Source organism: Brassica napus, chromosome C4, assembly GCF_020379485.1.
Source record: "Brassica napus cultivar Da-Ae chromosome C4, Da-Ae, whole genome shotgun sequence".
NCBI lineage: Eukaryota > Viridiplantae > Streptophyta > Magnoliopsida > Brassicales > Brassicaceae > Brassica > Brassica napus.
The window spans coordinates 405,485-477,573 of record NC_063447.1 but is presented as its reverse complement, the minus strand read 5'-3'; the positions used below and the strand labels follow the sequence as shown (position 1 = coordinate 477,573).

Here is a 72,089-nt window from a genome sequence, read left to right as displayed (position 1 = left end):
ACACAACAAGATTTCCAAACCTCTTTGAACTTCATAAGATGTTGGTGAAGGATGCAACTATGCATTAAAACATTATTTTCATATTTTTGAATTTTTCTCAAAATCTATGGGGTTAACACCCCTACGAAAATATTGAATTTTCGGTAAATGTTCTATATACTGAAGACTATGATCTTTAGTGTTGTTTTAAAATTTCTAAACACATTCTAAATTTGTATTAATGTATATTAAACTCTCATTCATTATACATGGGCATCGTTTTAATTTTTGTCAATTAATTTAGTAAAACTTAATAACAGTCCCTAAATTGGTGGACTAACCACTATAAAATCATTCTTTGCTAGAGAAAGGGAGACAACAAAATTTTCAAACCTCTTTGAACTTCATCATATGTTGTTGAAGGATGCAACTATGCATTAAAACAGTATTTTCATACTTTTGACTTTTTCTCAAAATCTATGGGTTAACCTTACGAAAATATTAAATTTTCGGTAAATGCTCTGTATACAGAAGCCTATGATCTTTAGTGTTGTTTTAAAATTTCTAAACACATTCTAAATTTGTACTAATGTATATTTATCTCACTTCCATGGTACATGGGCATTGTTTTAATTTTTTATCAATTAATTTAGTAAATCTTCATAATACTCCCTAAATTGGTGGACTAACCACTATAAAATCGTTATTTGCTAGAGAAACGGAGACAACAAAAGTTCCAAACCTCTTTGAACTTCATCATATGTTGGTGAAGGATGCAAATATGCATTAAAACAGTATTTTCATAATTTTGAATTTTTCTCAAAATCTATGGGTTAATAACCCCTACGAAAATATTGAATTTTCGGTAAATGCTCTATATACTGAAGCCTATGATCTTTAGTGTTGTTTTAAAATTTCTAAACACATTCTAAATTTGTATTAATGTATATTAAACTCTATTCATGGTACATGGGCATCTTTTAATTTTTTGTCAATTAATTTAGTAAACTTCATAATACTCCTAAATTGGTGGACTAACCACTATAAAATCGTTATTTGCTAGAGAAACAGAGACAAAAAAAGTTCCAAACATCTTTGAACTTCATCATATGTTGGTGAAGGATGCAAATATGAATTAAAACAGTATTTTCATATTTTAAAATTTTCTCAAAATCTATGGGTTAACCCCTACAAAAATATTGAATTTTCCGTAAATGCTCTATATACTGAAGCCTATGATCTTTAGTGTTGTTTTAAAATTTCAAAACACATTCTACATTTGTATTAATGTATATTAAACTCTCATTCATTGTACATGGGCATCGTTTTAATTTTTTGTCAATTAATTTAGTAAAACTTCATAACATTCCTTAAATTGGTGGACTAACCACTATAAAATTGTTCTTTGCTAGAGAAAGGGAGACAACAAAAGTTCCAAACCTCTTTGAACTTCATCATATGTTGGTGAAGGATGCAACTATGCATTAAAACAGTATTTTCATATTTTTGAATTTTTCTCAAAATCTATGGGTTAACCCCTACGAAAATATTGAATTTTCGGTAAATGCTCTATATACTGAAGCCTATGATCTTTAGTGTTGTTTTAAAATTTCTAAACACATTCTAAATTTGTATTAATGTATATTAAACTCTCTTCCATGGTACATGGGCATCGTTTTTACTTTTTTGTCAATTAATTTAGTAAATCTTCATAACACTCCCTAAATTGGTTGACTAACCACTATAAAATCGTTATTTGCTAGAGAAACGGAGACAACAAAAGTTCCAAACCTCTTTGAACTTCATCATATGTTGGTGAAGGATGAAATATGCATTAAAACAGTATTTTCATATTTTGAAATTTTCTCAAAATCTATGGGTTAACCCCTACGAAAATATTGAATTTTCGGTAAATGCTCTATATACTGAAGCCTATGATCTTTAGTGTTGTTTTAAAATTTCTAAACACATTCTACATTTGTATTAATGTATATTAAACTCTCATTCATGGTACATGGGCATCGTTTTAATTTTTTGTCAATTAATTTAGTAAACTTCATAACAGTCCCTAAATTGGTGGACTAACCACTATAAAATCGTTATTTGCTAGAGAAAGGGAGACAACAAAAGTTCCAAACCTCTTTGAACTTCATCATATGTTGGTGAAGGATGCAACTATGCATTAAAACAGTATTTTCATATTTTAAATTTTCTCAAAATCTATGGGTTAACCCTACGAAAATATTGAATTTTCGGTAAATGCTATATATACTGAAGCCTATGATCTTTAGTGTTGTTTTAAAATTTCTAAACACATTCTACATTTGTATTAATGTATATTAAACTCTCTTCATGGTACATGGGCATCGTTTTATTTTTTTGTCAATTAATTTAGTAAACTTCATAACAGTCCCTAAATTGGTGGACTAACCACTATAAAATCGTTATTTGCTAGAAAACGGACACAACAAAAGTTCCAAACCTCTTTGAACTTCATCATATGTTGGTGAAGGATGCAACTATGCATTAAAACATTATTTTCATATTTTTGAATTTTTCTCAAAATCTATGGGTTAACAACCCCTACGAAAATATTGAATTTTCGGTAAATGTTCTATATACTGAAGCCTATGATCTTTTGAGTTGTTTTAAAATTTCTAAACACATTCAAAATTTGTATTAATGTATATTAAACTCTCTTTCATGGTACATGGTCATCATTTTAATTTTTTGTCAGTTAATTTAGTAAAACTTCATAATACTCCCTAAATTGGTTGACTAACCACTATAAAATCGTTTTTTGCTAGAGAAGGGGAGACAACAAAAGTTCCAAACCTCTTTGAACTTCATCATATGTTGGTGAAGGATTCAACTATGCATTAAAACAGTATTTTCATATTTTTGAATTTTTCTCAAAATCTATGGGTTAACCCCCTACGAAAATATTGAATTTTCGGTAAATGCTCTATATACTGAAGCCTATGATCTTTAGTGTTGTTTTAAAATTTCTAAACCATTCTACATTTGTATTAATGTATATTAAACTCTCATTCATTGTACATGGGCATCATTTTTATTTTTTGTCAATTAATTTAGTAAATCTTCATAACACTCCCTAAATTGGTGGACTAACCACTATAAAATCGTTATTTGCTAGAGAAAGGGAGACAACAAAAATTTCAAACCTCTTTGAACTTCATCATATGTTGGTGAAGGATGCAACTATGCATTAAAACAGTATTTTCATACTTTTGAATTTTTCTCAAAATCTATGGGTTAACTCTACGAAAATATTGAATTTTCGGTAAATGCTCTATATACTGAAGCCTATGATCTTTAGTGTTGTTTTAAAATTTCAAAACACATTCTACCTTTGTATTAATTTATATTAAACTCACATTCGTGGTACATAGGCATCGTTTTATTTTTTTGTCAATTAAACTAGTAAACTTCATAACAGTCCCTAAATTAGTGGACTAACCACTATAAAATCCTTATTTGTTAGAGATAGGGAGACAACAAAAATTCCAAACATCTTTGAACTTCATCATATGTTGGTGAACGAGTAAAATATGCATTAAAACAATATTTTCATGCTTTTTTTTCTCAAAATCTATGGGTTAATAACCCTACGAAAATATTGAATTTTCGGTAAATGCTCTATATACTGAAGCCTATGATCTTTTTTGTTGTTTTAAAATTTCTAAACACATTGTAATTTTGTATTAATGTATATTAAACTCTATTCCATGGTACATGGGCATCTTTTTAATTTTTTGTCAATTAATTTAGTAAAACTTCATAATACTCCCTAAATTGGTGGACTAACCACTATAAAATCGTTATTTGCTAGAGAAACGGAGACAAAAAAAGTTCCAAACCTCTTTGAACTTCATCATATGTTGGTGAAGGATGCAACTATGCATTAAAATAGTATTTTCATATTTTTAATTTTTTTCTCAAAATCTATGGGTCCCTACGAAAATTTGAATTTTCGTAAATGCTCTATATACTGAAGCCTATGATCTTTAGTGTTGTTTTAAATTTCTAAACACATTCTACATTTTTATTAATGTATATCAAACTCTCATTCGTGGTACATGGGCATCGTTTTATTTTTTTGTCAATTAATTTAATAAACTTCATAACAGTCCCTAAATTGGTGGACTAACCACTATAAAATCGTTATTTGCTAGAGAAACGGACACAACAAAATTCCAAACCTCTTTGAACTTCATAATATGTTGGTGAAGGATGAAACTATGCATTAAAACATTATTTTCATATTTTGAATTTTTCTCAAAATCTATGGGTTAACCCCTACGAAAATATTGAATTTTCGGTAAATGCTCTATATACTGAAGCCTATGATCTTTAGTGTTGTTTTAAAATTTCTAAACACATTCTAAATTTGTATTAATGTATATTAAACTCTCATTCATTATACATGGGCATCGTTTTAATTTATTTCAATTAATTTAGTAAAACTTCATAACAGTCCCTAAATTGGTGGACTAACCACTATAAAATCATTCTTTGCTAGAGAAAGGGAGACAACAAAAGTTCCAAACCTCTTTGAACTTCATCATATGTTGGTGAAGGATACAACTATGCATTAAAACAGTATTTTCATACTTTTGAATTTTTCTCAAAATCTATGGGTTAACCCTACGAAAATATTAAATTTTCGGTAAATGCTCTGTATACAGAAGCCTATGATCTTTAGTGTTGTTTTAAAATTTCTAAACACATTCTAAATTTGTATTAATGTATATTAAACTCACTTCCATGGTACATTGGCATTGTTTTAATTTTTTATCAATTAATTTAGTAAATCTTCATAATACTCCCTAAATTGGTGGACTAACCACTATAAAATCGTTATTTGCTAGAGAAACGGAGACAACAAAAGTTCCAAACCTCTTTGAACTTCATCATATGTTGGTGAAGGATGCAAATATGCATTAAAACAGTATTTTCATAATTATGAATTTTTCTCAAAATCTATGGGTTAACCCTACGAAAATATTGAATTTTCCGTAAATGCTCTATATACTGAAGCCTATGATCTTTAGTGTTGTTTTAAAATTTCTAAACACATTCTAAATTTGTATTAATGTATATTAAACTCTATTCCATGGTACATGGACATCTTTTTAATTTTTTGTAAATTAATTTAGTAGATCTTCATATACTCCCTAAATTGGTGGACTAACCACTATAAAATTGTTCTTTGCTAGAGAAAGGGAGACAACAAAAGTTCCAAACCTCTTTGAACTTCATCATATGTTGGTGAAGGATGCAACTATGCATTAAACAGTATTTTCATACTTTGGAATTTTTCTCAAAATCTATGGGTTAACCCTACGAAAATATTGAATTTTCGGTAAATGCTCTGTATACTGAAGCCTATGATCTTTAGTGTTGTTTTAAAATTTCTAAACACATTCTAAATTTGTATTAATGTATATTAAACTCTCTTCCATGGTACATGGGCATCGTTTTTATTTTTTGTCAATTAATTTAGTAAATCTTCATAACACTCCCTAAGTTGGTGGACTAACCACTATAAAATCGTTATTTGCTAGAGAAACGGAGACAACAAAAGTTCCAAACCTCTTTGAACTTCATCATATGTTGGTGAAGGATGCAAATATGCATTAAAACAGTATTTTCATATTTTTGAATTTTTCTCAAAATCTATGGGTTAACAACCCCTACGAAAATATTGAATTTTCGGTAAATGCTCTATATACTGAAGCCTATGATCTTTAGTGTTGTTTTAAAATTTCTAAACACATTCTAAATTTGTATTAATGTATATTAAACTATATTCCATTGTAAATGGGCATCTTTTTAATTTTGTGTAAATTAATTTAGTAGATCTTCATAATACTCCCTAAATTGGTGGACTAACCACTATAAAATCGTTATTTGCTAGAGAAACAGAGACAACAAAAGTTCCAAACCTCTTTGAACTTCATCATATGTTGGTGAAGGATGAAAATATGCATTAAAACAGTATTTTCATATTTTGAAATTTTCTCAAAATCTATGAGTTAACCCCTACGGAAATATTGAATTTTCCGTAAATGCTCTATATACTGAAGCCTATGATCTTTAGTGTTGTTTTAAAATTTCAAAACACATTCTACATTTGTATTAATGTATATTGAACTCTCATTCATTATACATGGGCATCGTTTTAATTTTTTGTCAATTAATTTAGTAAAACTTAATAACAGTCCTTAAATTGGTGGGTTAACCCCTACGAAAATATTGAATTTTCCGTAAATGCTCTATATACTGAAGCCTATGATCTTTAGTGTTGTTTTAAAATCTCAAAACACATTCTACATTTGTATTAATATATATTAAACTCTCGTTCTCTATACATGGGCATACTTTAATTTGTTGTCAATTAATTTAGTGAAACTTCATAATACTCCCGAAATTGGTGGACTAACCACTATAAAATCGTTATTTGCTAGAGAAGGGGAGACAACAAAAGTTCCAAACCTCTTTGAACTTCATCATATGTTGGTGAAGGATGCAACTATGCATTAAAACAGTATTTTCATACTTTTGAATTTTTCTCAAAATCTATGGGGTTAACCCCAACGAAAATATTGAATTTTCGGTAAATGCTCTGTATACTGAAGCCTATGATCTTTAGTGTTGTTTTAAAATTTCTAAACACATTCTAAATTTGTATTAATGTATATTAAACTCTCTTCCATGGTACATGGGCATCGTTTTTATTTTTTGTCAATTAATTTAGTAAATCTTCATAACACTCCCTAAGTTGGTGGACTAACCACTATAAAATCGTTATTTGCTAGAGAAACGGAGACAACAAAAGTTTCAAACCTCTTTGAACTTCATCATATGTTGGTGAAGGATGCAAATATGCATTAAAACAGTATTTTCATATTTTTGATTTTTTCTCAAAATCTATGGGTTAACAACCCCTACGAAAATATTGAATTTTCGGTAAATGCTCTATATACTGAAGCCTATGATCTTTAGTGTTGTTTTAAAATTTCTAAACACATTCTAAATTTGTATTAATGTATATTAAACTCTATTCCATGGTACATGGGCATCTTTTTAATTTTTTGTCAATTAATTTAGTAAATCTTCATAATACTCCCTAAATTGGTGGACTAACCACTATAAAATCGTTATTTGCTAGAGAAACAGAGACAACAAAAGTTCCAAACCTCTTTGAACTTCATCATATGTTGGTGAAGGATGAAAATATGCATTAAAACAGTATTTTCATATTTTGAAATTTTCTCAAAATCTATGAGTTAACCCCTACGAAAATATTGAATTTTCCGTAAATGCTCTATATACTGAAGCCTATGATCTTTAGTGTTGTTTTAAAATTTCTAAACACATTCTACATTTGTATTAATGTATATTGAACTCTCATTCATTATACATGGGCATCGTTTTAATTTTTTGTCAAATAATTTAGTAAAACTTAATAACAGTCCCTAAATTGGTGGACTAACCACTATAAAATTGTTCTTTGCTAGAGAAAGGGAGACAACAAAAGTTCCAAACCTCTTTGAACTTCATCATATGTTGGTGAAGGATTCAACTATGCATTAAAACAGTATTTTTGTACTTTTGAATTTTTCTCAAAATCTATGGGTTAACTCTACGAAAATATTGAATTTTCGGTAAATGCTATGTATACTGAAGCCTATGATCTTTAGTGTCGTTTTAAAATTTCTAAATACATTCTACATTTGTATTAATGTATATTAAACTCTCATTCATTGTACATGGGCATCGTTTTATTTTTTTGTTAATTAATTTAGTAAACTTCATAACAGTCCCTAAATTGGTCGACTAACCACTATAAAATCGTTATTTGCTAGAAAAGCGGACACAACAAAAGTTCCAAACCTCTTTGAAATTCATCATATTTTGGTGAAGGATGCAACTATGCATTACAACATTATTTTCATATTTTTGAATTTTTCTCAAAATCTATGGGTTAACCCCTACGAAAATATTGAATTTTCGGTAAATGTTCTATATACTGAAGCCTATGATCTTTAGAGTTGTTTTAAAATTTATAAACACATTCTAAATTTGTATTAATGTATATTAAACTCTCTTTCATGGTACATGGTCATCATTTTAATTTTTTGTCAGTTAATTTAGTAAAACTTCATAATACTCCCTAAATTGGTTGACTAACAACTATAAAATCGTTTTTTGCTAGAGAAGGGGAGACAACAAAAGTTCCAAACCTCTTTGAGCTTCATCATATGTTTGTGAAGGATTCAACTATGCATTAAAACTGTATTTTCATATTTTTTGAATTTTTCTCAAAATCTATGGGTTAACCCCTACGAAAATATTGAATTTTCGGTAAATGCTCTATATACTGAAGCCTATGATCTTTAGTGTTGTTTTAAAATCTCTAAACCCATTCTACATTTGTATTAATGTATATTAAACTCTCATTCATTGTACATGGGCATCGTTTTTATTTTCTGTCAATTAATTTAGTAAATCTTCATAACACTCCCTAAATTGGTGGATTAACCACTATAAAATCGTTATTTGCTAGAGAAAGGGAGACAACAAAAATTCCAAACTTCTTTGAACTTCATCATATGTTGGTGAAGGATTCAACTATGCATTAAAACAGTATTTTCATACTTTTGAATTTTTCTCAAAATCTATGGGTTAACCTTACGAAAATATTGAATTTTCGGTAAATGCTCTGTATACTGAAGCCTATGATCTTTAGTGTTGTTTTAAAATTTCAAAACACATTCTACATTTGTATTAATGTATATTAAACTCACATTCGTGGTACATGGGCATCGTTTTATTTTTTTGTCAATTAATTTAGTAAACTTCATAACAGTCCCTAAATTGGTGGACTAACCACTATAAAATCGTTATTTGTTAGAGAAAGGGAGACAACAAAAATTCCAAACATCTTTGAACTTCATCATATGTTGGTGAACGATGAAAATATGCATTAAAACAATATTTTTGTGCTTTTTTTTCTCAAAATCTATGGGTTATTAACCCTACGAAAATATTGAATTTTCGGTAAATGCTCTGTATACTGAAGCCTATGATCATTTTTGTTGTTTTAAAATTTCTAAACACATTGTAATTTTGTATTAATGTATATTAAACTCTATTCCATGGTACATGGGCATTTTTTAATTTTTTGTAAATTAATTTAGTAAAACATCATAATACTCCCAAAATTGGTGGGCTAACCACTATAAAATCGTTATTTGCTAGAGAAACGGAGACAAAAAAAGTTCCAAACCTCTTTGAACTTCATCATATGTTGGTGAAGGATGCAACTATGCATTAAAATAGTATTTTCATATTTTTAATTTTTTCTCAAAATCTATGGGTCCCTACGGAAATTTTGAATTTTCCGTAAATGCTCTATATACTGAAGCCTATGATCTTTAGTGTTGTTTTAAAGTTTCTAAACACATTCTACATTTTTATTAATGTATATCAAACTCACATTCGTGGTACATGGGCATCGTTTTATTTTTTTGTCAATTAATTTAGTAAACTTCATAACAGTCCGTAAATTGGTAGACTAACCACTATAAAATCGTTATTTGCTAGAGAAACGGACACAACAAAATTTCCAAACCTCTTTGAACTTCATAAGATGTTGGTGAAGGATGCAACTATGCATTAAAACATTATTTTCATATTTTGAATTTTTCTCAAAATCTATGGGGTTAACCCCTACGAAAATAATGAATTTTCGGTAAATGTTCTATATACTAAAGCCTATGATCTTTAGTGTTGTTTTAAAATTTCTAAACACATTCTAAATTTGTATTAATGTATATTAAACTCTCATTCATTATACATGGGCATCGTTTTAATTTTTTTCAACTAATTTAGTAAAACTTCGTAACAGTCCCTAAATTGGTGGACTAACCACTATAAAATCATTCTTTGCTAGAGAAAGGGAGACAACAAAAGTTCCAAACCTCTTTGAACTTCATCATGGTGAAGGATGCAACTATGCATTAAAACAGTATTTTCACTTTTGAATTTTTATCAAAATCTATGGGTTAACCCTACGAAAATATTAAATTTTTGGTAAATGCTCTGTATACAGAAGCCTATGATCTTTAGTGTTGTTTTAAAATTTCTAAACACATTCTAAATTTGTATTAATGTATATTAAACTCACTTCCATGGTACATTGGCATTGTTTTAATTTTTTATCAATTAATTTAGTAAATCTTCATAATACTCCCTAAATTGGTGGCCTAACCACTATAAAATCGTTATTTGCTAGAGAAACGGAGACAACAAAAGTTTCAAACCTCTTTGAACTTCATCATATGTTGTTGAAGGGTGCAAATATGCATTAAAACAGTATTTTCATAATTATCAATTTTTCTCAAAATCTATGGGTTAACCCCTACTAAAATATTGAATTTTCCGTAAATGCTCTATATACTGAAGCCTATGATCTTTAGTGTTGTTTTAAAATTTATAAACACATTCTAAATTTGTATTAATGTATATTAAACTCTATTCCATGGTACATGGACATCTTTTTAATTTTTTGTAAATTAATTTAGTAGATCTTCATAATACTCCCTAAATTGGTGGACTAACCACTATAAAATTGTTCTTTGCTAGAGAAAGGGAGACAACAAAAGTTCCAAACCTCTTTGAACTTCATCATATGTTGGTGAAGGATGCTACTATGCATTAAACAGTATTTTCATACTTTGGAATTTTTCTTAAAATCTATGGGTTAACTCTACGAAAATATTGAATTTTCGGTAAATGCTCTGTGTACTGAAGCCTATAATCTTTAGTGTTGTTTTAAAATTTCTAAACACATTCTAAATTTGTATTAATGTATATTAAACTCTCTTACATGGTACATGGGCATCGTTTTTATTTTTTGTCAATTAATTTAGTAAATCTTCATAACACTCCCTAAGTTGGTGGACTAATCACTATAAAATCGTTATTTGCTAGAGAAACGGAGACAACAAAAGTTCCAAACCTCTTTGAACTTCATCATATGTTGTTGAAGGATGCAAATATGCATTAAAACAGTATTTTCATATTTTTGAATTTTTCTCAAAATCTATGGGTTAACAACCCCTACGAAAATATTGAATTTTCGGTAAATGCTCTATATACTGAAGCCTATGATCTTTAGTGTTGTTTTAAAATTTCTAAACACATTCTAAATTTGTATTAATGTATATTAAACTATATTCCATTGTAAATGGGCATCTTTTTAATTTTTTGTAAATTAATTTAGTAGATCTTCATAATACTCCCTAAATTGGTGGACTAACCACTATAAAATCGTTATTTGCTAGAGAAACAGAGACAACAAAAGTTCCAAACCTCTTTAAACTTCATCATATGTTGGTGAAGGATGCAAATATGCATTAAAACAGTATTTTCATATTTTGAAATTTTCTCAAAATCTATGGGTTAACCCCCTATGAAAATATTGAATTTTCCGTAAATGCTCTATATACTGAAGCCTATGATCTTTAGTGTTGTTTTAAAATTTCAAAACACATTCTACATTTGTATTAATGTATATTGAACTCTCATTCATTATACATGGGCATCGTTTTAATTTTTTGTCAATTAATTTAGTAAAACTTAATAACAGTCCTTAAATTGGTGGGTTAACCCCTACGAAAATATTGAATTTTCCGTAAATGCTCTATATACTGAAGCCTATGATCTTTAGTGTTGTTTTAAAATCTCAAAACACATTCTACATTTGTATTAATATATATTAAACTCTCATTCTCTATACATGGGCATACTTTAATTTGTTGTCAATTAATTTAGTGAAACTTCATAATACTCCCTAAATTGGTGGAATAACCACTATAAAATCGTTATTTGCTAGAGAATGGGAGACAACAAAAGTTCCAAACCTCTTTAAACTTCATCATATGTTGGTGAATGATTCAACTATGCATTAAAATAGTATTTTTATATTTTTGAATTTTTCTCAATATCTATGGGTTAACCCCATACGAAAATATTGAGTTTTTGGTAAATACTCTATATACCGAAGCCTATGATCTTTAGTGTTGTTTTAAAATTTATAAACACATTCTAAATTTGTATTAATGTATATGAAACTCTCATTCATGGTACATGGACATCGTTTTAGTTTTTTGTCAATTAATTTACTAAAACTTCATAATGGTCTCTAAATTGGTGGACTAACTACTATAAATAAAATCGTTATTTGCTTAGAGTACTCCTCTAAGTGCTATAAAGCTCTGATTGCAATTGCAAATATAATTCAATAACAAGGTTGTTTATACAAAAACCTAGAATGTCCTATTTATACTAAACGAAAGAGAACGGTAGCGTATCTCTTCTTCCTAATTTACACAGACTAGGGGTTGGGCCGCCCTACGGGCGGGTGAGTTTACATTAAAACTATTTTATATTAAAATATTTTTTAATTTTATAAAACATTTGAAATTTACTTTATATTAGGAATAATAAATATAATTTATTTTTATTCTAAATCAAATTGTAAATTTTATTAAATTTGTTGGTTTGAATTGGAAAGACCACTAACATAAGTTACAAAAAACCACTAACATTGTTTTTTTGTTAGAGAACACAAAATAATTATATTAAATTTTTTGGTAATTGTAATAATTTATATTCCTATTTGATTTCTATTTCAATTTTTCATTGAAGAAAATATAAAGTATGAATAACTACTATTTTTTATATTGTTGTTAACTATTTTTCCTATTGATTTGGGTTTCATGGGTTTTTCTTTATGTAAAGTTGGTACGATGATTTAATGTATTGTATTTTATAGTTTTGTCATGTTTGTTTGATTGTTGTGTAACAATTCTTTCGGGTGATTGTAGATGATCTATTTTAGTTTTGTCACGTTTGTTTGATTGTTATGCGTAACAATTCTTTCGGATGATTATAGATGATTTATTTTAGTTTTGTATAGTGTTTGTTTTACCTGAGTCTGATGCTTTCAAGCCCGTTGGCCCCATGAGGCTTTTTTACCATGGCATTGGGTGTAGGTACCTCTAATAGCAAGTTCTGCTTCACCTTGTTACGGTGCGTGTAAATGAGTATGTTCTCAGGTGAATTGCATCTGTCACAACAAAACGAATTGAAAACAGAGTTTATTCACACATTCTTGACGTTCTCTATAGCTGCTATTCCAAGATCTCTAAACACGCAAGCGGACTCCCTCGCCAAAAGTGGCCGATCACGCAAGCTAAGCCCTCTCGTCAGTGTCTCTGCACCTACATGGCTAGTCCCTGGAGCTAGTCTAACGGTTGCAGAGTAGTTTTAGTTTCTTCTTTAATCGATGTCAAAAAAAAAAAAAAAAAAAAAAAATTCACACATTCAAATATCATTCACATTCAATGAGATCATGCTATAAACCCAAAAAAATCACAATCAATCTCTTTGAAATCAGAACTAACGCATAACTATCATCATCAAAACAAATGAATGTGCAACTAAGATCTTCATATAAACCCTAAAATCTACGAACCAGTATCGCACATCAGAGAATAAAGATGAGATATACAAACCACCATGTCCACACCCATAAGCTCCTCCACCTTTCTTCACAGTTCTTGCTTCCCAAAACCGTAGAAGTCGTGTCACAACAGTCTCCTTACAACAGCCGGTCTTCAAATCGAAGAGCAGCATGTTGGTTATCCCATGTCTTTGAAGCGTTTCAGTGAAAGCTTTTGAGATATAAGAATTTGCAGAGATTGATGACTTTCTCTACAGCTCGACGAAGGGACATATATATATATAGATGCAGCTTTCAAATCGAGAGATTCAGTTTGTTAGCATCGAAGGAAACCTAAATCGAATCGTTAGAACCCTAGAATACAGAGAAATCCCAAATCTAAAATCTTTCTCGCGGCGATGAAAGTTTCAGGAGACGGAAGAGTGAGAACTATGGAGAGAGATTGAAGATGATTACCATTAAGATGGATTGAATCGGAGAGGATGAAGAATCAGAATCGTTATTTTCTCTAGCTCTAGGTTTCAAATTAACTCTTCCGTTTCTGAAAGCCAAAAGCATTTTTAAGCTTATTTCCTTTTTTCTTTCCGTATCATATTAACATATTGGGCTGCGAAATGGTTTAAATGAGCTGGACAGCCAACTTATTTTTTAATTGCAAACCCACTCCACCAGTGACGTGGCACTTTGATTGGTCCTGATTATTTTGACCATATGAATAACCTTAGGAAGCTTAAAAATAGCCCCTTTTATATAGTGGGATTTATATTTATCTATAAGAATCAAATCTAAACAATTATTTACTTGAAAAACGAGTAAAGTCCAATATACGTTAAAAGCCCACCAAATATGTATGATACGCTGCATCAAGGCTGAACCAGAAGTTGAGTTGAGCATCCCAGAGGAAGCGCTAGGGTTTGAGTTTCTGATCATAGAATCCAGTGTTGTGAGAATTTGGTCTGAAGATTTGAAGACGTTTCTGTGTAATCGACTATTCCGTTCGAGAATACCTTCCCCCTTCCTCTTAACATAGTGAAGCTACGCAACCCCGTCTCAACTCCTCTCGCTTGAGAGAAGTAAAATCCAAAAGAGACTTGTTTTTGGTTTGTTTATCCTTATGGAAGATAAGGGAAAGGGTCTGGTGGGAGAAGATGAGGAAAACTCGTTGTCTGTATCAGAAGGGGGTCCAAGCAATATGGAAGTAGATGGTAGTGATGATAACTATGATGATGATGAGGACGACGACGACGACGAGGGAGATGAGTCTGATGAAGCTGTAAGTGTAATTCCGACCACATTCGAACGCCTTGAATATGAAGCTCTGGCTGAGAAGAAACGCAAAGCACTTTTTGATTCTCAACGTGATGGTTCAGAGAAGAGAGGCAAGTATGATGCTAAGGAACTCGTCTTTACTGGCCGCCGACGAAGGAGAAGGATGGTGCGTTTTCATAGGACAGCTTCTTTCTTATATTTCACGAGTTAACTTGTATTACATTGTGTCTTCAGTCCGTCTAATGCAGCAAGAACTTTGACTTTTGTCTATTATTTAGCATTAAAAGTACTTGAACTGCATGTTTGTTCTTGAACCTCACTGGAATCCCTCCTGCTTCGCTTGTTCATTCTCGTGTGCTACACTCCACGAAATTATATGATTAGACAGTCCTATTCATATTAACCTGGCAACTCTGCATGCTTACTTTAAAAAAAAAAATCACAGTGTATATACTTGTGCAGAATAAAAAAAGGGGTAGACGACAGGGGTCAAAGAAACAAATTTCACCTGAGATTCAGAAGAGGATGACTGAGGCTATTTTTCTTCACGCAGATAATAAAGACAGTGAGGTAATCCAGATGAAATGTTTATTTTATCGTGCCTTTTTCTTCAGGAACACATTTCATAATTTCCTGAATAAGCAAACTGATTTTCATCTACCACTATATATCGTTTTGACTATTACATTTACTGCTGCTTTTTCCTAAATAGAGTGTGTGTGTTATATTTATGGATCGATCCTGATCAATGCTGTTTTACTTTCCTCCAGGCTTTTCCTATTTTATTTGACATTATTAACGAAGCACCAGCCTTCGGTCAAGCTTATTATTACCTAGCACTTGTACCTGACAACCTTGGTAAGACCGACGCATTGTCTACTGACGCATTGAAGGCTGCTGCATATATAAAAGGTCCAAAATCACATGTTTGTTTTACCCAGGACCTCGTAGTCCAGTGGTACTACCTCCGGGAGGGGAGGTCGGCTGTTCGACTCGCGGGGAGGGGGAGGCGTGCCCAGGGCCCGTAAAAAGGTACAGGCAAAGGCTGGCGCCGGGCCTAGGTGGGGGCCGCAAGGTCAAACCTGGTTAATCAAAAAAAAAAAAAAAAAAAAAAAAAAAAAAAAAAAAATCACATGTTTGGAAGTTGCTTTACGACAGGGCCAAGTAAGTTCTCCTTGTTCATGAATCAATGCCAAGTCTTCATCTTGTACAGTAGAAATGCCAAACACGGAAAAAAAACTATGTTACTACAATATGCTTGTCAATTATGGCTATCTAGTTGTTTACAGTAAGACCTTATCAGAGATTGTAGAGCTTGCTAGTAATCAAGTAGCAAGAATTTAATGTTCATATGAAAAAAAAAGAGTAGAACGAAAACGCGGGAAGCAGGAAGGGAATCTGTTTAATTTTCTGTTTAAAATTTGATTTGGCTGTGAAAAGCTAAGAAAAATTAATTGATTTCAGGGAACAAGGGAACATGGTGTTAGCAAGCGATTATGTGTCCAAAGCAGTACAAGCAGATCCTGAGGACATTGATCTGAAATATGAATATGCAGACCTCTGCCTAAGTGCTGGGAAATATAAAGAAGCTGCTGAAACCTATGAGAAAATATTTCGTCGGCATCCTGAGATAATTGAGCCACTCAAGAGGGGGACAGAGGTATAGATGCTGAATGAGTTGAAATTTAATCTGTGTGATTTAGTTTCTCTACCCAGAAAAAGACAAATGGTTATGCCAACCTATTCTTTTTCTTCTTGGGTTTCTCAGTATTTTCTAAAATCCGGCAAGGGTGAACGAGCAGCAAACATGTTAGAGGATCATATAAAATCTCATCCATCTGAAGTGGGGCCCGATATCTTGGATCTACTGGCTGATGTTTTGATGCAAATTAATGCGTATGATAGAGCTCTTAAGTATATTCATGATGTGCGCCAAATTTACAATCTAGGAAAGGAACTGCCTTCCAGCTTAAAAATCAGACAAGCCATCTGCCATGTTCGCCTTGAAGAAATGGAGCAAGCAGAGGTTTGTGTATATAAGAATATGTCAACTAAATCTCCTATATTCTTGGATAGTTAGAGAATATCCCTACGATAGTGGAACAGATACTCAAACGTGATGTATATAACAATTGTATCGTGTACGTTTATGAGCAAGGGGAAATACATAAGATTTCATGGTATCAGAGCACAAAGCTCTTGAGACCTAATTTTCTCTCATCTTTCTACTCTTCGTCTTCAATACTTCTTCCTCTCTTACCTTCTTCATTTCTTTTCTTCTTCTTCACTTCAAATGGCAAACCAAGATCAAGAAAGGGCCTTTGGGATCACAAATATAAAAACACATATCCCCATTGTTCTAGACTATGACGATCACAATTACGACGCCTGGCGTGAGCTCTTCCTCACTCACTGCTTAGCGTTCGACGTCCTAGGCCACATCGATGGAACCACCCTCCCTGCGAACGATGACGACACTGCCTGGAAGAAGCGTGACGGTCTGGTCAAGCTATGGCTGTATGGCACGCTGACTCAACCCAAACATAAACCACTCTCACCTTCATAAACTTGCTGCCTGCTCCACACCATGTGTCTTTCTTGGCTATCCTACAAACCATAAAGGATATCGCTGCTTAGACCTCAAAACAAGAAAAATCATCATCTCCCGTCACGTCATTTTCGACGAGACCATTTTTCCCTCAGCCCAAACACATTCTACTCCAGCCAAAAACACTTATACCTTCCTTGAAAACACTGAAACTTCCCCTGTTTTCAAACAGATTCTTCAAAAACCGATGGTGCCGGCCCATTCTCTTTCTGGCCCGACCATACCGCCTGCTGTAAATCAGCCGGCTCCGGTCCACTCCTTACCGCCTCCAACACGTCATCCTATGACAACACGGAGTAGGGACGGAACCCGCAAACAAAAATCTGTTCTTTCCCTCCACACCACAGTTTCACCAATTCCAAATACCCACCTTCAAGCTCTTAAAGATCCGAACTGGAACCCTGCCATGACTGTAGAGTACGATGCATTGATTAAGAATGAGACGTTTAAATTGGTGCCTAAACCACCTGACACTAACATAGTTCGTTCCATGTGGTTGTATAAGTACAAATTTGATGCAGATGGCAATCCAGTTCGCCACAAAGCTCGCCTCGTGGCTAATGGGAAGTCTCAGGAACAAGGGCTTGACTATGACGAAACCTTCAGCCCTGTGGTCAAGCCCGTAACGATACGTACCGTTCTTCATCTGGCCCTTCAACACAACTGGGAAGTACATCATCTTGACGTCAAGAATGCCTTCCTCCATGGCACCCTCGACGAACCGGTTTACATGCATCAGCCGCCAGGTATGAAGAATGAAACAAACCCTCACCACGTCTGTAAACCCTCACCACGTCTGTAAGTTGGAGAAGGCACTCTATGGCCTCAAACAGGCTCCGAGGGCATGGAATGCTCGTTTCTCCTCTTTTGTTTCAGGTATCGGCTTCCAGAAGAGCAATAGTGATACATCTCTATTCGTCTACGACAAAGGGGATCAGCAAGCTTTCCTATTACTCTACGTCGACGACATTCTCATTACGGCTTCATCACCATCGTTAAGAAACAAGATCACTTCGCTCCTCAAACAAGAATTTGAGATGTCAGAAGAAGGCCTCCTCAAATATTTCCTTGGCATCAAAGTAGACTATAACACCAAAGGAATGATGCTCTCTCAATCAGCATACGCAAAAGAGATTCTAACACGTGCATCAATGGAGAACTGCAACCCCATCTCTACCCCTGTAGATCTAAAAGCGAAGCTCTCAAGTGACGAAGGCGCCCCAATCGACGACCCGACCTTCTACCGAAGCCTCGCAGGCGCTCTACAATACCTAACCCTGACTCGCCCAGACATCCAGTATGCAGTCCAGCAACTTTGTCTTTTCATGCATGATCCGCGAGTCCCTCATTTCCAAGCACTCAAAAGAGTGTTGCGCTATCTCCAAGGAACCCTCACGCATGGCCTACAACTCTACAGAAGCAATTCCTCAACGCTTACAGCGTATACTGATGCCGACTGGGCCGGGTGTCCAAACACACGCCGTTCGACATCAGGTTACTGCATCTTCCTCGGCGACAACCTGGTCTCCTGGTCCTCAAAACGTCAACCCACAGTATCTCGGTCCAGCGCGGAAGCAGAGTACAAGGGAGTGGCGAATGCAGTTGCAGAAACGTGTTGGGTACGAAACCTCCTCCTGGAGCTCAAGTGTCCAATAAAAGCTGCGACACTAGTTTATTGTGACAACATTAGTGCTGTCTACCTATCCACCAATCCTGTGAAGCACCAACGAACGAAACATGTCGAAATAGATATACACATTGTCCGTGAGAAAGTTACGATGGGCCAAGTGCGGGTGCTTCACGTTCCTTCGTCTTCACAATTCGCAGATATATTCACAAAAGGCTTACCAAGCTCACTCTTCAATGACTTCAAACACAGTCTATCCGTTCGAGCTCCCAACGATTAGACTGAGGGGGAGTATAAGAATATGTCAACTAAATCTCCTATATTCTTGGATAGTTAGAGAATATCCCTACGATAGTGGAACAGATACTCAAACGTGATGTATATAACAATTGTATCGTGTACGTTTATGAGCAAGGGGAAATACATAAGATTTCAGTGTATCTTACATTATAAACCTGCTAATTTTTTTATCCTAATGATTGCTTTAAAGCTATACCCTCTTCTAATTATTTAATAGATGGATAACAAGATTCTGAAACAAATTAGATTTCATATAAATCTATTAAAAGAGAATGTGGCCTCGTTAAGTATAATACTACAATTGTTTTCCGTTGGTCTTCTTATTACTTTGCGTTGTTTTCTCTTTTCAAAAAGTTGATGTATCTTCTCTTGTGAATGATGTTGCTTGCCGTATCTGCAGATTGTTTTAAATATTCTGCCACGGGAGGCTGTATCTGAACATCCAAAGCTCATCATCGATTTGGCTGATGAGCTAACAAACATCGAGAATTTTCATTCTGCTCTCAAATACTATTTGCTAGCAATCAATGACACTTTGAATGTAAGTAAGAGTATTAGGCAGTTGTACTCGATTGTTTCTTCTCTTACAACTTTTGCTTCGTCACTTTGGTAACTAGTTGTGGTTTTCCTTGTAGAATGGCTATTTGCTTGTGAAAGCTGCTCGCTGTTATATGTCGTTGGAAAAACGAGAACAGGCCATCGTTTTCTATTACAGAGGTACTTTCTTAATTTATTTAGTTGTTGTGCATATGTATTTTCTGGAATGAAATATCTTTTAAATGCATATATGTATAGTCCCCTCTTTCACTATGTTCTGTTCATAGTTAATTACATGGAATGTTTTGTGAAGGTCTCCAAACTCAAATCTTTTATGATTTTCCGTGTGTTGCAAATTAAAAATCTTATTATTGTATTTCAGTTTCTCGTTAATTTTTTTTTCTTCTATTTGTTGCTAACTGAAAATTTCCTCAGCTTTGAATGAACTCAGTGATCCAATTGATGCTCGCATAACTCTGGCTTCACTTCTCCTGGAAGATGGCAAACGAGATGAAGCTATATCAGTGCGCTTTCTCCTCCGGAAAATCCAGGTCAGCAAAGAAAAAAATCATTATCTGCTCTGGCTGTATTGTCTACAAGCGAGTGAATAGTTTAGCAAACTTTGTACAATGATTTAGTATCTTATTAAATATCACTTTTGACAGATTTGATGTCAAACTTTGTACAATGGTTTGTGTTATCTTTCCAGTGTCGAATTCACACCCTGTTTTTTTTTTTCTTCCAAAATGTTATTTATGCGATACGCATCCAACTATGTTGTCATAAGATTGCTTACGATGGTTCTTTTCTCTAAGCGTAGATCTTGACACGTCTAAACAGAAGGCATGGTGGAAGAAAAGAAAGATCAGGATGCATCTTTGTCAGATCTATCATTCGGAAGGGATGCTTGAGGAATTTGCCAATACAGCATTGCAGTTGGTTCTTAAGTGGGTTTTGCGGCGAACGGTAATAGCTCTGTATCCAAGTTTCATATAATAAACATACTAACGAAATTGACAACATAAAATAGTTACTGCTTCTTGAAGAAAAACGTACTTTTGAACCATCTGAACATCCAGTATTTCGTTAGGGTTCTTTCATTCAGCATTAGCAGAAAGTAGTTTGATAGAAATATTTTTGTTTGCTGGCGTCTTACACTGTTCTTGCATTCGGCCTCACGAAAACGTTTAGGTCAAGGGAAAAAGAAAACGATCGGAGCTTCAAAGAAATAGTCCTAGAGATACTCAAGCTTCCGAGTGAGTACGTATTAAAAAAAAAAAAACTATATCCAGCATAGTCTTTAAGCCTTGCTTGCCGTTTCTGTCTGCACATTATTAGTAATCTTTGTTCGGAAACATGTTGAGCCCTATGTAGCACGGGGACGTCTATTTAGGTGCGGTACCGGTACCGGAAACGTTTGGGGGACGGGTACTTCACGGGGACAGCACTGGTACGGCTTGGGAACGGTTAGAGAACATAGCTATGAGTAAGACTAGTTTTCACGGGACTTAATGCTTGTGCAATTGTTTTTTAACTGTCACTGTTATCTTGCTTCTAATTTTAGTTGGCAAAATAGACATATAATAGTAAATTATATCTAATTATGTTAGATTCACTATATAAATTTATTTTTTTTATAAATATTTTATATTTTTTACTAGTATATATTTGCCGTACCCGTACCCATAATTTTTAAATTTTCTCGTTTCCCGTCCCCGCTTCCGTCCCCGTTTCTGTCCCCGTATCCGTCCCGGTGCATCATAGGTTGAGCCAGGTTGAGAGGCGGACCCAAAGAGAGGCGCAAAATCAGGGCAACACTGAATGAAACAAAAAGAATCAGAGTACGGTCTGCTATTGAAGCTCATAGCGAAGATATGTGTAGTGAATCTGAGGTATCTATCTATGTGCACACAGTTTTACCTTCCACAAGACTTTTGTGTTTCAACCTTATCGTTGGTTACAATATATGCCTGGCGGTTATTTTAGTTACTTGAAAGGCTTTGCGTTTCTATACAACAATATAAGAATCTGCAGCAACAGTCAAGAGGCGTTGTGTAACGTTGCTCGGGCGTATCACCACGTAGGTCTTGTGACTCATGCGGCTTCTTACTACGACAAGGTTTTAGCGATCTACGAGAAAGAGTATCCGATGCCCAAACTCCCAAACGTTGCGGAAGAGCGTAAACCTGTTAGCTGTGACCTACGCAAAGAGGCTGCTCACAATCTACATTTGATCTATAAGCACAGCGGAGCGTTTGATCTCGCGAGGCAGGTCTTAAAGATCACTGCACTTTCTGAGTTTCGTCTGTCTTGTAAACTCTGCAACCAACTATTATTATTGTTGTCTTAAGCTTGATTTATTGTTTAATTTCAACTGAGTTTACTTGGAGTATCTTTATATAATAATTGCTTCTTGCTAAGATAATATTTCAAGGATTTATTTTTAGGGATGCCAACTAGGTTGGTTTGGCTCAAACCCCGCAAAACTCATAAATATTTGAATCCGGTCCACCTAGATTGGAAATATTTAAATTAAAAAAAAACAGATTTGCCTGTTTTGAGCGAAAACCCTAAAGACCAAAAAGCAAGAGAGTGAAGTGGTTAGTATTACGTAAGTTAGCCGCTTTTGATTGTGTTGGAGCATTTACCACAAGTGTAAGTTTGTATCGTCCCAGTTATTACCTTGCAGATGTTCCTTGCACCTTGCATCCGTGACCACATGCTGCTTAATTTCAGCATATATGAAATCTTGCATGGAGAAGTCACTTCCAAACTATATGTTGCATGAACTATATCGTAATATGTGATTGTAAACAATTTGGAATTGTAATTCATGCTTGACCGATTGGAATTCTTGCCATAGAGGTTTTGATCATAAACAGAGACAAATGCCATGTTGATTCCTCAGACATTCTCACCTTTTTTTTTTGTATGTGATCTTTGAAACATTAAAAGAAGGTTAAATATTGTTGAAACTTTATTCATAGAAACATTAAGTCACTCGACAGAGTGTGTTTCAACACACTTTCGTAGGCCTTTGTTATATGAATCAGAATGTTTTACGAAACAAATATAAAAAAAGTTGTGGGTAGCATTTGCCACTGATGTGTTCCACTGTTTCCGCAAGTGCATTAGAATGCTGTATCTGCCTTTGGAAACCAAAGCATACCGGGCACAGAGACTCTGAAAAAAGCGTAACAAGAAAATTCAACAAACTTGAATAAGCTAATCAAACGTGAGAACTCTTATGGTTTTATCTTCTGTTTGTGAACAGTGAGACATTTTTATTTTACCAGAGAAGTGATCTCCTAAGCTTGGAGTGATCTTCAAACTCGGGATTACCACCTCCTGTGGCAGTAGCTACTCTGTCTGCAGAATCTGATATTTCTTTGGACTGGTCTGGACTTGAGTCTGCATCTGATGTGTTTGGAACACAGTATTTTTGAAGCCAGCGGTCAGTTTCCCAAAGAACGTGCATAATGCTTTCCCGTGCTGAGTACCCATGGCTCTCGTGAGGAAGAATAACAAGGCGGCAAAGAGCGCCGTGTCCTTTCAGTGCGTTGAAGAATCTGTCCGACTGTTATAACAAAGTATATGAAATGAATATAGTTAAGAGAGAACCAATGCAGAAAAAAATTGGTGTGGGTTTCTATTGAAGTTAATTATAACCTGCATTGTTAGAGTTCCTGGGTTATTGTCTTCTTCACCATGGATGAGCAAGATTGGCTTCTTGATTTTATCAGCAGACATGAATGGGCTCATCTCGACATAGACGTTAGTAGCTTCCCACAGTGTTCGGTCCTCGTTCTGAAATTTTTCAGGCATAGTTACAAGGTTAACCAGAGATGAGTAAATATCGATCCGAAAGCAGAGAATGAGACGAGAGAGACAATGGCTATTGTGGCACCTGGAAACCAAATGGTGTGAGTGTTCTATTGTAAGCCCCAGATCGAGCTATTCCGCAGGAGAAAAGCTGAGGAGCATGAGCAAGGAGATTTGCAGTCATAAAAGCTCCATACGAGTGTCCCCCAACAGCAATTTTGCTTGGATGAGCCACCTTGAAAAATGGACGACCAGGAAAATACTAAACTTCAACACTTTTGAGGACTTATGATACAATCGTAAGATGATGAAATCTAGATCAAGTGATGCTTACTCCACGCCTGACGACTTCATCTACAGCAGCCTCGGCACTTGCAACCAATTGCTCTACATACCTACACATGGTGTGTTTACATTAGAACCTGTAAACCAAGTCAAACTCAAGCGCATCTCAGATCTAAAATTAAGTGGCTTTCATCTCAGATTTAATCTGCTCATGCTTGCAGGACGCTTTGCCAATAAAAGTTTCCATGGTTTAGCCACCAGCTTGTCGAAAGTAAATGTCAAAGTACCTATCATTAGCCTCTTCATCACCTTCACCAATTATAGGAATAGTAGGTCCGGATAATATAGCGAACCTGCATAATGCAAAAGAACCCATATGGTATAAAGCTAACAGTAGATAAAGTAGCTCAACAAAATAGACTCCAGGAGACTTAAACAGCAAAGAATTGGAGAATGATTGATACCTTCTAGCAAGCCAAAGAAGGGCAGAAGTTGAACCAATGCCTGCAAATTCATTTGGAGAGCCACGGACTTGACTAGCAGCATCTTTGCTCTTGAATTCACCGGGATATGACCAAAACAGACAAGGTAGAGGACCGTCTTTTGATGGATCATAGCCAGGTGGTAGGTATAGTGTTGCAGTAAGTTGAACCCCGTCTTTTCGTTGATACCTGATCATCTCTTTCTGTAACGAAGCCAGCTGAGGATAAGGATGAGGAAAGTTTGTAATCTGTTGCACTTTCCTGTCAGGCCAAAGTTGGAGGAAATATTGGGTGTTCTCAGTTTTAGACTCCTTTGATGTCAGAATCTTCAGCTCCTCCATTCTCAAATCCCCTTCTTTCTGATCAGACATCAAAGCCACAACCCTTTCATAATATTTTTCCTTGTCACTCTCCCAGATCCGCTCTTTGTTGCCTGTGTTTCTAGATAAATTTTGTACAAAACATACCACAGATTGTTAACCACATTAGAGAAAACGCAGAGAAAGAGAATCCCTTTTTAAGTCAAACAAGCCAAGGCTTACATGTCAAACAAGTCAAGGAAGGGTACATTCCCTTGTGGAGTAGCCCCCCTTCCGTTCAGTAAGACATAAGTGCTTTCATCGTTTTCCTTCTTTATCTTTGCTATAACATACGCTCCTGCAGCGGTTCTCCTGAGCATGGTTGAGCCAGGGTCCGAGTACACATCTTCCGATGATCTATCAAACAAGATGCGTGGACTGACATCGTTAGATCCAGGAGAGATAACCCAAGTCCTTGTCCGTCGTGTTTTATACCATGATTCATAAACCAGAGCTAATGTATCATCACACCAAGAAATTCCTCTGCACAAATAAATCGGATCAATGTTAGTACACAGAAGACCTCCATGAAGTTAGAGATGGCATTTATAATCTACAATGTCTGCTGCGGTTTTAGTGTTTACCCATAGCGAAGATCAAGCTTGTGCAAAACTTCTGGTTCTTCTCCTGCCAGTGGTTCCGCAGACTGCATATAAACTATATCACGCGGTGAAACTTCCACTTTGGCATCACCTCCGTCTTGTGTCTCAGCCCTACATATCTCAAAGGAGTTGTACATGAATTATTATTAAAGCACATGAACCACATGTGAATCACTTTGGATCTCAAAATATATACCAGTAGAGTGTTGACGGCTTGTCTGCTCGCCAATTTATTGAACGCATTCCTTTGCGCACACTGTTAGAGGCAATGGGGATATCTTCTGCTAGGGGCAAGTCACATAGCTGTCTCACAAACTTACCATCAGCTGTCCAGACTTCCACCTTCTTAGGAAATCTACCACAAGGTACAATGAAGGAATATGGCCTGTGAAGTGAAGAAACCAACAAGTACTTATGGTCTGTCGAAGGGTCCAACGACGTGTATACTGCAGGCGGCCCAACTTCCTTCGCTGTACCGTCCAAAGAAGCAAGTACCAGTTGCGATGTGGCATAATAGTCGAACAAATCAGCATCATATTCATCCTTAAGCAAATCCTGGAATGTTCTCACTTGGACAACATCACTCTTCTCGTTCGACAGAGTTTTGGGACCAGGCGGGACCAAAGGCTTCTTTGGTGGCTCTCCACGAGAAGAAGGGATTGTGCTCACCAACAAAGTGGAATCATCAATCCAAACAAAACTCTCGAAAATCGTATTCAGATAAATATCTTCCGACTTGAACAACGGTCTAGCTTCTCCAGTGTCAACATCAGCAACCCATACAATAGGCTTACTACTATTCCCATCCTCATCGATCCGGATACTGAAAGCCATATGCTTACCATCGTTAGACCACGTGACATAGTTAATCTTACCACCGTCTGGAATGCCAGTGATTTCCTTCTCAGGACTCAACGTACCATCAGGCAACAGCTGGTGGATGCCTAAGCCAGTATAGAAAGACATCCTGCTTCGGGTGTTGCAGTATCCATCGATTCGAACACCGGCAAGCTTCTCCTCTGGTCTAGCTAAATCTGCTAACGGAGGGAGAGCTCTTCGCTTGAGAAACAAGATCTTATCCCTGTGTGGTGAAAATGAGAGTGCGGGGACGGGTGGGGCATCGACTATGTCTCTGATCTCTGGTGGAGGAAGGCGATAACCAGTGCCTAAAGCCAATTCTACATAGTTCAAAGTTCAAACAAACAAACTTATGTAAATACATATCTCTCTCTGACTACACAATATCACATAAGACGCAATCATCTACAGATGAGAGTTCGATTTTAGTAACAACTAACAAACTAAATACAAAAAAAAATCCAAATTAATATTTCATTTCCAAATTCTATATATCTCTCTGACTACACAAGATACGAGTTCGATTACAGTAACAACTATACAATAAAAATTTCATTTCCAAATTTTACACATCGATCGATTGAATCGAACAAAATCGGCGGAGATTGAGTAATTACCATCGTCTTCAGTTGCTGTGGCGGAGACTGAGGCTGAGACATTAGAGCTGCTACCACCACCGTCTTCTCCACCTCCGGGAGATACAGGTGCGAGGCAGCTAAGCCTAGAAGCTGAACGTGAAGTCATGAATCGTCGACCTCTTGCGCAACGGAGCGTGGAAAGCTTGGGAGAAGCAGACGGCGGAGATAAATGGCAGAGAGGCGAGAGAGACGCACGATGAAAACAAACTCTGTGAAAGCGAATCATCTTTCTATTCTGACTTTTTAAGCTTTTTTTAAAGTGCGATATTCCCTTATTTTATTCGACGGTTGTTGTTATAAAGATCCAATAATTAAACACGAAATATCAGGAAAATATCGGCAAGGCGTTTTCAGATACGGTCGAGTTCATCCTATCTAAGTGAGCGTCACTTGCTAATGTGGGCCTTACCAATGGCCCATCTAATTATTCTTTTTTCTAGACTATGGCTCACTTCAGTGGAATATTTTTTGTAAACATATCTAAATACACGCGGCGTAATATGCTTGGTTGTTAGGAGATAAGAGGATGGTGTTCACAGAGTTGAACAGCAACAAAGTATTTATCTTCTTCTCTTTGCATCAAAGTTAGATCTCTCCTCCATCATAATCCTCCAACGATGACAAGCATAGCTGCAACCGGTCTCAACGTCGCGACTCCACGAGCGTTCGTTCGAACGGCGGCGCGTCTGTCCGCTCCGGTCCGTTTGAACTACCCGTGGAAATTCAGTTTGGTGAAACGGATGGTTATGTCGGTTAAGGCGACATCGGAAGGAGAGATCATATCGGTTAAGGTGGAGAAGAGTATTCAGGAGGCGAAGGAGACTTGCGCGGACGATCCGGTGAGCGGAGAGTGTGTGGCAGCGTGGGACGAGGTGGAGGAGCTGAGTGCAGCGGCGAGTCATGCAAGGGACAAGAAGAAGGCTGGTGGATCGGATCCTTTGGAAGAGTACTGCAGTGATAATCCTGAGACTGATGAGTGCCGTACTTATGATAACTGAAACATGTTTTTGATGTCTGAAAATTTAGGTACTGTCGGTTTGATCTTTCTTTCTTGTTATTGTCGTCGTGTTTCTCCGTTGTTTGGTACTTGTAATGTGATATTGAAGATGGTATGAATATACATATCAAGAGATTTATAAGTTTATTGAGAGATTTATAGAACATACAAGAGATTTAAAGACTATAGAATGATTATTCATGTGTTAAGTTGGAATATATGGTTCATCAATTTTTGTCTTGGACATTATATTCTATAATCAATTCATGTTGGCTCTTGAAGACTCGAGAGAGATCTCCATGCAACTTGAATAGATTGTTGCATTGTACCAAAACAAATCGTATTATATTATTGCATTTAGCGATACAAAATCTGGAGATCAAGTGATGGCCGTGAGCCAAAACTTGAAATGTTTGACTGTGTAAGAAAAAAAATGCAATTTTTAATATTTTCCATTGATCTATGTTTTTTTCTCTTTTTTTGGATCGACCATTGATCTATGCTAATGCTAATGTATTAACACTTGCGGGATGCAGGAATATATTGGGCTTTCTTATAGTATCAATCGGCATATATAAGTCATAACCCCTAACAAAAAAATAAAGAAGTAATGGGCTCAATGTATAAACAAATGAAAATAACGGACGAATAAAGTAATAAAATAAAATGTGAACACTTATAAGAAAAGCTGTTAAAATAGAAACGCGGGCTCAAATTAAGACAAAACCCTAGTCTCTTCTCTGTCTGAACCAAGGCGGCGTTAAAAAGCTGTGAGAAAAAAATCGAGCTAACAATGGCGGGAGGGAAGATAAGGAAGGAGAAGCCAAAGGCACCATCAAACAATTACCAAGGAGGAATCTCCTTCCACAAATCGAAAGGACAGCATATCCTCAAGAACCCTCTCCTCGTCGACTCAATCGTCCAGAAAGCAGGGATCAAGAGCACCGACGTGATCCTCGAGATCGGTCCAGGTACTGGTAACTTGACTAAGAAGCTTCTAGAAGCTGGTAAAGAGGTCATCGCCGTCGAACTCGATTCTCGTATGGTTCTCGAGCTTCAGCGCCGTTTCCAAGGCACTCCCTATTCTAACCGCTTGAAGGTAACACAAACATATTAGCCGGTTTAGATTGGTTATACTGTACATGTAATTTAAGTCTGGTTTAGTCCGGTTTAGTATCTTACTTTATATACCTTGTAGTTGTAAATGACTCATTCTGTAACTAACGAGATTGAATAATATCATCTTTTACATTATTGGCGCTTGTCTGTTTATTACAATGAGATGCTTGAGTTAATTTTGTCTGTCTTTGTTGTTGTGTAATAAGGTGATCCAAGGTGATGTGTTGAAGACGGAGCTTCCACGGTTCGACATATGTGTGGCTAACATTCCTTATCAGATATCATCTCCTCTTACGTTCAAGCTTCTCTTCCACCCGACGAGCTTCAGGTGCGCTGTGATCATGTACCAGAGAGAGTTCGCGATGAGACTCGTTGCCCAGCCTGGAGACAACCTCTACTGCCGTCTCTCAGTCAACACTCAGCTGTATGCTAGAGTCTCCCACCTCCTCAAAGTGGGGAAAAACAACTTCCGACCGCCTCCGAAGGTGGATTCTTCTGTCGTTAGGATCGAGCCGAGGAAGCCGCAGCCTCAGGTGAACAAGAAGGAGTGGGACGGGTTCTTGAGGGTCTGTTTTATCAGGAAGAACAAGACTCTGGGAGCGATTTTCAGGCAGAAGTCTGTTGTTTCGATGCTGGAGAAGAACTTCAAGACTCTTCAGGCGGTGCTAGCTTCGTTGAATGGCTCTACTGGAGAAGCTGCTGTTATGGATGTTGGTGACCAGAGCATGGGTTTGGAAGATGATGACAACGAGATGGAGGATGATGATGAGGATATGGAGATGGAGGAAGGACAAGGAGGAGGAGGAGGAGAGTTTAAGGAGAAAGTGATGAATGTGTTGAAGGAAGGTGGGTTCGAGGAGAAGAGGTCTTCAAAGCTATCACAACAAGAGTTTTTGTATCTTCTTTCCTTATTCAACAAGTCTGGTATTCACTTCTCTTAAAAGTTTTTGTCCCTTCTTATTGTTTCTTCGTCAAAGGAGAAAGTGTACCCTGTCTCTTTGTCCTTGATAGTATTTGAGTTATTGACTACTATGGAGTCTTGCTTTGAGTTTACAAAGAAATGAGAAAAATTGATTAAGTTATTAGACCAAATCTTAATATTCTACATCTTTTGAACGCTAACATGCAAAAATATAAAGCTGTCTACTGCTGTATGATCTTTCATTATTCTTCAGAAACCGATATGATATTGTCATATATTACTATATTGTTTAACCTTTCTGTATGCATGGGAATTGAAAACCAAAAAAAAAAATGGTATTAGAAGTAACACAACATGTCAGCCTATCTAGTTATAAAATCTACTGAACAGTTGTTGCATGGACAGTCCTCTTGCTTTCGATTTCTCTGATGATCTTCCCAAGTTGGTCCTGATTCATGTCTTTCTCTAAGAAGGCGTCCATTCCAGCTTTTATGGCATCTTTTGCTTCCGTTGAGCCAGGACTATGACCAGATACAGCTATAATTGGTATATGCACACCATAGTTTCTCTCCACTTTCCTAATCTCTCTGGTTGTTTCATATCCATCCATCACTGGCATCTGTGCACACAAACAAAGATGTTCATTTACATGGCAGTGAACCAATTTTATATATGAAAGGCTTATCAATTAGATTACCTGGCAGTCCATGAATATGTAGTCAAAGGGAAGTACATCTACAGAACCTTGCTCTTGCTGATCTCTTTGTGTAAGCCATTCACTAACTAATCTCACAGCTTCCTTCCCATTGTCGCATTGTCTGACCTCTGACACTCCCATCTTCTTCAGCTTTCTTGTTGCAACAGAAGATGTTATTCGATTGTCATCAACAACCATAACTCTTTTTCCTTTCAAGAGTTCATCACAGCTCGCATTGGATGTTACTCGCTCGTCCTCCGAGTTCCCAACAGGCTTTGGAACAGTACGTACTGACTTGGCCCAAGTCTCCCTCTCTGAAGCTGTTGGTCCCATTATTGTCTTGCCTATTTTTTTGTTAAACCTTAAGCTCTGTTCTTCTTCTTCTTCTACCTCTTGGATCTCACAACTCGTAGTACCCTTTGGTGATGTCGCAACAAGAGTATGTCTCAGCAGCGACTCTCTTGGAACGATTCCTCCAAGCTCAGGCAACATCTTCAGCACTCGGTTAAGACGAGATCCGTGCAAAGGCTTCAGACAACAAACGTCCCCTCTCTCACTTCCACGGCCGGTAGGCTCGTTAAGCCAAACAACTTTACAGACTATGCCATGGTGCAAGCCTCTACGAAACTGCTCAACAATATCACTCATCTCAGGAAACGGTCCAGCGTTTGCATCAATCATCAGAAGAACGAACGCTGAGAAGCTGGCGCTTCTCCTTCGAGGAATCTGACTTCTTGAATCAACACCATCCGTTCCGATCAAAGGCAACTCCCTCGAGCTCGTGCTTGATAACTCGTTTCTCAAACTAGACTCCATGGAGCTCTGTGGCGAAAACCCAAAGAGTCTCTCCAAGGCGTTACTCAGATTCTCCCATTTTTCAACCACAGTGACTTTGATCCCAAGTATCTTTATGCTCTTCTCTGTGACTCTTCTCCGTTCTTCGTCTTTTAAAAGGAGAACCACTCGTGAAGCTTCTTGCTTTGGACTGGAGCTGAGACAGTTGTTGAACCTAGGACTCAGGTGGTGACGTATGTTCATACTACCTCCCGAAGAAGTGTTTATCGTCAAGCCGAGGTTTGGCGTGGATATCACGTAATCTCCTCCTGCTACTGATTCAATGTCCTCCTCTCTCGCGTTCACGTCGGTCTCTGAGGCTGTCATCAACAAAACATTAAACTGGAAACAAGTTCCCTTCTCTCCCATCGCCTTCTCAGTGATTCTTATCTCTCCTCCCATTAACCTCACCAGAGACTGCACAATCCCTAAACCTAGTCCAGTGCCTTGCTGTCCTCGAGCTGTTTCTCTCACCTGAACGTAGTTCTCAAACACTGACTTACGCATCTCCACAGGTATCCCTTTGCCCGTATCGTCCACTTCAAACACAAACTCCATCGTGTTCGCATTGTTTCTTATGGAGTTTGATATCTCATTCTCATAGGCTGATGATGAAGACTGGTCTTTGCTCATGCACAGCATGAGCTTTGAAAACATTGATACGCTTCCTTTGGGTTCTGATGCCAAGACAACGGAGCTCTTGGGCCCTGGCTTCTGGGCCCAGGCCCGGATCGAAATGTGCCCGTCCACTGTGAACTTGACCGCATTGCTCACGAGATTGTTCAGGATTTGCTTGAGCTTGCCGCTGTCTCCTCTCACGTTGGAGGATTTCAAGATTGAGCCGTCGTGAAGATCCAAAACCACGTCAACCTTTTTCTTCATGGCCATAGGGTGGAAGAAGTCTACCACGTCTTCGAGAAGCTTTGCTAGGTTGAACTCTTCTTCCTCTAGAAGCATCTTCCCGCTTTCGATTTTGCTCATGTCCAAGACTGAGTTAAGCAGACCTGTTTCAACAACATGAAACATTAGCCTCGGCCTCCAAAATTTTTTAAAGATTTTTAATCTCCAAAATAAAGAAAAAAATATTTTTTTTTTTTTTTAAAGTTTATAGCCTCCAAAATTTCAGATCCGACAAGATTCAAGAGACTTACCAACGAGATCCTTGGTGCATACATTCATTTGCTGAAGACTAGCATCAACTTCAGAGCCAGGTTTAACTTCTTGACGGCAGAGATCAATCAGACCGGTGATCCCTGCAAGGGAACCTCTAATGTCATGGCTAGCTTGTGCAAAGGCTTGACTCTTGTTCATGCTCTTCCTCTCAGCTTGTTGTGTTGCTTCCATTTGGTTTATCAGCGATGAACGTAGATCCATCTCTCTTCTTGCTGCTCTCACCATGCACACAACAAACCCTAGAGGCCAGAAGAAGGCATAAATAGCCATGAAAATAAGCATATACATAGCCGCATTACTGATGCTTGTTCCTATTCCTTTGTTGGGAGACATGAGCGTGTAACTCTGATTTAACGGAAAAAAAAAAAGAACATTAGAAATGATGAATTAATCTATCTCACAGAAGATGATATAAACATTTACCAGAGGCACCCCAGACACTTCAAGAACTGAGCAGTAAGCTTCGAATTTCGATCCTTTGGTCTCCTTCACCCAACCGGAACTGCAATCTCTGGGGATGAAGGAAGAAGCATTGAGTGAACTTTCATAAACAAGTACTGTTCCGTCCTTAGTCCACATGTAAAGCTCTCCGCCGCGAAGATTCAAACGGTTCAAGTCACTGGTAAAAGATTTAACTGGAAACCCTAACGAAACAACTCCTTTCTTGCTGTCCAAGCTAACCACTGTCTGAAACAGTCTCTCGTTATCTTCTCCTCCCAGACCAGTTCCCACAAAGGAGGTAATGTGATCTCTCTGTGCTGCATGGAACCAATCTGTATTAGTCACATCTAACGGCTGAGATCTCGTTGCATCGCCGTTGAGAAGACCGGTTTTCTGATCAATGGTTTGAGTGTACCAAGTGTAGTCTCCACCAGTTGAATTGGCAAAAACCGCGAAGCTTGTGTTTATTCCCGTGATGTAAGAAAACAAGAGACCGTCTGTACTAATGTACGACACTTGTGAGACTTCAGGGATCGTTGAGTAAGCATGAAACAACACTGGTGCGATCTGAAAAATACAATATCAACAACAATTAACAGTTATGTATATTAATGAAGTTTATATGTAATAACTATATAGTTATAAACAGTAGTAACCAAAATGAACAACCTGTGTTTGAATCTCCGTGAAATGTACATTGTTGTTGTTGGTGATAAAAGAGTCTATCACTCCTGCTAAACTGATTGTAGATGAGTTCGTCTTTGGATAAATGAATCTTCCGATGTTTTCGATTTCAGAAACTAGACCTGACCGAATATCTTCAGTGAGTGAATCGACGTTGTTTCTTATGTTCTTCGTTGCTATGCACCATATCATGATGGGTATGGTTCCGAAAACAACCTAGAATTTGTTTTTTGTTAGTGAACAACCTTTATTCACAAAATATATATGATATATGCATACACATAACAATACAACATTTAGATAATTTTTATAGGTTAACATGCAGTTCTTATATAATGTTTATATATGATATTTCTGTGCGGAATGGATAATATACAATCAAAAACTTCTTTGATATCATCAACACGCCCAGTTTTATATATATATCATTATTGAGTTCGGCTTGTAAAACACATTAAAAGTCTGTCAAACAATGAAGGATAAAAGCAAACAAAGTTGAAGAAATCAGAGTTATAAACCATGTCTGATAAACGCTCACTGAGAACAAAAGAAAAAAGTAAATCCTAAAACCCTAAAGACGCTAAAAAAATAACAAACGAAACAATCAACAACATATTAATTCGTGAAAACCCTAAAAGCACGGCAAAAGCAAAACATAGATTATCATTTTTGCTAATCAAAGATTAAGAACCAAAAAGAAAAAGACAAATAATCGTATGAACTCAAAACACTACTAAGTAACCAAAATTTTATGATAAAAATAATTTGAAGATCCAGAAAAATTACCAGGAGGATGAGGCTGACTAATGGACGAGAAGAAACAAACTTTGTAACTTTCACCATCACTTCTGTAGATTTGAAGATCCACAAAACAAAAACAAGAAAAATCAAACTAATTAATAAGTGTATCTCTTTATCTTTTCGTTACTTTGATTCTCAAGATCCTTTTCTATATATATTTTCTTACAAAATTTTGGCAAAAACAATATATAACTTTCTCATTAAGTATTATTGCCAATAAAGTACCACTCTAAACCGTGTTACAAAGACGTTAAAGTACTCAGTTCTAAAAACCCTAGAAAACTGCTAATCTCTTTCAGTGTCTCCTTCTAGTAGCTACTAATCTTTGTATCTAAAAAGAGGATTTTCACTTGATCTTTTCTTCTGTAATGGATTATTGGATTAAACTCTTAAACAGTTTGATCCTTGATATTTTTTTCAAAAAGTATCTGTCGATTACCATATTTGACAACAAAGAAATATAAAATACTGTAGATTATGTAGATCTCCACCAAATAAATTAAAATCTTATGAAATTCAAGTACGATAACACAATATCACGAACATGTATGAATATATGGTATCTATTGCAAAGGGAGAAAAGGAAGGTTAGCACAAACAAATCATAATAATATATAAAAGCATATCTGATTTGAGAAAGCAATCTCAGGCATTAGCCACTAGGATTTAAGTTTTAACAATATATCTCATGCAATTAAAATACATGTAAATCATTTCACACAAAAATCATTGATTTAAACCTTAGAAAACACAAAAATGGGTATCTTTGTGGCTAATAAAACAATATAACCTTTGTGAAACTGCAATGTGACATTGAGTGAATTGCGAATAGAAGATAAAAGTGCTGACATTCTTTATGATATCCTTATGTATAGAGTTTGATGCATATGCAATTGTTTATACATGTATGTGTTACAGTGTTATGATGAACATATATATATGTAGTAAAATCAAGGAGGCTGACTTTGATTTATGGAAGCCGAAAATTTTCTTTTAGGTTTGACATCACATCTAGTAAATATATGGATTTTTAACGTTAAAACCCTTCAACTAAGTTTCTATATTAAGAAAACATAGTTGAGGGGTTTTACCATTAAAAATAAAAAAAAAATCAAAATTTTATAATATTATCTAAAAATTAGTAACTTAAATTCTCAATCAGAACATTTAAAAAAAAATTGTAAATATATGAGTTTGATGTGTTTTTAACATCAACATTATATATGTATAAATTTAAAATGTAAAAACTGAAAAAATATAATAAAAATTATATAAAGAATTCAGACGCAGTAAGACTTTCTTCCCTAACTTCCGGATCAGACATATTCCAAGAGCATAAAATACTATGGCATACAAGCTTGCACGTGGTGCAAGGAGTTCTCCTTCAGCTATATTATATGTCGATTCAATACTTTTGATTTGGCTTTCTGAATCGCGCGGTCTAGTTACTTAGTTCTCGCTTATGTTGTAAAAAAAATTACTAATTTTTAAATAATATTATAAAATTTTGAATTTTTTTGGTTTTTTAAATTTTTAATGGTAAAACCCCTCAACTATGTTTACTTAATGAAGAAACCCCTAAACTAAATTTTTACCGGTAGTAATGGTAATTATGACCTGTTAGGGTTTAATTCATTAAATAACGTTAGTTTGGGGGTTTTATCATTAAATACTTAGTTTAGGAGTTTTTACCCAAAAAAACTTAGTTGAGGGGTTTTAACGTTAAAAATCCTAAATATAAAGTAAATAACAAAGTTTTGGAATAAAAATAATTGAAATCATTTTTATAAAATAATTCTAAATATTTATAGTAATCATGTTTTTAGTTTAATTTATCATAATTTATGGTGCATAAAATATTTTATATTAAAAATATTATTTGTAAAAATCAATATGTGTCCAATAAAATTACTTATAGACTATTATTAGTCTTTTATTTTGGACAGGTTATAAATTCTAATATCAAAATTTAGTCTAAATTTATGATCTTTTAGAAAAGTTTGAATAAGAACGAATATCTATCAATTATTAAAGACGAACAAGATGATATAGTATCAATAAAATTTATGTCAGTACAAAATAAAAAAAATTGGTATCCATTTTTATTTATTTATAAATACTTAAAAATAGAAATAAATTACATAGCACTTATGATGTTTTAAAAAAATTATTAAACATATTAAAAATTATTCAACGTGTTTGACCAAAAAAAAAAAAGCTTACAACAAAGCTCAAATTAGAGATGGCTATTACCACAAGAGTAGAAGAAGCTACTGAACCCTGCTCAAATTAGAGACAACTCAGACAAGTACCCCTCAAAGATTAGAGATAAGCACATTTACTTGTTTGGCTAGATTTTCACAAGGATGCACATGAAAGAAATTGAAATCAAATTGATATGTCTTCTTTCTGATTTGATTTGTCACTTGTTTTATTGGCACGGTCTGTTGTTTACGAATCAGTAAGATCGAATAGCCGTAATGATAATAAGTAAATTTTAACAAACTGTAAGTATTTTTTAGGTTTGTGATAATATATGCGCATATATTATCACTATGTGGAGGTTTTAATCATTTTAATGCTTTACTAGACTAACCCGCGCACCCGCGCTGGTATTAGTTCTTAAATTTTTATACATTTTAGTTCTTAAATTTTTATACATTGATATTTGTTTTTCATAATTAGTGTTATATACTTTAGATATGTTGTAATATAACTAATTGTATTCAAAAGATCTAGAATGAATCAAGTAATATCGTTATTTTTGGTACAAATATCTGAACCCGTTTCAGATATATTTGTTATTTAAATATTTTTAGGTTTCTATACATCAGTACCGAACTCATCCAGATCCAGAAGAACTCAACTCAAAATCCACACATAAATTTATAATATTTAAGCAGAGCCCAACTTCATAAACAAAAGGATACCCGAAAAGAATAACCCGTACCTAAATGGATAGTCAATGTTCATGCCTAACTGATTTTATAAACTAATAAAATGACTATTTTTATGTGTTTGGCTAAATTATGTGAAATAGAAATATTTTTTTATTTAGTAAAATAATTATATGGAGTGAAAAATTAAGTGACAATAAATGTAATACATTTTTATTATTTTGATTTAAATTATTATTTTATTCACAAAACATGTCTTTGAATTATGTTTTTTTGCTACGTATTTTTCACTGATTGAAACTACTAAACCGAAACAATTAACCATATGCAAAACTCAGTTATTTTACATTTTTGACTTTACAATTGACACAAAATTAATGTTGACTAATTAATAAACAAAAATCTGCACTATTAATTTTATGGAAATATAATTAATGATGTGATGTATTGTTAAGACAATATAGTTAATGAAATTGTTACACTGAGCGAAATATGAAAATATAATTATATTAATAAAATTACTAAAAAACAATATACTTTTTTATATTGCTATTTATGTTTCCAAACAATTCTCATTTATACTGCTATTCATGTTTCCAAACAGTACCAAAAGATACTTCAATTTTAATAATATAGATTATTATTATAGTAATGTAATTAATGATGTGATGTATTGTTAAGGTAATATAATTAATGAAATTGTTACACTGAGTGAAATATGGAAAGATAATTAATGTAATTATATTAATAAAATTATTAAAAGACAATATACTTTTTTATATTGCTATTTATGTTTTCAAACAATTCTCATTTATACTGATATCCATGTTTCCAAACAATACAAAAAATACTTCAGTTTTAATAATATAGATGTATATTCGTCTATGAGTCATCAATAGTGTGTTCCTCCTCGGATACGAACATGTTTAGAGAATGGGGACCGTTAATTACGTTTAATCAAACCTCATTTTATATATCTTGAATTTAAAACCTTTTACAACTCTATACAATGATAAAAAAAAATCAGAGTACTAGTCTATTAAAATATATTCCTGATGTCACTATAATAACAGATAGATTCCAGTGCTTTAAATTTTACTCGAACCATTCTGGCAAAATCTGTGACCACTAACTTTAAACCTAACGTCTCGATCCATGACAGGGCCTGACATATATACGTATAAATACCCTAATTAATTATATGTTCATCCTATTGTGTCTCAAAGTGATTATATATACTTAACTCACAATTTATATATATAATGTATTAATTTGTATACAGGTGAAAATAAATACGGGAGGAAGTCGTTCCTGTAAAATAATCAAGTAATCATTTTATTTTCTTGTTGTTAGATTATATTATTGATATGTTTTTTTATGATGACCCGAGGTCATCCAGACCGTAAAGACCCGATTAATCTCGGATGACAGAGACAAGAGGCGGGTTGTATTAGTGATATTCTTATCGGGAAAATAGAGTTCCCAAGCGCTCCCTTAATCGTATGAATGGAATAATATGCATTTGTCTATAATCGTTTAATATTCTTATATGATTTTTTTGTCAAGTTTTTCTATTAGAAACAAAATTATTTGATATAATTCAAAGGAAAAGGAGCCACAACATGTGTTTTTCCACTTCTGCATTTATTTCTTTATGATGAGCCTGTCTTTTTGTTTTTGCCATCTTCTTGTTTAATGTTCCTCAAGCCCTTCAAGTATATGTGTATAATAACTTGGTTTTTTCAACATTCTTATACAACCATTTTGTAATGATAATTTCTTTTTATGACACTTGCGAAAGATGGACCAGTATTTAAGTAAGGAAAAAACTATTGTAACCCATTGTATTGTAACAAGTATTATAAAAGTAGGATCTCAATTGCAGGAATTTTAGAGAAAAATACACCATTTTATAATATTTTATAATTATAAAGTAGAATGTGTTTTTGTTTTAGTTTATTTATGCTCGTAATAAAGTTATCAAATTCCGGGTTGTAGTTTAATAATAAATTTATATATGCACATAACTTATTTAGTTCCCTTTATTTTCTTAGAATATATTAAAAACATTGGCGACATATAACGATTTATATATGTGTGTGTGTATGGACCCAATCTTATTTTCTTGCAGAACATAATTCGCACCACTTAAATTAAGTCAGACTCTAATGGAATCTTCCGCAATTATTGCGATGGCCACAGCTCCAATCAGACTAAATTCTACTGCTCCCGCTTTCACCTAATTTTCTCAATATTGTGATTGCTGTTTGATTTTCTTCGTTAATTATAAGATTTTAACGACCAGTATGTTTGAATCCAGACACAGTCATATGTCATATATTCGTTCTTCAAAAATACAGTAAACAAAAATGTCATAAGATTTTTACCAAAAAAAAAAATGTCATAAGACGATTACAGGTTAATATTGAATCCCTAAAGATTAATATAGAGTTCAAGATGGTATATATACGTGGAAGCACAAGTCTTGTATAATTAACACAGATGGTAGCTGGTAATGTGTGCTTTATTCGGATTCAAATAACAAAAAACCAGCGGTTTAAAAATCACGATGATGAATGATGATTTAGGTAAATATACAAATTAAGAGAGTTTGGTCTGCCAAATAGGCAATAATGATGTGTGGCTATGCACAACGCTGATCTGTACAAGTACCACTCCTCCAGTTCATTGGTTAACCTATAACATGAAAATGACACGTACCGCCATATTAAGTTATTAACTGGACAATTCTGATATGGCAATGTATTTAATTATTTGATTTGACTTTTATGAATAATTGTCAAAAAAATTTGACTAATTAAACAGAGCCACATAAAAGTTAAAACACAAGAACAGCCATTTTTGAGTGATGTCCGTATCATATTTGCACGCAGAGTACGTGATTCTTTTTTAAGCTTAGAATAAATCGACATACTTTTACTAGTATCAAGTTTAATTATCTCGACATAAATAAAAAGGTATAAAAGTAAATATAAAGTTTGTGAATAGTTGATTAAATAGGAAAGCACGATTCTTGTCTTGCTCCTTACAGCTTGCAAAATAATTAAGAACCTTTTTCGTTAACACAAATCATAATGTTAGATGCTTAGAGCTAGTTTCTAAGTTTACCACTTACCTCTCTAGTAATCGATTTAATTACCGTTTTCCCATGCTTTCATGTGCCCATTAAGTTATTTATCGAGCTCGTTCAGTTTTTTTTAATTACGGTTTAAATTTTAGATCGTACTCTTCTTAGTCTAACCACAATTCCAAAACCTAACAAGCGCATGATGGTTAACAAGTTAGATTTTTAGAATTTAATTTTGCAGATAAACAAAAGCCATTTCACAAAATAAAAATTGAACTTGGCTTTTGATTACTTTTTATATAATTAATTAGTAGGTAAATCATACCGTTTAAACTATATATCTTGTTTGAGCACCCGTAACATGTGTACAAATGTCTATCATCCAAGTAGGGCATGTTGGTTTACCGAAACTATAATCTTAGTCCGGGTATTAATTTAACTTAAGTAAACGCTTGAGACACCTACCCAATCGATAGATCATGAAATAGAATGAGGGTCAGAGGGTGTCCATTGTTTATTAATGTTTATGAAACCCAATGTGTGATATATTCATATATCATTGAACTATATAACATGCAAACTATCATGTATCCACTATCTAAGCATTATAACGTGCCACTATATGTACGCAAATATTCACATGGTCAAGACTTAAACGTCCCATTATCAACATTACATGCTCATTTTTTATTTTTCTAAATAACAAAACAGAGCGAGTTGAATAAATGATAATGACAATAATCGTTATGAGTTCTAAAAGAAATGCAATCATTTCGTTCGTTCAATGTTACAGTAGTATATACTCCCTCTATATAATTTAAGTGGGTCTTTAAAGTTTTTGCACAAAGATTAAAAAATACAAATTTTATGTAGTTTATTCGATTAAATAAAAATTAGCACTAAATAAAATTAGTTCAACCAATAAAAAAATAATATTTTGTAATTGATCTTCTTATATATTAAAACAGAAGTCACAACTTTGATTCATGCGTGATATTTCTAAAAATGAACGTAATAGACCTATTCATAGAAATTCATGTTACATTTAATCTCTAATCTTATCATTTAAATTTTAGGTCTACCATAAATTTTTATTGGGCTATCAATAATTGAATTTAAACAATAGATGATCCATTGGATTTATAGATAGTATAAATTAAATAGATATAATATAATGTTTTAATACTATACCTCCATATGTTAATTATTTAAATATTTGTAGATGTTAAATTTTAAAATTATGCAGATATTTTTTTAAAATAACAAAAATTAGATTATTTAACAATGATTAATCTTTACTACCTTAAACCAATGAAAACAAATTTTAAACTATATAGTTTATTTTAAAAATTAAACAAAAACTAAATGTTTAATTATTTACTCGATAATATAAATCTGTGAAGCAAAAATTTTAATTTTTTAAAAACTTTCTAAATTTGTGAAATGTTACAATATTTTTGAATATGACAATAAAACAATATTTTACTAATATTTATATATATAGTTACGATTTTAATAATGAAATAATAATCCGAAAATATATATATAGAAGAAGATACAAATACATGTGAAAGTTTGAAACAATATATTCGATGAAAAAAATATACCGTAAACTTATTATGTTTTAAAAATTGATAGACACATATATATTATAATATATACGAATTTAGAATTGAAAACAAAATATTTATATAAAAATAAATGAAAACAAAAACCTGCGCGGTTGCGCGGGTCGAGATATAGTAGATAGTAAATGACATTAAATTTTAGGGATAATTTATAAAGTAATATATTAATAGTTTAAATTTTAAAAATTACACCTTTTATTTTATTTTTTGAAGATTACACTTTATTAAATGTGAATTAACATTTTTATCTAGATTAGATCTTTCAATAATTGAAATATAAATTCGAAACTAATAATAATAGTAGTGTTTGTGTTTAAAATAAATATACGTGTTGAAATAAATGTTATTTTACATATTATATTTTAAATTAACAAGGATATTATTACAAATGATTCGTTTTGAATTTATCATGAATTTTCTATAAAAAATTAATTTATTAGCTTTAGATAAACAAGTCACATGTTTTCCTGCAAAATATTCATTCTTGGTAAAAGTCATCTAATTAACTTTTTTTTTCTAACTCAAGAGAACCATAGATAATACAGATGAGAAAGTTACACATTCTAACAAACCTCTAAATGAGAAGATGAATAAACTATTATATTAGAGAAAGAAAAATATTTTTGCAAAAATGAAGGATACTATCTCATGGAGAAGAAGACGAAGACTAGACAACTTCTCGATTGTTTTCCTCTTTTCAAAAAATTAAAAAGTTTACTATATATTAAAAAGAATATTTTGTAGATATTCTAAAGATTTCTTTAAAAAAAATAATCTTGTTGAAATTGTTACTTAAATTTTTTAAATATAAAATAAATCATGATGAAAAATAATTGAAAAATATTCAGAATGGACAATTTAGTAAAATTATATATACAAAAGTGTATTTTTCAAAAAAAATTAGATAATGGTGTAATTTTCAAATTAAAATCTTATTTAAGTTAATTTCTCCAAATTTTCCCTAAATTTTATCTAAAATAATGAAAACATCACTTAATATAAAACAAAATAAAAATCTTGAAACACCATTTATAAAGATACGGAGGGAGTCAAAGGAAAAATCAACGATCATAGAATCATTATATCAAACAAGAATTATGAAAATAAATCGTACTGTAAATTATATATTTTATTTTGGGACAAAATGTAACATATAACAATACTTGTACGACATATGTTTTTTTAAAACAACTAGTAAAACAGTTTGAATTAGTAAGTAACCTAATAGGTTGAACAAAACGGGTTCAACGAGAAGACATTATTTGATTTTTTTTTTTTTGTTCAACAAGAAGACATTATTTGATTACTAATGAAAAATTGGGAGAATGACAGTGTGAAATCTAAAAATATGGCAATGTAGAATAATAGAGAGATTTATTGAAGAGAGAGAGAGAGAGAGAATATGAAAAAGAGAAATGGTGCCAGCTATGAATTTGAAGGATCAAAGCTTTCTTTCTCTTAAGGCTAAAGCTGTCATCTCTTTCTCTCTCTTCCTTATAGTGTTCTATTTCTCTCCACATTCACACACATACACACACTCTCTCTCTATCTCTATCTCTATCTCTCTCAAGTTCTCTGTTCCTTTACAATCACTTCTCTTTACAAATCTTGAGAGGAGAAGAAGAAAAGGATTTTGAGGGGAAACATTAGAAAGCTTATACGCATTGGACTGTTCCTGATGATTTGAATCGCTTGAATCAAATCAAAAGCTTTTTTTCATTTCCAAACAAGAACCAATGGCGGTTTGTTCTAACGTTAATGGCGATAAGAAACACTGGTGGTTCACTCAAAGAAAGGTAATATAATCTCAAACTCCCTCTAAAAGAGAATCACCATCAATATTCAATTCAAAGATTTTGACTGTTTGTTCTGTTATATCTCTTAGCTTGTTGATAAGTACATTAAAGATGCAAAGACTTTAATGGCAAGTGAGGAGCTAAACGACGTCACTTCAGCTGTTCATTTACTCGACGCAGCCTTGTCCATGTCGCCTCGTTTGGAGACGGCGTTAGAGCTTAAGGCTAGATCTCTTCTCTTCCTCCGTCGTTTCAAAGAAGTCGCCGATATGCTTCAAGATTACATTCCCAGTCTTAAGCTGACCGCTAACGAAGAAGAAGCATCACCTCCTTCATCGGAAGGCTCCTCCTCATCCTCCTCCTCACGCGACGGAGTCAAGCTTCTCCCGGACGCATCCTTGCGTGAGTCGTCATTTAAATGCTTCTCTGTTTCTGATTTGACAAAGAAAGTGATGGCAGGGATCTGTAAAAAATGCGACAAAGAAGGGCAATGGAGGTATTATCTCGTAACGTACCGCAGAAAACGCAAACGCTTATTCTTAAAAACGCTTTTATTTATACATTTTAAAAAACTTTGTTTCAGGTACGTTGTGTTGGGGCAAGCTTGTTGCTATCTAGGACTCATGGAGGACGCGATGGTTCTCCTCCAAACCGGGAAACGTCTCGCCTCCGCCGAGTTTCGTCGCCGGAGTATCTGCTGGTCAGACGATAGCTTCACTCTCCTCTCCGAATCCTCATCGACGTCTCCGCCACGCAACCTCACGGAGGGTGAGAACTTCACTCACCTCCTCGCTCACATAAAGCTCCTCCTCCGTCGTCGCGCCGCTGCGATCGCCGCACTCGACGCCGGACTTTACTCTGAATCAATCCGCCACTTCTCGAAGATCGTCGACGGCCGCCGTCCCGCGCCGCAAGGATTCCTCGCCGAATGCTATATGCATCGAGCCACCGCGTATAGATCCGCCGGTCGAATCGCGGAGGCGATCGCCGACTGCAACAAAACGCTAGCTCTCGAGCCGTCGTGCATCCAAGCGCTGGAGACTAGAGCCGCGCTTCTGGAAACGGTGCGGTGCTATCCAGATTCGCTTCACGATCTTGAGCACTTGAAGCTACTGTACAACACGATTCTACGTGATCGGAAGCTTCCAGGTCCGGCGTGGAAACGCCACAACGTGAAATACAGAGAGATCCCTGGGAAGCTTTGCGTGTTGACCACGAAAACTCAGAAGCTGAAGCAGAAGATCGCAAACGGAGAAACTGGAAACGTTGATTATTACGGTTTGATCGGAGTGAGACGCGGCTGTACAAGATCGGAGCTGGATCGAGCTCATCTATTGCTTTGTTTACGATACAAACCTGATCGGGCCTCGTCTTTTATTGATCGGTGTGAGTTCACCGATCAGAACGAAGTTGATTCGGTTAGAGATCGAGCGAAGATGTCTTCGCTGCTTCTCTACCGTTTGATTCAGAAAGGATATGCCGCCGTGAAGGGTATCATAGCCGAGGAGGCAGAGGCGGCCGAGAAGCGGAGAAAGAACGCTGCGGCGGTTCAAGCTCCAGTTCAAACGCCAATGCACAAGGTTGAAGAACAGAAAGCGGTTAAAAAAGCCGTTATGGTTAAGATAACCGAGTTTGCTGAACCGAAAGCATTGGAGAAATCTAAGATAACCGAGAATACTGAACCGAAACCGGTTAATTCCAATGCGTACCAAGGAGTGTTCTGTAGAGATCTCGCTGCGGTCGGGAACCTACTAACCCGGGCTGGTTTCAACCATCCAATTCCGGTTAAATATGAAGCTCTCACGTGCTAAAACCCAACATTGAACCGATTATTATTTTTCTACCAACAAGTCAGCGAATGGAAACGCCGTCGTTTTCTCGTTTCTTGACCACTCGTCTCTGAACAGAAAAGGAAAAATCATTAAGCCGTCAGAAGGAAAAGAATAATAAAATAATAGCATATGGATGATTACATATGAAAACGATGTTTAGGTATTGCAATGAAGGTTGATCCACTGCAGGAAAATTTTGTAACGTTACATATATCTTCAATATTCGTCTCTTTTTTTAAATGTGCATATAAAAGTCACAGAAGCTCAAGTTTTCACACGTAAATTAAATTATATTGAGCCAATGGGCAATTGAATATTTGGTATAGGTAGGGGGTTCACGAGATCTGCCTAGAAATGAGTTGTGAGTCTGACAGAAGTTAGTAATATTCGGATGAACCCTATCTACAAAGTTCGGCTCCTATTCAATGCATTAATGGTATTGGGATGATTAATTTGGCAGACTTAATTACGATTTCCCAAATTAAATTAAATTAATTTTGGAGTATCATATACTACTACATGTATGATAAATTGGTAATGATTATTTTTAGTGAGATGTGTCGTTAGTATTTAATATCAACAATACTTAGCTCTTTTTTTAAAGCTGAGGCACTATGAACGTAAAACTCATCCATCTCCTCAATCGGGATCGAAGCCTTTCAATTTCTTTTACCACACACGTAAACAAATAAACTCGAAAAACCATATCATACCTTTAAAACTCAAAAGAAAAATATGTAGCTTACAAATGTTATTTTATTTCCTAGTTGGTACCAGACCCGGTCCAGGATGGAAGCCCAAAATCATATAGGCGACTGGGTCGTAAGTTTTTATTAAACTTAAATTCTTGTTGGTGAACAGAAAAGTGTACGTGTAGTCTTTGAGAAATTGCACCCTAGCTTTTTTTTTTCCCAAATTAAATTACATTTATAATCGAAATATCAATACTCATATAAAAACTGGTAGAAAAATAAAATAACCCCAAAACCAAGAGTAGGAAGCGGCAACTAGAACCTACACTAAAGTGACTTAAACTCACACACAACATGGTAACTTAAAAAAAACATAAATCTAAACCGACACAGAACTAAATAAACAGTTACCATCTATACGCATGAGAAAAACAAAAAAACTTATTAGACTTTAAAATTGAGGAAAAACCAATGATAAAGAATTACCGCTGCTGCCCATAGCCCGCCACCCGGTAAGATCCACTTCTGCGCCCGAACTTCCTTCTCTTCCTATCTCTTTCTCTCCTATTTTATTTTTTTTGTTTATTTCATCAATTCTCCCTACGATAAATGGAAGCAGTTTGATGACAATAAAAAAATGATAGCAGGTTTAATTAAGGAGTTGAACAAATCAACTGCACTATATTCTCTCCGCATAGGCATAAAAAGCAAGACATGGTAGAGATCAGACTGAGGAGCAAGCTTGGCAGGATGATCGATGCTTGTGGTTCCTAAGGTTTTTCACATGGAGAAAGCTAAAGGCGACAACATAGACAATCGTCCCCAGATGAATAAGCCTGTATGTATAGTTGGTACTCCTCGTATAACAAATCATCACTGATACTCTCAACTTTTTAGAATTGTGTTTATGATTGTAGGGTCTTCATCTATAACAAAGTTTAGTATTGCATAATAGCTAAGTTTTCTTTGTTCTTGGAGACTCTCGAAATAAAACCAACCAATATTGGCTCGACTATATAGTTGTTCGAGCGAACATTAGTTTGGTTTTGGTATTACTACTAAAAAAACTTGCAATTGGGAAAATGAATAGTACTACTATGTACTATGGTCTTTCTCAACACAATACGAAACGGCAAATAAATGGCATGTGGGGAACATGTAGTTAAATGAGCAGTAAATGGGAAACATATTTTTGTTGGTTGTCCTCATACTTTCGTGTAATGTGTTAGATAAGGAAACTTGTAAAATTTAATTCTCTAGTGATTCCATAAGATCCCTACGAATATAATTGGTAGTTCAGTATTTGTACTGCCAAAGGATATGGCCGATGATACCTCTTAATTAGGTTGTTTGCATGTATATGTTAACCAATGTAACTCATTTCACTTGATTAGGACCAAACACAACCGGAGCTAGACATTAGTTTTATATGGGTCATTTATTCATTTATTATAGCTAAAAAGGGAAGTGTAGGATTTGAACTCAAGACATGGGGTCATAAAAGAAAGTTTTACTAATTCACCACAATAATAAGTATGATAACAAGCCTTTAACTTAAATTTTATAGATTTCTTGTGGGTCAGATGACCCCCTCAGTTCAAGGTGGCTCCGCCACTGAACATTTTATCACTTTGTTTTAAGTTTCAACTTTAAAATGACCTCCTTGTACATTTTGCATCGATGCACATAGAAAGCAAACGGGTAATAATTCTACAAGAGTTTTGAGGTTTTTGTCAACGATTTCTCTTACTAACAAACTTTTCTGCCATTCAGGTAAAAAAATGAATATGACAACTTGTAGTCTGGACTAATCAATATACAGTGCGATGTAAGGAAACTTTGTTCTCGTAATTTTGATATGATGTATGCATAGTTGAAATGGTACCGGCTTATCGCTAATGTAAGCTTACACATTTTTACGAACGCACACGTGTTATGTAGTTCGAGCAAAGCGTCAAAGACCAACTGGTCAACCTCAACGGATCAAGATCCGGATATTTATATATTATTCAGAATATGCGATTACTATCTGATCTAGCCCTGGGACGGATCCGGATATCCGGAAAATTTAGGGTATCCGGATTCGGATCCGGATCCGTCGGATCCGTGGATTTAATATCCGGATTCGGATTCGTGGTTTCCGGATATCCGGGTTTCGGATATCCGTTTCGATATTCTATTATCCGCGGATATCCGGATCCGTCAAAATAATTAAAAATAATTTTTTAACAAAAAATATTAATTTTTTAACAAAAAATATTAATTTTTTAACAAAAAATATTAATTTTTTTGACAAAAAATACTAATTTTTTTTAATATAATACATAAATAAATATTTATAAATATATTTATATATGTTTATAATATTGTAAAACTAAAATATAATATTATAAGATTAATTCATGTATAAATATTAATATATCAAATATAAATATTAATAAAATTTAAAAATTTAATGTATTTTAAAAATACGGATCCGGATCCGGATATCCGGACCTAAAAATTACGATATCCGGATCCGGATTCGGTTTGCACGGATCCAAGATTTTACTATCCGGATTCGGATCCGGGCACCCCGGATATCCTATTTTCGGAGCGGATCCGGAGCGGATCTCGGATCGAATCCGGATCTCGGATAATAAGTCCCAGGCCTAATCTGATCTACGTATTCACGTGACCATCAACAACTAAATACATCTCTCAGTTTATGCATACACGTACGTACATACACAAAAAATGGTTAAGAAATCAAAAGAAAACTTTTTAAAAAGAAAAAGCGATGACAATGATCTAGTTAGGCACACACTAGAATTAACGTCTAAAGGAACCACGAAAAGGAAAAGCCATGACAATGATCTAGGCAGGCACACACTATAATTAGCGTCTAAAAGAACCACGACGAGCCTAAACGGACCGATCACGAGTCTCTCGACGGTGAATAAGCCACGACTTCAGTCTCCTTCCACACCGACGTGGCGTTTCCTGTACCATACACGTGTCATCATCTCCATTCCCTTCGGAAGCTCGAGCTCATTAGTCATCTTTTTAATTAATTGTCGATCTTTCGCTATAAATACCAACTCAGTCACTATTCCTTCTATTGTCTGTAACACAGTAACTTCTTGCTTGCATAGACACACACTTCCTCTCTCCCATTTGCTTGACTTTTGTGGTCAGTGAGAGAATCATAAATAGTCACACATTATCAGGATAACCACCGCCGGAGAAGATGGGAAGAGCGCCGTGTTGCGAGAAGGTCGGGATAAAGAGAGGGCGGTGGACAGCGGAGGAAGACCAGATTCTCTCCAGCTACATTCAATCCAATGGTGAAGGCTCTTGGAGATCTCTCCCCAAAAATGCCGGTAATAACATTTAAACATTTTTTTTGTTTTTTTAAATGGTAGACTACAAATACAACAATACCATGTAACACGAACTTCAAACTACGGCACTGAGTTAGAGAGAAGAGAAGTAATCCTGGCTCTTTTCGTAATCTCATGAAATCATGGATTGTTAGTTAGTTTGGTTTAACTATATTTTTAGTGTAAGATGAGAAGTTTGATCTCAACACTAATCTCGTCTCAGTTTCATTTCTGTCTTTGGTTATTGGTCAGTGTCACAGTCACAGTGAGTTGTGAATGTACGTATGCATATAAAGTGCTGCCACGTGTACGCTTAAACAGTTGAATGTACACACTTTATGTATGTGGTGTATACAGACTACTGTTTATTGGGAAATGCAAATAGATGCGTATTTTATATCTTGTCCTTTGTATGTTATTTCATGAATCAGATCAAATCCATATGACTAATTTTGATTTGATATCCAACTCGCTTTAAAAGACAAGATTAATTAATGCAGTTGTTGAGATAATTTGTAGTTGTGTGTGTATATGATATACGAATACAAGGATCAGAATGCTAAAAATCTCGTGTCTTTTAAAGCGAGTACGATAGATGTATTTTAGCATATTTATCTAGACAACAAATACATTAAATAGTTCAAAAATAAACCTGTACTAAAATAAATATCTTAAATGCTTACTTATATTTAAAATCCGACGTGTATTATTACTTTGTTAATTTTTATTTTTTTTGTAAAAAGGATTAAAAAGGTGTGGAAAGAGCTGTAGATTGAGATGGGTAAATTATCTTAGATCTGACCTCAGGCGCGGGAACATAACTCCAGAAGAAGAAGAACTCGTTGTCAAAATGCATTCCACTTTGGGAAACAGGTACAAGTGTCCACTAATTTTCCAATCTATTTTCGGACAATGATTTATATATTCAGAGTATCGTATAATAATCATTGCTATTTGATCAAAAAAAAATCATTGCTTATCGACCAATAAGTAAGGCTTTTAATGTTATTATTATTATTTTTTTTGTTAGAGGATATTCCACTAAAATGCATGTAAATAATACAAGCTATGATTTTCATTCGAATTTAGAAAGACATAGCAGGAGGTAGATGTTTGTGTTTACACTTAAGACTTAATGTTATTCTCTCTTTTAGCTTAACTATCTTTCGTTGATCTAAGTCAGTAGATTACAAAAGTTATTTTCATCAGTTTTTATTAATGAAAGCAGATGAAGAAATCCAACATGGTAGAATAGTAATAACAACAACATAATAAGGCATTAGGCAAGGCTTAGCATGATTTTTTTCCGTTGTGGGTCTCCCTCTCGATGCTTCTACAGCCCTTGGTTGTCAAACCTTTTTCTCTTTTAGTTGAGACATACTAAAAGGACTCTCTAATAAATGTACATTTCACATTATTGCATTAAGCATTAATTCGAATATATATGACATTTTAAATATATTTTTGGGTTATCATGAGAGTATGTATTGATTTCTTCACAAATGACATTTCGTTATGTGATTTCTAAGTTTATGGATATCTTATAGTTGATAACACTTAGTTAATTTAAATAGAAATTTAACATTATTTTTTTTCTTTCAACAACTTTCATTAATACCCGATATAGTTAATGAACAAAGCATCTTTAATAGCAGTTGGAATAAAATTTAATAATAATAATAAAAACTTCTTGGTGCTCTTGGTTTGTTTTTGGCTTGGCAGGTTGGTTAAATTTTCCTTTTACTGCTTTCCTATTACCTGGTAGTTCCAGACGTTTAAAAAAATCTTTTAAACATAGATCCGAGTCACCGTCACTCATTATTGACATTGGTCACATTGCCTGAGTAATTTTTAGTAGTACGATAGATGTATTTTTAGAATCATGGTTTGATCACCCGTCATATCAACGTTTCTGTTTTTTTTTGGTAAAAACCAACGTTTCTGTTGATTCCCATTGGGCCACGAAGTTCCCTTATTCCTCGGAAAGATATTTTTGTTTTGTTTTTAAGGTTGTTCGTAAATATAAAATATTGCTAGTAGAGGATTAATAATAATTGAATCTGATCTAATAATGTAATATTAGGTGGTCACTGATTGCGAGTCATCTACCCGGGAGAACAGACAACGAAATAAAAAATTATTGGAACTCTCATCTCAGCCGTAAACTCCACTACATCAGAAAGTCTCACAACGTCCCCGCCGTAACCATGAACCCTCCTCCGACGTCACAGCGTCTGCCGGAGAAACGGAGGCCAGGGAGAACCAGTAGATCGGCCATGAAACCCAAAACTCACAAACCAAAAACGAGAAAGACTAAGAAAACGTCTGCACAGCCGGAGCCAGACGCCAACGTAGCAATTAACGCGGTGGTGGGAGAAGATGCATTAATGATGGAGTTAAGTGGAGCCGAGGCTGACGTAGGACCACGTGATGACTACTACTATGGAGCGTGTCACGAAGGAGGAGATTGGTGCTATACTAATAATAATAATAATAATAATAATAATAATAATAATAATAATAATAATCTCTTGAGCATTAATGGTGACAATGGAGTTTTGTCCTTTGATGAACATGACATCATTGATCTTTTGTTGGACGAGTCAGATCCAGGCAACGTGTTTACATCGAGTGTTGGTGATGGGGAGTTGAGTCCTTTAGGAGACTCTACGTTAGCCAGAGGGTCATCAGAGACTTCAAACCTAGGTAACCTCGACTGTCTTCAGCCTTGTCGGTCGGTGGAGTCGTTTCTCAACTACGAGCATCAAGTTAACGATGCGTTGACGGATGAGTTTATTGATTGGGAATTTGTTTGGCAAGAAGGTAATAAGAGCAATAAAATTTGCGATGAGAAAGAGGCTTCTGATCCAGTGGTGTCGTGGCTTTTGAACGGTGACGATGAGGCCACGATCGGGCAAAGTAACTGCGAAAAATTTGGGGAACCGTTGGATCATGACGAGGAAAATGCGTTGGTCGCTTGGCTTCTGTCTTGAAGATGTTAATGATTTGTGTTAAGTTTGTAGTCTTTCGTGCAACAACAGTTTGAGTCCACTCCATGTGGTGTCATCTCAACTTGTGCGCGTATGCCTTCTGGTATGCTTATTGCAATAAAACCGGTTTTAAAAGATCAAAATAACAGTGTTACAAAAAAAAAGAAGATCAAAATAACATATCATCGTTTCTAAAGGTAAACCTATATATGAGTAGAACCGTTTAAAGTATATGAACTATTAGAAATTAGGATGCATTTACGAGTTTTCATAACACAAAATTATAAAAGGGAGGGACCAATATAGTATTTTCGAGGGAACGACCCACGCATTAAATTTATTCGGAAGATTTATTCATGAAATACCAGTTGGCAACTTGGCATCTATCTATATTATTATAAAAGAGTGTTTGATTCACTCTCATGAAGCCACATAGGATGCCATGCGGATAAGTCAAGCTTTCTTAGGACGACACCACGTATCCCGCTTCCACAAAACGCATAACTTTATTTATTTTGTAATCTGATGGGCTTATAGTTGTATGCAGCCCGATGGCCATTGTCGCTAGCCCTAATTTTAATGACACATCTCTCCTCTTTGTTCTATGGAGGCGCGGGCAGCTGAACTTCTTCCTTTAGAACACCGTCAACATCACCTTAGATGTGAAAAGAACATCAGGGAAAGCGACCAGCACTAACCTTCTTAACTCACCGTCAAATCTACGAACCGCGACGGAGCACTGAGCGACCCCACTCCGCAATATCCCGAAACCGAAAATCCTCCACACCTTCCCCACTGTCCTCAAACGGGATCCTCACCTGGAAGGAGCAACGCTGGCTCCCGCTACTGTGTGGTGACCCGCTCCCCGTAGCTCGCCGGATCCACCGCTTCTCATCACGATCTTAAAGAGAAAGCGAGCATCCATCTAGACCTGCACCTCACTAACAGGTCATGTTGCTTAATCCAACGAAGTAAACAAGAAATCGAAGAACCCTCTCTCACAATTCAAAATCCAGTTCTAATATGAACGGATTTGGAGCATCTCTCATAGGTCTGGAACTTCCTCTCAATCGATTTCTACAAATAATTACTCTTGATTTCAGTTTAGAAAATATTTTTGTATATCTTTTAGTTTGTTCTAAAGTTCTTTTGTCATAGAATAAATTACTTTGGATATATATAAAGTCCACTACTTCAGCCTTTATTAATTTCCCAACAGTTGTTGATAATTGACCTATTTATATTGTGTTGCAGAGAATTCATGGTAACGTGAATTTGTTGCACCAGGTCTTTAGGAGACTTTCAGCCAAAGCGAAGATAAACTCATAAGTTCTCTTCTACTTGACATGTTGCGTGAATTAGCCTCTTCAGTTAGTTCAAAGTGATTCTCTTCAGAGAGATAATAAGTACATCCCTCATTCATCAAATTATATTTTTTTTGGTTGGCCCTGAAATTTATAGTATCTCTTTTCTCAGCTTTCTTGAATGCTTAAACCTCAAAGCAAATCTCAATATATACACTATAACCAAGAGAAGTCGCAAATCAATGCAAGGAGTGACAAGACAGTGAGCATCAGTGAAATCAAACTAAATAGTCAGTTTTAGATTGTTGGAAGGGTAAGTGTTCTCTTATGTTTAATAAAGTGACACCTGAATCTACAGATCAATGAACATTGATGAATATGATTCTTGCAATTCTCTATTCTGTTATATTTTCTCTTATTTACTGCTCCAAGTCCCACGCTATACATGAGTTTAGTAACAAAACTCTTCATTCATGGAGAAGGTTAACGTATGCAACAATATATTCAGGTTTGTTGTGCTGATTTTCTAAATTTCTTAAAATTGATTTAACAAAGGAATAGAGAAAAGGGATGAAGAGGTGATACTGTGGATTCCATAGCGTGCCACATTTTGCAATAACATGTACATCACATTGTAGGTTAGATCACATTGCAGCTCTACATTGTGCTCGATATTAAATGAAAGTTTTTCAACAACACAATAGCTAATGCGTGGGAAACTGATTTGGCTACAAGGGTTTTAAGCTATTGACTTTCGTTTTTTTATGTTCTTAAGTTAGAGAAAATTATCAGCTTGGGGATCTCTTAATAAAATTACAATTTTTTTAAAGGTTGCAAATTAGTAGACATTAATTTACAAGAAATAATTTTATTCAATAATAAAGTACAATCAATATACAATAATCTAATTATGTATAATAAAATTATTGTAAGAATTATATTTTATAAGTTAGTCAGTAATATTTATTTCAAAAATTCTAATCAAATTATAATGGGTAAATTATTTTTCATATATAATAATATATAAGATTCTAATAAACATGTATATGTATAAGTGGTAATGAGAGTTTCATATTATCTATTTATCTGTCTTAAAATAGTTTTAATTATAATGAATAAGTTTTTCTTTATACTGCATAATCATTAGTTTTAGAAGAGATGTGGAAAGAAGAAAAAAAAATTAATACATGAAACAAATATATACCTAAGAGAAAATAACTTTACTCTATTAACTCTAATTGTAAATTTAAATATCTATGTAACTTATTGGTATATTTAAACTAAAATAAACACTGAGAGAAAATAAATAATTATATTTTAAAAAATTATTATAACTAGATAAGTTTATAATTTTTAAAATAAAGAACAAAATACTTAGGCGAAATTGATGCAAAAATATGATCCTTAATTCTATTTGAAGTTAAAATTAAAATAAAATTTAAAATAAATTTGTAATATAATTTTACTCCGTCCTACGGGCGGGTTTACCCTAGTTTACAATATAAAAGTTTTTGTTTTATTATTAAGTTGATATTTTGAATAACATAAAACAGTCTCTTTGTTATAGTCCGACTTGCTTCTTCTCCTTTTGCCACCACCGAGATCCGCTTAGACCAGAGACGGAGGTCCGTAGCGTCCATTAGGATATACACCATAACATACACTTAAGCGTACACTGGAGCACGAAGGCATACAACAGGCGTACACATGGTGTACGGGGTCCAACACCGTAGCGTACAATGTGATTAGTCCATCAATTTAAGAAGTATTACGAAGTTTTACTAAATTAAGTGACAAAAAATTAAAACAATTTCCATGTACCATAAAAGAGACTTTAATATACATTAATACAAATGTAGAATGTGTTTAGAAAATTTAAAATAACACTAAAGATCATAGGCTTCAGTATATAGAACAGTTACAGAAAAATTCAATATTTTCGTAGGGTTTAACACATAGATTTTGAGAAAAATTCAAAAATATGAAAATACTGTTTTAATGCATAATTGCATCCTTCACTAACATATGATGAAGGTCAAAAAGGTTTGAAAGTTTTGTTGTTTCCGTTTCTCTAGAAAATAGCGATTTTATAGTGGTTAGTCCACCAATTTAAGAAGTATTATGAAGTTTTACTAAATTAATTGACAAAAAATTAAAACGACGCCCATGTACCATGAAAGAGAGTTTAATATAAATTAATACAAATGTAGTATGTGTTTAGAAATTTTAAAACAACACTAAAGATCATAGGCTTCAATATATAGAGAATTTACCGAAAAATTCAATATTTTCGTAGAGGTTAACACATAGATTTTGAGAAAAATTCAAAAATATGAAAATACTGTTTTAATGCATAATTGCAGTCTTCACTAACATATGATGAAGGTCAAAGATGTTTGGATGTTTGGATGTTTTGCTGTCTCCGTTTCTCTAGTAAATAGCGATTTTACAGTGACTACTCTTCCAATTTAGGGAGTATTACGAAGTTTTACCAAATTAATTGACAAAAAATCAAAACGATGCTCATGTATCATGAAATAGAGTTTAATATACATTAATACAAATGTAGAATGTGTTAAAAATTTAAAACAACACTAAAGATTAGAGGCTTCAGAATACATAACTTTTACCGAAAATTCAATATTTTCGTAGGGGGTTATAACACATAGATTTTAAGAAAAAATCAAAAATATGAAAATACTGTTTTAATGCACAGTTGCATCATTCACTAACATATGATGAATGTCAAAGAGGTTTGAAACCTTTGTTGTCTCCGTTTCTCTAGAGAACAACGATTTTATAGCGGTTAGTCAACCAATTTAGGGAGTATTATGATGTTTTGCAAAATTAATTGACAAAAAATTAAAAAGATGCCCATGTACGATGAGAGAGAGTTTAATATACATTAATACAAATTTAGTATCTGTTTAGAAATTTAAAAATAACACTAAAGATCATAGGCTTCAGTATATAGAGCATTTAACGAAAAATTCAATATTTTCGTAGGGGGTTAGTTAGCACATAGATTTTGAGACAAATTCAAAACTATGAAAATACTGTTTTAATGCATAGTTTCATCATTCACTAACATATGATGAAGGTCAAAGAGGTTTGAAAGTTTTTTTGTCTCCGTTTCTCTAAAAAATAGTTATTTTATAGTGGTTGATCAACCAATTTAGGGAGAATTATGAAGTTTTACTAAATTAATTGACAAAAAATTAAAACGATGTCCATGTACCATGAAAGAGAATTTAATATAAATTAATACAAATGTAGTATGTGTTTAGAAATTTTAAAACAACACTAAAGATCATAGGCTTCAATATATAGAGAATTTACCGAAAAATTCAATATTTTCGTAGAGGTTAACACAAAGATTTTGAGAAAAATTCAAAGATATGAAAATACTGTTTTAATGCATAATTGCAGCATTCACTAACATATGATAAAGGTCAAAGTTGTTTGGATGTTTTGCTGTCCCCGTTTCTCTAGTAAATAGCGATTTTATAGTGGCTACTCTTCCAATTTAGGGAGTATTACGAAGTTTTACTAAATTAATTGACAAAAAATTAAAACGATGCACATGTACCATGAAAGAGAGTTTAATATACATTAATACAAATGTAGTATGTGTTTATAAATTTAAAAACAACACCAAAGATCATATGCTTTAGTATATAGAGCATTTACCGAAAAATTCAATATTTTCGTATGGGTTAGCACATAGATTTTGAGAAAAAAATCCAAAATATGAAAATACTGTTTTAATGCATAGTTGCATCCTTCACTAACATATGATGGAGGTCAAAGAGGTTTGAAAGTTTTGTTCTCTCCGTTTCTCTAAAGAATAGTTATTTTATAGTGGTTAGTCAACCAATTTAGGGAGAATTATGAAGTTTTACAAAATTAATTGACAAAAAATTAAAACGATGCCCATGTATCATGAAAGAGAGTTTAATATACATTAATACAAATTTAGTATGTGTTTATAAATTTTAAAACAACACTAAAGATCATAGACTTCGGTATATAGAGCATTAACCGAAAAATTCAATATTTTCGTAGGGTTTAACACATAGATTTTGAGAAAAATTAAAAAAAATATGAAAACTTCTTTTTAATGCATAGTTACATCATTCACTAACATATGATGAAGGTCAAAGAGGTTTGGAACCTTTGTTGTCTCCGTTTCTCTAGAGAATAGCGATTTTATAGTGGTTAGTCCACCAATTTAGGGAGTATTATGATGTTTTGCAAAATTAATTGACAAAAAATTAAAAAGATGCTCATGTATCATGAAAGAGAGTTTAATATACATTAATTCAAATTTATTAAGTGTTTAGAAATTTTAAAACAACACTAAAGATCATAGACTTCAGTATATAGAGCATTAACCGAAAAATTAAATATTTTCATAGGGGTTAACACATAGATTTTGAGAAAATTTCAAAAATATGAAAATACTGTTTTAATGCATAGTTACATCATTCACTAACAGATGATGAAGGTCAAAGAGGTTTGGAACCTTTGTTGTCTCTGTTTCTCTAGAGAATAGCGATTTTATAGTGGTTATTCTTCCAATTTAGGGAGTATTATGAAGTTTTGCAAAATTAATTGACAAAAAATTAAAAAGATGTTAATGTACCATGAAAGAGAGTTTAATAAACATTAATACAGATGTAGTATGTGTTTAGAAATTTAAAACAACCCTAAATATCATAGGCTTTAATATATAGAGCATTTACCGAAAAATTCAATATTTTCGTAAGGGGTTAACACATAGATTTTGAGAAAATTTCAAAAATATGAAAATACCGTTTTAATGCATAGTTACATCATTCACTAACATATGATGAAGGTCAAAGAGGTTTGAAACCATTGTTGTCTCTGTTTCTCTAGAAAATAGCGATTTTATAGTGGTTAGTCCACCAATTTAGGGAGTATTATGATGTTTTGCAAAATTAATTGACAAAAAATTAAAAAGATGCTCATGTATCATGAAAGAGAGTTTAATATACATTAATTCAAATTTATTAAGTGTTTAGAAATTTTAAAACAACACTAAAGATCATAGACTTCAGTATATAGAGCATTAACCGAAAAATTCAATATTTTCATAGGGGTTAACACATAGATTTTGAGAAAATTTCAAAAATATGAAAATACTGTTTTAATGCATAGTTACATCATTCACTAACATATGATGAAGGTCAAAGAGGTTTGGAACCTTTGTTGTCTCTGTTTCTCTAGAGAATAGCGATTTTATAGTGGTTATTCTTCCAATTTAGGGAGTATTATGAAGTTTTGCAAAATTAATTGACAAAAAATTAAAAAGATGTTCATGTACCATGAAAGAGAGTTTAATAAACATTAATACAGATGTAGTATGTGTTTAGAAATTTAAAACAACCCTAAATATCATAGGCTTTAATATATAGAGCATTTACCGAAAAATTCAATATTTTCGTAAGGGGTTAACACATAGACTTTGAGAAAAATTCAAAAATATGAAAATACTGTTTTAATGCATAGTTGAATCATTCACTAACATATGATTAAGGTCAAAGAGGTTTGAAACCTTTGTTGTCTCCGTTTCTCTAGAAAATAGCGATTTTATAGTGGTTAGTCCACCAATTTAGGTAGTATTATGATGTTTTGCAAAATTAATTGACAAAAAATCAAAAAAATGCTCATGTACCATGAAAGAGAGTTTAATATATATTAATACAAATGTAGTATGTGTTTAGAAATTTAAAAACAACACTAAAGATCATAGGTTTCAGTATATAGAGCATTTACCGAAAAATTTAATATTTTCGTAGGGGTTTAACACATAGATTTTGAAAAAAATTCAAAAATATGAAATAATGCATAGTTGCATCATTCACTAACATATGATGAAGGTCAAAGAGGTTTCGCACCTTTGTTGTCTCTGTTTCTCTAAAGAATAACGATTTTATTGTGGTTATTCTTCCAATTTAAGGAGTATTATGAAGTTTTGCAAAATTAATTGACAAAAAATTAAAAAGTTGTCCATGTACCATGAAAGAGAGTTTAATATACATTAATACAATTGTAGTATGTGTTTAGAAATTTAAAAAACAACACTAAAGATCATAGGCTTCAGTATATAGAGCATTTACCGAAAAATTCAATATTTTCGTAGGGGGTTAACACATAGACTTTGAGAAAAATATGAAAATACTGTTTTAACGCATAGTTGCATCATTCATTAACATATGATGAAGGTCAAAAAGGGTTTGCAACCTTTGTTGTCTCTGTTTCACTAGAGAATAGCGATTTTATAGTGGTTAGTATTCCAATTTAGGGAGTATTATGAAGTTTTGCTAAATTAATTGACAAAAAATTAAAACGAAGCCCATGTACCATGAAAGAGAGTTTAATATACATTAATAAAAATGTAGTATGTGTTTAGAAATTAAAAAAAAACACTAAAGATCATAGGCTTTAGTATATAGAGCCATTACCGAAAAATTCAATATTTTCGCATGGGTTAGCACTTAGATTTTGAGAAAAAATCAAAAATATGAAAATACTGTTTTAATGCATAGTTGCATCCTTCACTAACATATAATGGAGGTCAAAGAGGTTTGAAAGTTTTGTTGTCTCCGTTTCTCTAAAGAATAGTTATTTTATAGTGGTTAGTCAACCAATTTAGGGAGAATTATGAAGTTTTACTAAATTAATTGACAAAAAATTAAAACGATGCCCATGTATCATGAAAGTGAGTTTAATATACATTAATACAAATTTAGTATGTGTTTAGAAATTTTAAAACAACACTAAAGATCATAGACTTCGGTATATAGAGCATTAACCGAAAAATTCAATATTTTCCTAGGGTTTAACACATAGATTTTGAGAAAAATTAAAAAATTATGAAAACTTTTTTTTAATTCATATTTGCATCATCCACTAACATATGATGAAGGTCAAAGAGGTTTGGAACCTTTGTTGTCTCCGTTTCTCTAGAGAATAGCGATTTTATAGTGGTTAGTCCACCAATTTTGGGAGTATTATGATGTTTTGCAAAATTAATTGACAAAAAATTAAAAAGATGCTCATGTATCATGAAAGAGAGTTTAATATACCTTAATTCAAATTTATTAAGTGTTTAGAAATTTTAAAACAACACAAAAGATCATAGACTTCAGTATATAGAGCATTAACCGAAAAATTCAATATTTTCATAGGGGTTAAACACATAGATTTTGAGAAAATTTCAAAAATATGAAAATACTGTTTTAATGCATAGTTACATCATTCACTAACATATGATGAAGGTCAAAGAGGTTTGGAACCTTTGTTGTCTCTGTTTCTCTAGAGAATAGCGATTTTATAGTGGTTATTCTTCCAATTTAGGGAGTATTATGAAGTTTTGCAAAATTAATTGACAAAAAATTAAAAAGATGTCCATGTACCATGAAAAAGAGTTTAATATACATTAATACAGATATAGTATGTGTTTAGAAATTTAAAAACAACCCTAAAGATCATAGGCTTTAGTATATAGAGCATTTACCGAAAAATTCAATATTTTCGTACGGGTTAACACATAGACCTTGAGAAAAATTCAAAAAATATGAAAATACTGTTTTAATGCATAGTTGAATCATTCACTAACATATGATGAAGGTCAAAGTGGTTTGGAACCTTTGTTGTCTCTGTTTCACTAGAGAATAAAGATTTTATAGTGGTTAGTCTTCCAATTTAGGTAGTATTATGAAGTTTTACTAAATTAATTGACAAAAACTTATGACGATGCCCATGTATCATGAAAGAGAGTTTAATATACATTAATACAAATGTAGTATGTGTTTAAAATTTTAAAACAATACTAAAGATTATATACTTCAGTATATAAGGCATTTACCCCAAAAATTCAATATTTTCGTGGGGGTTAACACATAGAATTTGAGAAAAATTCAAAAATATGAAATAATGCATAGTTGCATCATTCACTAACATATGATGAAGGTCAAAGAGGTTTGGAACCTTTGTTGTCTCCGTTTCTCTAGAGATAGCGATTTTATAGTAGTTAGTCCACTAATTTAGGGAGTATTATGATGTCTTGAAAAATTAATTGACAAAAAATTAAAAAGATGCTCATATATCATGAAAGAGAGTTTAATATAAATTAATTCAAATTTAGTAAGTGTTTAGAAATTTTAAAACAACACTAAAGATCATAGACTTCAGTATATAGAGCATTAACCGAAAAATTCAATATTTTCATAGGGGTTAACACATAGATTTTGAGAAAATTTCAAAAATATGAAAATACCGTTTTAATGCATAGTTACATCATTCACTAACATATGATGAAGGTCAAAGAGGTTTGAAACCTTTGTTGTCTCTGTTTCTCTAGAGAATAGCGATTTTATAGTGGTTAGTCCACCAATTTAGGGAGTATTATGATGTTTTGCAAAATTAATTGACAAAAAATTAAAAAGATGCTCATGTATCATGAAAGAGAGTTTAATATACATTAATTCAAATTTATTAAGTGTTTAGAAATTTTAAAACAACACTAAAGATCATAGACTTCAGTATATAGAGCATTAACCGAAAAATTCAATATTTTCATAGGGGTTAACACATAGATTTTGAGAAAATTTCAAAAATATGAAAATACTGTTTTAATGCATAGTTACATCATTCACTAACATATGATGAAGGTCAAAGAGGTTTGGAACCTTTGTTGTCTCTGTTTCTCTAGAGAATAGCGATTTTATAGTGGTTATTCTTCCAATTTAGGGAGTATTATGAAGTTTTGCAAAATTAATTGACAAAAAATTAAAAAGATGTTCATGTACCATGAAAGAGAGTTTAATAACATTAATACAGATGTAGTATGTGTTTAGAAATTTAAAACAACCCTAAATATCATAGGCTTTAATATATAGAGCATTTACCGAAAAATTCAATATTTTCGTAAGGGGTTAACACATAGACTTTGAGAAAAATTCAAAAATATGAAAATACTGTTTTAATGCATAGTTGAATCATTCACTAACATATGATTAAGGTCAAAGAGGTTTGGAACCTTTGTTGTCTCCGTTTCTCTAGAAAATAGCGATTTTATAGTGGTTAGTCCACCAATTTAGGTAGTATTATGATGTTTTGCAAAATTAATTGACAAAAAATCAAAAAAATGCTCATGTACCATAAAAGAGAGTTTAATATATATTAATACAAATGTATTATGTGTTTAGAAATTTAAAAACAACACTAAAGATCATAGGCTTCAGTATATAGAGCATTTACCGAAAAATTTAATATTTTCGTAGGGGTTTAACACATAGATTTTGAAAAAAATTCAAAAATATGAAATAATGCATAGTTGCATCATTCACTAACATATTATGAAGGTCAAAGAGGTTTCGCACCTTTGTTGTCTCTGTTTCTCTAAAGAATAACGATTTTATTGTGGTTATTCTTCCAATTTAAGGAGTATTATGAAGTTTTGCAAAATTAATTGACAAAAAATTAAAAAGTTGTCCATGTACCATGAAAGAGAGTTTAATATACATTAATACAATTGTAGTTTGTGTTTAGAAATTTAAAAAACAACACTAAAGATCATAGGCTTCAGTATATAGAGCATTTACCGAAAAATTCAATATTTTCGTAGGGGTTAACACATAGACTTTGAGAAAAATATGAAAATACTGTTTTAACGCATAGTTGCATCATTCATTAACATATGATGAAGGTCAAAAAGGGTTTGCAACCTTTGTTGTCTCTGTTTCACTAGAGAATAGCGATTTTATAGTGGTTAGTATTCCAATTTAGGGAGTATTATGAAGTTTTGCTAAATTAATTGACAAAAAATTAAAACGAAGCCCATGTACCATGAAAGAGAGTTTAATATACATTAATACAAATGTAGTATGTGTTTAGAAATTAAAAAAAACACTAAAGATCATAGGCTTTAGTATATAGAGCCATTACCGAAAAATTCAATATTTTCGCATGGGTTAGCACTTAGATTTTGAGAAAAAATCAAAAATATGAAAATACTGTTTTAATGCATAGTTGCATCCTTCACTAACATATAATGGAGGTCAAAGAGGTTTGAAAGTTTTGTTGTCTTCGTTTCTCTAAAGAATAGTTATTTTATAGTGGTTAGTCAACCAATTTAGGGAGAATTATGAAGTTTAACTAAATTAATTGACAAAAAATTAAAACGATGCCCATGTATCATGAAAGTGAGTTTAATATACATTAATACAAATTTAGTATGTGTTTAGAAATTTTAAAACAACACTAAAGATCATAGACTTCGGTATATAGAGCATTAACCGAAAAATTCAATATTTTGCTAGGGTTTAACACATAGATTTTGAGAAAAATTAAAAAATTATGAAAACTTTTTTTTAATTCATATTTGCATCATCCACTAACATATGATGAAGGTCAAAGAGGTTTGGAACCTTTGTTGTCTCCGTTTCTCTAGAGAATAGCGATTTTATAGTGATTAGTCCACCAATTTTGGGAGTATTATGATGTTTTGCAAAATTAATTGACAAAAAATTAAAAAGATGCTCATGTATCATGAAAGAGAGTTTAATATACCTTAATTCAAATTTATTAAGTGTTTAGAAATTTTAAAACAACACTAAAGATCATAGACTTCAGTATATAGAGCATTAACCGAAAAATTAAATATTTTCATAGGGGTTAACACATAGATTTTGAGAAAATTTCAAAAATATGAAAATACTGTTTTAATGCATAGTTACATAATTCACTAACATATGATGAAGGTCAAAGAGGTTTGGAACCTTTGTTGTCTCTGTTTCTCTAGAGAATAGCGATTTTATAGTGGTTATTCTTCCAATTTAGGGAGTATTATGAAGTTTTGCAAAATTAATTGACAAAAAATTAAAAAGATGTCCATGTACCATGAAAAGAGTTTAATATACATTAATACAGATGTAGTATGTGTTTAGAAATTTGAAAACAACACTAAAGATCATAGGCTTTAGTATATAGAGCATTTACCGAAAAATTCAATATTTTCGTAGGGGTTAACACATAGACTTTGAGAAAAATTCAAAAATATGAAAATACTGTTTTAATGCATAGTTGAATCATTCACTAACATATGATGAAGGTCAAAGAGGTTTGGAACCTTTGTTGTCTCTGTTTCACTAGAGAATAAAGATTTTATAGTGGTTAGTCTTCCAATTTAGGTAGTATTATGAAGTTTTACTAAATTAATTGACAAAAACTTATGACGATGCCCATGTATCATGAAAGAGAGTTTAATATACATTAATACAAATGTAGTATGTGTTTAAAATTTTAAAACAACACTAAAGATTATATACTTCAGTATATAGGGCATTTACCCCAAAAATTCAATATTTTCGTGGGGGTTAACACATAGATTTTGAGAAAAATTCAAAAATATGAAATAATGCATAGTTGCATCATTCACTAACATATGATGAAGGTCAAAGAGGTTTGGAACCTTTGTTGTCTCCGTTTCTCTAGAGATAGCGATTTTATAGTGGTTAGTCCACCAATTTAGGGAGTATTATGATGTTTTGCAAAATTAATTGACAAAAAATTAAAAAGATGCTCATATATCATGAAAGAGAGTTTAATATAAATTAATTCAAATTTAGTAAGTGTTTAGAAATTTTAAAACAACACTAAAGATCATAGACTTCAGTATATAGAGCATTAACCGAAAAATTCAATATTTTCATAGGGGTTAACACATAGATTTTGAGAAAATTTCAAAAATATGAAAATACTGTTTTAATGCATAGTTACATCATTCACTAACATATGATGAAGGTCAAAGAGGTTTGAAACCTTTGTTGTCTCTGTTTCTCTAGAGAATAGCGATTTTATAGTGGTTATTCTTTCAATTTAGGGAGTATTATGAAGTTTTGCAAAATTAATTGACAAAAATTTAAAACGATGCCCATGTACCATGAAAGAGAGTTTAATATACATTAATACAAATGTAGTATGTGTTTAGAAATTTAAAAAACAACACTAAAGATCATAGGCTTCAGTATATAGAGCATTTACCAAAAAATTCAATATTTTCGTATGGGTTAACACATAGACTTTGAGAAAAATATGAAAATACTGTTTTAATGCATAGTTGCATCATTCACTAACATATGATGAAGGTCAAAGAGGTTTGGAACCTTTGTTGTCTCTGTTTCACTAGAGAATAGCGATTTTATAATGGTTAGTCTTCCAATTTAGGGAGTATTATGAAGTTTTACTAAATTAATTGACAAAAAATTAGAACGATGCCCATGTATCATGAAAGAGAGTTTAATATACATTAATACAAATGTAGTATGTGTTTAAAATTTTAAAACAACACTAAAGATCATATACTTCAGTATATAGAGCATTTACCCCAAAAATTCAATATTTTCGTGGGGGTTAACACATAGATTTTGAGAAAAATTCAAAAATATGAAATAATGCATAGTTGCATCATTCACTAACATATGATGAAGGTCAAAGAGGTTTGGAACCTTTGTTGTCTCCGTTTCTCTAGAGAATAGCGATTTTATAGTGGTTAGTCTTCCAATTTAGGGAGTATTATGAAGTTTTACTAAATTAATTGACAAAAAATTAGAACGATGCCCATGTATCATGAAAGAGAGTTTAATATACATTAATACAAATGTAGTATGTGTTTAAAAATTTTAAAACAACACTAAAGATCATATACTTCAGTATATAGAGCATTTACCCCAAAAATTCAATATTTTCGTAGGGTTAACACATAGATTTTGAGAAAAATTCAAAAATATGAAATAATGCATAGTTGCATCATTCACTAACATATGATGAAGGTCAAAGAGGTTTGGAACTTTGTTGTCTCCGTTTCTCTAGAGAATAGCGATTTTATAGTGGTTAGTCTTCCAATTTAGGGAGTATTATGAAGTTTTACAAAATTAATTGACAAAAAATTAAAACGATGCCATGTATCATGAAAGAGAGTTTAATATACATTAATACAAATGTAGTATGTGTTTAAAATTTTTAAACAACACTAAAGATCATATACTTCAGTATATAGAGCATTTACCCCAAAAATTCAATATTTTCGTAGGGGTTAACACATAGATTTTGAGAAAAATTCAAAAATATGAAATAATGCATAGTTGCATCATTCACTAACATATGATGAAGGTCAAAGAGGTTTGGAACCTTTGTTGTCTCCGTTTCTCTAGAGAATAGCGATTTTATAGTGGTTAGTCCACCAATTTAGGGAGTATTATGAAGTTTTGCTAAATTAATTGACAAAAAATTAAAACGATGCCCATGTACCATGAAAGAGAGTTTAATATACATTAATACAAATGTAGTATGTGTTTAGAAATTTAAAAACAACACTAAAGATCATAGGCTTCAGTATATAGAGCATTTACCAAAAAATTCAATATTTTCGTAGGGGTTAACACATAGACTTTGAGAAAAATTCAAAAATATGAAAATACTGTTTTAATGCATAGTTGCATCATTCACTAACATATGATGAAGGTCAAAGAGGTTTGGAACCTTTGTTGTCTCTGTTTCACTAGAGAATAGCGATTTTATAGTGGTTAGTCTTCCAATTTAGGGAGTATTATGAAGTTTTACTAAATTAATTGACAAAAAATTAGAACGATGCCCATGTATCATGAAAGAGAGTTTAATATACATTAATACAAATGTAGTATGTGTTTAAAATTTTTAAACAACACTAAAGATCATATACTTCAGTATATAGAGCATTTACCCCAAAAATTCAATATTTTCGTGGGGTTAACACATAGATTTTGAGAAAAATTCAAAAATATGAAATAATGCATAGTTGCATCATTCACTAACATATGATGAAGGTCAAAGAGGTTTGGAACCTTTGTTGTCTCCGTTTCTCTAGAGAATAGCGATTTTATAGTGGTTAGTCCACCAATTTAAGGAGTATTATGAAGTTTTGCTAAATTAATTGACAAAATATTAAAACGATGCCTCATGTACCATGAAAGAGAGTTTAATATACGTTAATACAAATGTAGTATGTGTTTAGAAATTTAAAAACAACACTAAAGATCATAGGCTTCATTATATAGAGCATTTACCAAAAAATTCAATATTTTGGTAGGGGTTAACACATGGACTTTGAGAAAAATTCAAAATATGAAAATACTGTTTTAATGCATAGTTGCATCATTCACTAACATATGATGAAGGTCAAAGAGGTTTGGAACCTTTGTTGTCTCCGTTTCTCTAGAGAATAGCGATTTTATAGTGGTTATTCTTCCAATTTAGAGAGTATTATGAAGTTTTGCAAAATTAATTGACAAAAAATTAAAAAGATGTCCATGTACCATGAAAGAGAGTTTAATATACATTAATACAAATGTAGTATGTGTTTAGAAATTTAAAAACAACACTAAAGATCATAGGCTTCAGTATATAGAGCATTTACCGAAAAATTCAATATTTCGTAGGGGTTAACACATAGACTTTGAGAAAAATTCAAAAATAAAATATGTTTTAATGCATAGTTGAATCATTCACAAACATATGATGAAGGTCAAAGAGGTTTGGAACCTTTGTTGTCTCTGTTTCATTTGAGAATAGCGATTTTATAGTGGTTAGTCTTCCAATTTAGGGAGTATTATGAAGTTTTACTAAATTAATTGACAAAAATTAAAACGATGCCATGTATCATGAAAGAGAGTTTAATATACATTAATACAAATGTAGTATGTGTTTAAAATTTTTAAAACAACACTAAAGATCATATACTTCAGTATATAGAGCATTTACCCCAAAAATTCAATATTTTCGTAGGGGTTAACACATAGATTTTGAGAAAAATTCAAAATATGAAATAATGTTAATGGTGCATCATTCACTAACATATGATGAAGGTCAAAGAGGTTGGAACTTTGTTGTCCCGTTTCTCTAGAGAATAGCGATTTTATAGTGGTTAGTCTTCCAATTTAGGGAGTATTATGAAGTTTTACAAAATTAATTGACAAAAATTAAAACGATGCTCATGTATCATGAAAGAGAGTTTAATATACATTAATACAAATTAGTATGTGTTTAAAATTTTAAACAACACTAAAGATCATAGGCTTCAGTATATAGAGCATTTACCCAAAAATTCAATATTTTCGTAGGGGTTAACACATAGATTTTGAGAAAAATTCAAAAATATGAAATAATGCATAGTTGCATCATTCACTAACATATGATGAAGGTCAAAGAGGTTTGGAACCTTTGTGTCTCCGTTTCTCTAGAGAATAGCGATTTTATAGTGGTTAGTCCACCAATTTAGGGAGTATTATGAAGTTTTGCTAATTAATTGACAAAAAATTAAAACGATGCCATGTACCATGAAAGAGAGTTTAATATATATTAATACAAATGTAGTATGTGTTTAGAAATTTAAAAACAACACTAAAGATCATAGGCTTCAGTATATAGAGCATTTACCAAAAATTCAATATTTTCGTAGGGTTAACACATAGATTTGAGAAAAATTAAAAAATATGAAAATACTGTTTTAATGCATAGTTGCATCATTCACTAACATATGATGAAGGTCAAAGAGGTTTGGAACCTTTGTTGTCTCTGTTTCACTAGAGAATAGCGATTTTATAGTGGTTAGTCTTCCAATTTAGGGAGTATTATGAAGTTTTACTAAATTAATTGACAAAAAAATAGAACGATGCCCATGTATCATGAAAGAGAGTTTAATATACATTAATACAAATGTAGTATGTGTTTAAAATTTTTAAAACAACACTAAAGATCATATACTTCAGTATATAGAGTTTACCCAAAAATTCAATATTTTCGTGGGGGTTAACACATAGATTTTGAGAAAATTCAAAAATATGAAATAATGCATAGTTGCATCATTCACTAACATATGATGAAGGTCAAAGAGGTTTGGAACCTTTGTTGTCTCCGTTTCTCTAGAGAATAGCGATTTTATAGTGGTTAGTCCACCAATTTAGGGAGTATTATGAAGTTTTGCTAAATTAATTGACAAAAAATTAAAACGATGCCCATGTACCATGAAAGAGAGTTTAATATACATTAATACAAATGTAGTATGTGTTTAGAAATTTAAAAACAACACTAAAGATCATAGGCTTCAGTATATAGAGCATTTACCGAAAAATTCAATATTTTGTAGGGGTTAACACATAGATTTTGAGAAAAATTCAAATATGAAAATACTGTTTTAATGCATAGTTGCATCATTCACTAACATATGATGAAGGTCAAAGAGGTTTGGAACCTTTGTTGTCTCCGTTTCTCTAGAGAATAGCGATTTTATAGTGGTTAGTCTTCCAATTTAGGGAGTATTATGAAGTTTTGCAAATTAATTGACAAAAATTAAAAGATGTCATGTACCATGAAAGAGAGTTTAATACATTAATACAAATGTAGTATGTGTTTAGAAATTTAAAAACAACACTAAAGATCATAGCTTCAGTATATAGAGCATTTACCGAAAAATTCAATATTTTCGTAGGGGTTAACACATAGATTTTGAGAAAAATCAAAAATTGAAAAATACTGTTTTAATGCATAGTTGCATCATTCACTAACATATGATGAAGGTCAAAGAGGTTTGGAACCTTTGTTGTCTCTGTTTCTCTAGAGAATAGCGATTTTATAGTGGTTAGTCTTCCAATTTAGGGAGTATTATGAAGTTTACTAAATTAATTGACAAAAATTAAAACGATGCCCATGTATCATGAAAGAGAGTTTAATATACATTAATACAAATGTAGTATGTGTTTAAAATTTTAAAAACACTAAAGATCATAGGCTTCAGTATATAGAGCATTTACCGAAAAATTCAATATTTTCGTAGGGGTTAACACATAGATTTTGAGAAAAATTCAAAAATAAATGAATAATGCATAGTTGCACATCATTCACTAACATATGATGAAGGTCAAAGAGGTTGGAACCTTTGTTGTCTCCGTTTCTCTAGAGAATAGCGATTTTATAGTGGTTAGTCCACCAATTTAGGGAGTATGATGTTTTTGCAAAATTAATTGACAAAAATTAAAAAGATGCTCATGTATCATGAAAGAGAGTTTAATATACATTAATACAAATGTAGTATGTGTTTAGAAATTTAAACACACTAAAGATCATAGACTTCAGTATATAGAGCATTTACCGAAAAATTCAATATTTTCGTAGGGGTTAACACATAGATTTTGAGAAAATTTCAAAATATGAAAATACTGTTTAATGCATAGTTCATCATTCACTAACATATGATGAAGGTCAAAGAGGTTTGGAACCTTTGTTGTCTCGTTTCTCTAGAGAATAGCGATTTTATAGTGGTTAGTCTTCCAATTAGGGAGTATTATGAAGTTTTGCAAAATTAATTGACAAAAAATTAAAACGATGCCCATGTACTGAAAGAGAGTTTAATATACATTATACAAATGTAGTATGTGTTTAGAAATTTAAAAAACACTAAAGATCATAGGCTTCAGTATATAGAGCATTTACCGAAAAATTCAATATTTTCGTAGGGGTTAACACATAGATTTTGAGAAAATAGAAAATACTGTTTTAATGCATAGTTTGCATCATTCACTAACATATGATGAAGGTCAAAGAGGTTGGAACCTTTGTTGTCTCTGTTTTCTCTAGAGAATAGCGATTTATAGTGGTTAGTCTTCCAATTTAGGGAGTATTATGAAGTTTTACTAAATTATTGACAAAAATATTAAAACGATGCCCATGTACCATGAAAGAGAGTTTAATATACATTAATACAAATGTAGTATGTGTTTAAAATTTTTAAAACAACACTAAAGATCATATACTTCAGTATATAGAGCATTTACCAAAAAATCAATAT

The 72,089-nt window shown here is 33.2% G+C and overlaps 6 protein-coding genes and 1 pseudogene across 8 annotated transcripts; 5 read left to right on the top strand and 2 right to left on the bottom strand.

The window, feature by feature from the left end:
- The first annotated feature begins 14,447 nt into the window (after positions 1-14,447).
- On the top strand, positions 14,448-22,228 carry LOC106404860 (annotated as a pseudogene).
- A 604-nt stretch (positions 22,229-22,832) lies between these two features.
- On the bottom strand, positions 22,833-27,200 carry LOC106404477 (probable glutamyl endopeptidase, chloroplastic). 3 transcript variants are annotated; one of them, XM_013845193.3, is made up of 11 exons: positions 26,904-27,200; positions 25,625-26,606; positions 25,411-25,539; positions 25,010-25,309; positions 24,450-24,908; positions 24,273-24,338; positions 24,035-24,095; positions 23,786-23,935; positions 23,548-23,685; positions 23,172-23,455; positions 22,833-23,061 (listed from the first exon to the last, which is right to left on the bottom strand). In XM_013845193.3, coding segments are annotated over exons 1-11 (2,817 nt in total). In that variant the 5' UTR covers positions 27,151-27,200; the 3' UTR covers positions 22,833-23,060. The 3 variants fall into 3 exon arrangements, with proteins under 3 accessions (XP_013700647.2, XP_048610607.1, XP_048610606.1); XM_048754650.1 differs by having other exon boundaries at positions 25,625-26,594; XM_048754649.1 differs by lacking the exon at positions 22,833-23,061 and having other exon boundaries at positions 23,168-23,455.
- Positions 27,201-27,394: 194 nt separating this feature from the next.
- Positions 27,395-28,068, top strand: LOC106404483 (calvin cycle protein CP12-1, chloroplastic-like). Its single transcript, XM_013845203.3, has one exon. The coding sequence runs from the start codon at positions 27,542-27,544 to the stop codon at positions 27,920-27,922; it is 381 nt and encodes a 126-aa protein (XP_013700657.2). The 5' UTR covers positions 27,395-27,541; the 3' UTR covers positions 27,923-28,068.
- A 555-nt stretch (positions 28,069-28,623) lies between these two features.
- On the top strand, positions 28,624-30,122 carry LOC106404480 (ribosomal RNA small subunit methyltransferase). The gene is made up of 2 exons (XM_013845196.3): positions 28,624-29,020; positions 29,247-30,122. The coding sequence occupies exons 1-2, from the start codon at positions 28,715-28,717 to the stop codon at positions 29,979-29,981; spliced, it is 1,041 nt and encodes a 346-aa protein (XP_013700650.1). The 5' UTR covers positions 28,624-28,714; the 3' UTR covers positions 29,982-30,122.
- A 157-nt stretch (positions 30,123-30,279) lies between these two features.
- LOC106404265 (histidine kinase CKI1-like) lies at positions 30,280-35,615 on the bottom strand. The gene is made up of 6 exons (XM_013844996.3): positions 34,578-35,615; positions 33,777-34,007; positions 33,090-33,674; positions 32,645-33,011; positions 30,660-32,497; positions 30,280-30,581 (listed from the first exon to the last, which is right to left on the bottom strand). The coding sequence occupies exons 1-6, from the start codon at positions 34,632-34,634 to the stop codon at positions 30,342-30,344; spliced, it is 3,318 nt and encodes a 1,105-aa protein (XP_013700450.2). The 5' UTR covers positions 34,635-35,615; the 3' UTR covers positions 30,280-30,341.
- A 7,914-nt stretch (positions 35,616-43,529) lies between these two features.
- Positions 43,530-46,073, top strand: LOC106406366. Its single transcript, XM_013847004.2, has 3 exons — positions 43,530-44,001; positions 44,091-44,497; positions 44,585-46,073. Exons 1-3 carry the CDS (start codon positions 43,942-43,944, stop codon positions 45,810-45,812), a joined length of 1,695 nt encoding a protein of 564 aa, XP_013702458.2. The 5' UTR covers positions 43,530-43,941; the 3' UTR covers positions 45,813-46,073.
- Positions 46,074-49,435: 3,362 nt separating this feature from the next.
- Positions 49,436-53,191, top strand: LOC106450432 (transcription factor MYB12). Its single transcript, XM_013892082.3, has 3 exons — positions 49,436-49,887; positions 50,631-50,760; positions 51,971-53,191. Exons 1-3 carry the CDS (start codon positions 49,755-49,757, stop codon positions 52,878-52,880), a joined length of 1,173 nt encoding a protein of 390 aa, XP_013747536.2. The 5' UTR covers positions 49,436-49,754; the 3' UTR covers positions 52,881-53,191.
- Positions 53,192-72,089: the final 18,898 nt, after the last annotated feature.

Excerpts from the sequence above, each read along its gene's own strand:
- LOC106404477 (XM_048754649.1), bottom strand. The coding sequence starts at position 27,150 with ATGATTCGCTTTCACAGAGTTTGTTTTCATCGTGCGTCTCTCTCGCCT. Across the intron at positions 24,339-24,449 it reads CTTCTTTGGCTTGCTAGAAG|GTTCGCTATATTATCCGGAC; the intron begins GTATCAATCATT and ends TGCATTATGCAG. Across the intron at positions 23,936-24,034 it reads ATGAAGTCGTCAGGCGTGGA|GTGGCTCATCCAAGCAAAAT; the intron begins GTAAGCATCACT and ends CCATTTTTCAAG.
- LOC106404483 (XM_013845203.3), top strand. The coding sequence starts at position 27,542 with ATGACAAGCATAGCTGCAACCGGTCTCAACGTCGCGACTCCACGAGCG.
- LOC106404480 (XM_013845196.3), top strand. The coding sequence starts at position 28,715 with ATGGCGGGAGGGAAGATAAGGAAGGAGAAGCCAAAGGCACCATCAAAC. Across the intron at positions 29,021-29,246 it reads CCTATTCTAACCGCTTGAAG|GTGATCCAAGGTGATGTGTT; the intron begins GTAACACAAACA and ends TTGTGTAATAAG.
- LOC106404265 (XM_013844996.3), bottom strand. The coding sequence starts at position 34,634 with ATGGTGAAAGTTACAAAGTTTGTTTCTTCTCGTCCATTAGTCAGCCTC. Across the intron at positions 34,008-34,577 it reads TAGTCAGCCTCATCCTCCTG|GTTGTTTTCGGAACCATACC; the intron begins GTAATTTTTCTG and ends AACAAATTCTAG. Across the intron at positions 32,498-32,644 it reads ATGCACCAAGGATCTCGTTG|GTCTGCTTAACTCAGTCTTG; the intron begins GTAAGTCTCTTG and ends TTGTTGAAACAG.
- LOC106406366 (XM_013847004.2), top strand. The coding sequence starts at position 43,942 with ATGGCGGTTTGTTCTAACGTTAATGGCGATAAGAAACACTGGTGGTTC. Across the intron at positions 44,002-44,090 it reads GGTGGTTCACTCAAAGAAAG|CTTGTTGATAAGTACATTAA; the intron begins GTAATATAATCT and ends TATATCTCTTAG. Across the intron at positions 44,498-44,584 it reads GACAAAGAAGGGCAATGGAG|GTACGTTGTGTTGGGGCAAG; the intron begins GTATTATCTCGT and ends ACTTTGTTTCAG.
- LOC106450432 (XM_013892082.3), top strand. The coding sequence starts at position 49,755 with ATGGGAAGAGCGCCGTGTTGCGAGAAGGTCGGGATAAAGAGAGGGCGG. Across the intron at positions 49,888-50,630 it reads ATCTCTCCCCAAAAATGCCG|GATTAAAAAGGTGTGGAAAG; the intron begins GTAATAACATTT and ends TTTTGTAAAAAG. Across the intron at positions 50,761-51,970 it reads CATTCCACTTTGGGAAACAG|GTGGTCACTGATTGCGAGTC; the intron begins GTACAAGTGTCC and ends ATGTAATATTAG.